This window comes from Dermacentor albipictus, chromosome 3, assembly GCF_038994185.2.
Source record: "Dermacentor albipictus isolate Rhodes 1998 colony chromosome 3, USDA_Dalb.pri_finalv2, whole genome shotgun sequence".
Taxonomy (NCBI): domain Eukaryota; kingdom Metazoa; phylum Arthropoda; class Arachnida; order Ixodida; family Ixodidae; genus Dermacentor; species Dermacentor albipictus.
The window spans coordinates 167613500-167685588 of NC_091823.1; the positions used below are offsets into that span (position 1 = coordinate 167613500).

The 72089-nt window shown below is 46.1% G+C and overlaps 1 protein-coding gene and 1 pseudogene across 1 annotated transcript; both read left to right on the forward strand.

Annotated features, from left to right (window-relative positions):
• The first annotated feature begins 7446 nt into the window (after positions 1-7446).
• On the forward strand, positions 7447-30679 carry LOC135896297 (uncharacterized). The gene is made up of 4 exons (XM_065424653.1): positions 7447-7666; positions 22346-22484; positions 24401-24638; positions 29210-30679. The coding sequence occupies exons 1-4, from the start codon at positions 7447-7449 to the stop codon at positions 29390-29392; spliced, it is 780 nt and encodes a 259-aa protein (XP_065280725.1). The 3' UTR covers positions 29393-30679.
• Positions 21424-21605, forward strand: LOC135896308 (U2 spliceosomal RNA; annotated as a pseudogene).
• Positions 30680-72089: the final 41410 nt, after the last annotated feature.

A 72089-nucleotide genomic window follows, 5' to 3' on the forward strand; every position in this document is an offset into this window, starting at 1 on the left:
GAAAGCGCACCAGAAGTGGCGCTCGTTTCTTGCCCTGCCCAGGCAACCAGAGCACGGTTACATGGCCTGGAAAGAATGAGTCAATCCCCAGCTGCCCGGCCAGTCCGAAACGGTAGAAGTCAAGTTCTCACTGGGACTTCGGGATAAGCCGTGACTTTCGAGATTCGAGGAGCCACTATACTGCTCAGAGGCGTTTATTTCACTCCGAAGGCTTCGAATGATAGCTGCTTGTGAAGCGACATGATCCTCAAGTATTGTCATCATAGATGACAGCGCACAGTTGTTTTTGTCCCAAGTTGCTGATTCTTGCAGCGAGGGATCATATTTATTCGACAGAAAGTCAACCGAGACGTGCATTTCTTGCATTTTTGTAATCACTGCTACGATCTCAGACCTCAGGCACAGCAACTCGTCTGTATTAGAAAGAACCAAGGAAAGAGACTTGACTTGCTCGCGAATGGAATCCAGCAGTGCTAGCTCATCAACAATGGCTGTTAACTGGCTAGAGCCACGTTGGGACGCATCCACTGAACTGCATGTTTTGCATCATCACTTTTCTCTCCTTTTCAGCCCGGCGGCCGAGAAGGTGCCTTCAGCCATACCCGAGCACTCCTGTCGGAGGTGATATAACGACGCTGCTATACAGGTGATATATAACACAGCTGGAACACTCCGTATATCGGTCCTACATTACTTTCCCTCCATGACGCCAGCGTACAAAAAAGCACACACATGGTCGCTCAATCAAAGGGCGGTTTTGCAGTCAGCGGCACGAGAGGGGCACACAATCGCGGCCACAGCGAAACCAGCTCACCGGCAGTAACAAAATGAATCACTCAGGACCGGCTCTGGACGTAACGCCAACAGCGCTTGCTGCTTGAAAGCGACGCACTTTCACGGGGAGAATGACGGTGTACGTAGAGCAGGCCACAACCTTGCGCTGCTCAGCGGAGTCATGAAGAACCGGAAAAGTTCTCCGTATTTCCAGCAAAGCTGTCACACCCACGAACCAGTTCGTGCTGAAGAATATTGGACGTCCGTAGCACAACGCGACCTGCAGTAACAATGAATCGTTTAAGGCCGGCTGTGGACGTGCCGCCAGCTGCAAAAATCGAAAGCTGAAAGCAAGGCAATTATATTGTTTTAAACTACTGAAACAGGTGCATAAAAACAAGCTCTACATATGGAAAGAACATAGTCAGCGTTGCCCCACCAGAAAAACGTTTACAAAGATTGTCAAGAACGAGGACGAATTATGGAAAACAGAATATGCAGTGCTAGACAATGAAAATAATTAGGGAATTAAAATTAAATTTTGGGATTTTACGTGCCAAAACAACCTCCTGATTATGAGGCCCGCCGTAGTGAAGGACTCCGGAAATTTCGACCACCTGGGGCTCTTTAACGTGCACCTAAATCTAAGTACGCGGGTGTTTCGCCGCATTTCGCCCCCATCGAAATGCGGCCGCCGTGGCCAGGATTCGATCCCGCGACCTCGTGCTCAGCAGCCCTACATAATAGCCACTGACCAACCACGGCGGGTAATTAGGGAATGGGAATGTAGCTCAGACTTCGGTGTTGGTCCAGACTTTTAAAAACGAAGATGAATAATTCTTTTGGTGATCGCATAATTCAAACTTTTTGCAGATCCCATGTACTCGAATTTGCTTGAAGCCTATTAGAAGTAGCCAGCTATGGCGTCAACCCTACGGCGGCACTTTGACTCCCTCGAAGAGCCTGAGCAAGTGCTCATTGTGGAGCACGGACACATTCGCGTATGCTGAGGGTGAGAAAGAGCCTGGGCTTGCCTAGCGGCTCGATCATTTCGAACACGTTCCTCTTCTCCTGTGCTCGGTGGTACCCCACTAGTACGCCGTCTTCGAGCTGCTTGAGGAAACCCTTGAGGAATGCAAAGTCAGATTTGACGCACTTTTTCTGCAAAGCTGAGTCACTCTGAGAGTTCTGCGTTAGCCTGAGAAGCTGCGGTCGTCAATCTGAGTCGCTGTAATGACGCTGCCATGCTGGAGTTTGACGCAGCGTTGTCGTACTCAGACTCCACACGCAGGACGAAAGAGAAGGCCTCGACGCTTGATTAAACCACTTAGTAATTAAATACAGGAGCCCCGAAAATCCAGCGAGAGCATGGAGAGGAACCAGGAGGCAGCACGTTGCCGTCCGGTGATCGGAAATCAACACTCGCGGGAAACTTGTTTTTGAATTGCTGTGATGCTCGTACGGAGGAAACCACCATTCGGTGTTCCGCAGCCGAGATGGCCGGATCTTTTTATGCGCGTCACCTGACTCGAGAGCTAGTGGTGCGCGAGAATCAGAGGCGAAAGTCGAATGACGACGATGCCGCGACAACGATGGCGCCGAGAAGACGAGCATTTACCCAACGGCTCAAGTTGGTAGGCACCGCCAGCACTATCGGCGTAGGAGGCTAGATAGATAGATACGGTCAAGGTGCCTGAATTGCCAAATAATGCGAAAGCCTCAGAAATGCAGCCCAATGCTCCGACCAATCGACGATGTCCTACACAGTGACCCAGCTTGGTGGGAAAACGGTTACCAAAAGCATGCGTAGATACAAACAGCTATTTAGCCCCTGGTACGTTCATAAAGTAGACTAAGAATGCCAATGCATTCAAACCCTCATTCGTTGAGATTGCTCCGAAGTCCTTCACGTGGGCCGTCTCTCGTAGCCTCTGTGTTGCGGTTGCATTAAACTCTATACTAATCTGTCACCTGGCAAGCTTCTGTCATTCAACACAAACAAGAAAATGCTTCTTCTCCATTGCAAGTGCACACAGTGTCGACTTTATGATCGTTCCACAAGTCTAACAAATCCTGTAAAATATCTGGGCATTAATTTTGCTTCTGAACTAGCATGAGCTCTGCATACACATGAAGCTACAAACTCAGCTAACAAAGTACTTGGACTTTGCGCCGCAACCTCATCTTAGCCCCGTTCTGCTGAACTCTTCACTTACGAGGCTGTCATACGTCCGTGACTAAAGTTAGCTAACGCTATTTTTATCACCATAAGGAAATATAATAGGTACTTTTGAGTCAGTTCAGAACATCCTGGCCAGATTCATCCTTTACAATTATTCTTATAACGTCAGTAATGACTTAATAGAAAACGCTACCAAGTTTTCTTAGCCTAGCCTTTCGCCGTAATGATAGAACGCTTTTTCCTTTATAATAAATTTTTTTACATTACCCCAGCTGACCAGCTCATCACATCTGCCACCGCGGCCACCCAAAAGTTTTTTCCTCTACGCGCTCACACGAACACTTTTCAGCATTGCTTTCTTCTACGCATAGTCAAACACCGGAACGAACGGCCCACCTATAGGGCTGTGATGATTGAGCACTCCCACTTCAGGACTACTATCTAAGCATGTACCATTTAAGACGTTACATCACCACCCCATTTAATATCTCTCTGGGGCAATCGTCGTAAAATACGTAAATTAAATTAAATAATCAAGAGTTGGCGTGAAGTGAACCTAGAAAAAATCACGTTTGGCGCTGTCTCCCAGTCGACGAGGTGCGTTAGTGACCGCGTGCACAGGATGTCATCGAATGAGATTACGCAGCAACCGAGCACGCCTTCACCGGATGCCAGTGTTGGGGGGAGGGGGGAGCATCTGATATTTCAATATGAGGTCAAACGTATGCACGCGTCTGTGCCGGTGATCCGGCACAGCCCTGTGACTCGTCTCTGAGTCGCTCATGACTCAAAAGTCAGACAAAAAAATGCTGAGAGCCAACACTCAGGATTGAAAAAAACGCAGCATTGACTCGGGAAGCCAGCGGAGGCCCATGTTTGCTTCTTCACAGACGAGTTGCCTGAACAAGCAATGTTTATTCGAGAAAATACGTGAGTACGCTGTCAAAAAGATAGCGCATTTCGCAAAAACACAACTTGTATAAATATGGCTGTCGTTGAAGGGGGACTATGTATTTACCTTTGGGTACCACATTCTTGCGACAAGAATGTTGCTCTCATGACTAAGTCAGTTATTCTTCTGTGTTAACCACATGGAGGTAGCAGAAATCTTTCTCTACTCTATGGGATTGAAGACATTAACATAGCACGGCAGTTTGAACGTCATGGAGGATTGAGAAGAAAATGTTAATTCCGCACCTTCGTATACTACTGTAAACCGAGTATTTGGATCGATTCCATGCTTTCAGTGATAGTAGCGGCTTGTCACATGCATCTCTGTACAGACTCACGCGAACGTACTTGAGCAAGGATACGACAAGCTTAGCTTTCCGTTATTTATTTAGGCATTTATTATACTTTCTTATTTCGATATTATATTATAATAATTTTGAGAGCAGCAGCTTCTTGGCTGGCCTCTCGTAGTTGGCAAGTTCTATGGCTGGGAAGCCAGAACATGAAAAAAATTCCGTCAGAACCCGAAACTAAACGTTCATTTTTTTAATCAGTATTACCATCTATGCGGCGTACCAACCCCAAAAAGTTTTGAAAAACTATTAACCCTACACGACACATGCCTCAAGCTATACTCGATTACGACATTAATCCCATTTCGGAGCATAATGTTAGTTGCACAGTTAATACCCTTTTCTGCTCAGATTTTACTAAACAAACCAACACCGTACTACCAAACTTCCCTACGTTTGACCGCCCAACTATGCAAGACATTTTGTTCGACCCCAATTGTATTATAAAATTGATCGAGTAATTGAAAGTCACATCGTCATGTCGTACTGATGGCCTGAACTCGAAAGTTGTAAAAATACCAAGAACATTGTTGGTATCTTTCTGTGCAATTTTTTTCAACAGTCATTAACATCTGTGCCTCCGCAAGACTAGAAAATTGGTAAGATCGTCCCAGTCCTTAAAAAAAAAAAAACGTTCATCTTCTTCATATAAAAACTACCGCCCCATTTCTCTCACAATAATCTGCTCGAAATTAATGGAAGATGTAATTCGCTAGCACATTATAAAATTTCTTGTTTCGGTCAACTTTTTCGCCCTAACCAGCAGAGTTTCTGAAAAAGGATGTTCTTGTGATTCACAACTAGTAATTTTTATTAACGACCTTAGTTCTAAACTTGACCTAAATATTCCTACTGACACGCTCTTTCTAGACCTTTAGAAACGTTTCCATAAAGTACTGCATAAAAATTACTACTGAAACTTTCGCGCCTAAACCTTAATCCCCTAGTAATGGAATGGCTTCGAAACTTTCTGACTAACAGAGAACAGTTCGCCTACCCTAACAAATACTTGTCCTCTCGTTCTCCGGTCACCTAAGATGTTCTCCAAGGTACTGTGCTCGGACCTTTGCTTTTCTTAATTTACTCTCATTTGCATCTTTCTCTTGATTTACGTCAATGATCTTCCATCTAACATTTTTTTTAATATCGGTTCATTTGTTGACGATTGTGTAATCTACCGCCAGATTTCTAACAACGCTGACGCCGATTCTCTTCAAAAAGATCTTAAACAAATCGAAACTTGGTGCAAGGACTCGTTAATGTCTTTTAATATTACTAAAACATGTTTGATCTCTCTCCATCGCAGGCGATCCCACATTCCTTATGAATATGTTCTTTTCGATACCGAAGTCTCTTCCGTTTCCACCTGTAGTTGGGGGGCATTACATTAACGCATACACTAATTTGGTCTTTACATATATCAAACATCGCTAATGATGCTCATCGGACTCTTGGATTTTTACGTCGAAACTTTCGTTCTGCTAGCCCTTTCATCAAATTATTAGGATACCAAACTTTTGTCCTACCTAAATTAGAATTTGCTTCAGCCATATGGGACCATCATTACTCTAACCTCTCTAACTCTAAGAAAAATACAAAAAAATGCAAACCCTCATCACTCAGCATAGTAGGCCGATGCGCTGCCATGGATTGCCTGACCAGAGACCCAAGTTGGCGGCGAAACGGTACAGAGACACAGATACACAGATAAGCGAGGAGAAGGGAAACAAGAGGGCTCAATTTTTGTCAATCACGACCATATAAAGTCAGCAGTCAATTACGCTAAGGAAAGCGTACGGGTAATTAGCTGCGGTTGAAATCGAAATGTATAAAACAAAAAAACTGGCAAATGAAAATTGACGAAAAGATAGCTTTTCGCCGGCGGGGACTCAACCCGCAACCTTCGTTATTCCCATTGTAACAGTTCTGCAAGCTTCCGTCAAACGACAGCCTAATTAGGCGAGTTCTTTTTCCTTGTAAGCTCCGTTTAAGCATAGTCTAAAGCCATCCTGCTCCTAGTGCAAGCTACAACAGGAACCGCGGCGAGGAGTTTTCTGTATATGCACTGAAATCTAGCCTTATTGACGTATTATTGTATATCTAAGCAAAAGAGTTGAATGTTGGGCTAGTGGGTACTTTGACACGAGAACCATGTTGAAATACAGCGCAACGTCTTTCTTTTGTGTCGTCGCGTTGCGCTGTATTTCAATGTGGTTCTCATGTACATCTACGCAGACACATCGTTTTGTATGCACGGCTGATCTTATGGCACTGCGCAAACCAATGGACGGCCACGACCAAGGACTGCTAGATCGCAAGAAAGAGCAACCAAGTATTTATTAATGGCAAGAGAGATGACATTCTTGCATGCAATGCAGCATCGCCTCTCTGCGAAGGATCACCGGGGACTGGCTAGTTAGTGATCAGGTGGTGGCATGTCTCTTAAGTCTAAAGCTCTTGGATTTCGAGAGAGCAAAATAGTTATATGCTCTGATTTCATTTTTTTCTGTGCTTCCAAAGAATTAAGAACTGCAGCAAAGCAAAATCGTGTCCGTAGTCAGCGAAGGATGAAGCGAGCATTCCACCTTTTCTGTCGTTCTTTTTGTTTCTGCACCACTTTTCATTTTTCTTACCCGCTGGAACATGTTTTTGTCTAAATTCGAACTAGATCTACGATCTGCCTTAAGTGCAGCGAACGATTAAGCGTGTAGAGTTTGGAGCGTGGTATGCCGCAGGATTTTTCATACGTCACTTTGCTATGCTGCATCAAAACACGAAGCGATGAATTACACTCAAGTCCTAAAGCCTACGACCCTTCTAGAATAACGTTACATCACTCAATCGGCGGCCTAAAAATTTTTCCAGCACTGCGCCTAGTGATCTCTCGTTGGTCCTCAGTAGTGTACGATTTAGCACCTAACGTCTCACCTAAAAACTGCTAAGTTTCTGTGCTCGGGGTTAAACGACATCGGAAGGATTATGTCGACTGATGGCTGAGCGTGCTGCAACAGCAGACGAGACTGTTGCGCGCCGAGCACAGCCCGCTCGTCGTGTGCTGGTACACGTTGCCCGATGGGAATGTCGAGCTGTGCGCCTTGCCTCGTCTGGCACCATTGCATCGGCATGTGTGGAAGCGTAGCTCCTCCCCGCCGATGCAACTTCCCCGATGTCTTCTTGGCCGTTTGCATGGCGATGCGCTCGACCCCGAAAACCGTGTCATCGGTGGCGACGCCCGTTGCTCAGGGTGACGCACCACCCAACCCGCGCGACAAGCGAGGCTTCAAAAGGTCTGCGCAAACTGTCGCACCGTTTCACACCATGGTGGTGCGGATAGAGAAAGCACGCCCGCCGCCGCCGTCCCGGGTGCTGAGGCCGCCGCTGCTGCTGCGGGATGCGCCGTCGAGAGGTACGCTCCGTTCAATGCCCCCGGCATTGTGAACCCTCTGCCGGTCCGCCGTTCATTTGTTTCCACAATCCTCCAATGCGAGGGCACTTTCGATTGGAATAAGATCGCGGTGTGACCAGGCGTTCCTTCCAAGAAAGCAGAGCACCTCTGTTCCACGAACGCGCGATGTTACGACGATATGTGCCGATCAAGTGACCAGCACCAGTGCTCACTTTGCCCTAGTGCGCTGAGCTAAAGTTTTCGCCATCTATGTTGCCGACAACTAGTACAGCTTGAATGCTAATAATGACACGTTGTTCTCGCAATCTCGGATATGCGGTACGTTATAAATTAGGCTTTTTTAAAGGCTATTGTTGGGCATTTCGACGTTGTGTTTCGGGGTAAATGATGGCTCGTCTTGCAGATGAGATGATTAATTTTATTTTTAATGTTTGCCATAGGGTTGTGGTCGCGAGAGGAATGTAGACACTGCATTGTGAGCTCGTAACCAGAAATGCCGAGCTAGGCTGTGCGAAAAGATATTTGCAGGACAGTAATGGCGAATGCTCTGAAAGACTGTGCAAAATTGTATACTTCAGTAAGAATATTCCGAACTCCTTCAGTCATAGAAAAATTCATTAGCTCTCAAATTTGCGTAACGACTTCTGAGTCGCGTGTTATTGGCACCTAACCTATAGTGCGAGCGGCCGCCGCACTTCGTCAGTGCTCGCACCATCGACTTCGACCACATCGTAGACAACGGAAATGGGTTGGGCTCCGCCTCGCTCAAGAGCTGGTATATTAAAACTGCGAAAATGAAGGGTGCGGAGAAGAAAGAAGGGGAGGCTGGTCCACTTACCGAAAGTTTTACAGCAGTCATTCGCACATATGACGTGGGTTAGCGTCAAAACTGATAATTTTCTGCAATTTGGCTTCGGCGACTTCACCTCTATTTTGATATATATTCTGGCCCTCTCGGCCTCTAAAAACGACATTAATGTGAATGTGGAAGCGAAACAATTTTGAAGGTCAGCTCGTTGCTAGGCAAGGAAGGAGATTGTCGTGTATGGACCCTTCCGTGCATGTAGAGATCGCAGAGAGAGAGAGAGGAATACAGGAAGGCAGGAATGTTAACCAGTCAATAGTCTGGTTGGGTACCGTACGCTAGGGGATGGGAGAAGGGGAAGAGAGAGAAGGGGAAGAGAGAGAAGGAAGAGAGAAGGTTTAGATACGTGTACGGACAGTACTTGAGTTAAAGTCGCTCGCGCAAACCAGAAGTTCTGAGAAAACACAAAAGTGCCTTCACTGCCTTCTGAGACGATGATCAGTCGGGATGGTGCTCTAGTATTGTCTGTTCACTCAGAGGACGATCATCTAATTTCCTGAATGTATTGGACAAAGATTGTTTTTGTGCTTAAAATTGAGGACAATGGCACAATAAGTGGTCAATGTTCTCCTCGCGTCCGCAAACATCACATGCAGGACTATCAGCCATTCCAATTAGCGCTGAGTAGGCATTCGTGAAGGCAACTCCAAGCCATAACCGACACAGAAGAGACGCTTCGCGTCGGTGCAGACCGGCTGGAGGTCTGAGTTGAAGTGACGGGTTTAGTCTGTGCAGTCTTGTGTGCCTTGTATGTACGGTATTCCACTCTGCTAAGCAGATCGTGCGTGCATCACTGCCAAGTTGTCTCGTGGCGTCGGTCCTTGAGAGAGGAATGGGGACGCAGCGTTCTTTTTGGTTTGACGTCCGAGATGCCTTATCGGCGTCATCATTTTGAATGATACCGCAATGACCTGGTATCTACTGAAAAGAGATATAATGGCCTTTATCTCTTAAGTGATGGACAAGTTCCGCGATTTCACACGTGAGCTGATCGTGAGTTCCATGTCGGAGAAACGAATGCACGCATTGCAAGGCCGGCCTTGAATCGCAGAAGACTGCCCATTTTCTCACACTTTCAGCACTTATCACTTGAAACCCGACGCGGAGAGCCGCGAGCTCTGCAGCTGCAGGTGTAGTGGCATGGGAAGTCTTGAACCGCTTGGTGGTTATTCTCATTGCTGGTATAACTACAGCGCCACCGGAACTGTTTGATGAAGTTGATCCATCAGTGTAGACGTGTGTGTAGTCGCTGTATTTCTCGTACAAGAGAGGTAAAGTTAGTTGATTGAGCGCTGATGATGGCAAGTCCGACTTTTTCTGAAGTCCTGGGATTGTAAGGTTCACTTGAGTACGGCGCATACACCATGGAGGAATGGAAGGCCTTGCCGCAGATGTGTAACCTGACCTGAAAGAGGCACGGTGCGCGAAGACAGTCGCACTGAATGTCATGTGGGGCCTATCTACTGGGAGACTTGCTAGGTGGTGGGTAGGAGTGCGGGCGCAGTGTCTTATGTCCACACGCATTGTTTCAATGCTAATGTGAGTTCTAATAGTGGAATCTTGAGCGACTGCAATAACTTCAGTCATTGACACACTCCGCGGTAGACCAAGACATATCTTGAGGGCTTGGGCTTGGATGCTTCGAATTATATTCAGGTTAGTTCTGCAGGTGTTGGACATGACCGGTAGGCTGTACCACAGGAATAAATAAAGTTGCAGCGTAGAGTGGCATTGGCACTCCCCTGGTCTTTCCGGCAAGGAACTTAAACATATAGCAAATTCCTGTCAGGCGTTTTTCACATAATTCACATAAGGGGCCCAGGAGACATTTTTCTCAATGACCACCCCGAAATATCTGTCACTCGTGCTGTGCGAGATCAGTTGTCTGTCGACGGATATCACGTATGGAGACATTGATTTCCTGGTGAATGCCACCACTGCGCACTTTTCGTATGATATATGAAGTCCTTGTTCTCGAAGGTAGGTTGATGTTAAAGTGGCTGACTTTTGAAGCCGCACGCGAAGCTGCAGTCGTGTCACAGCCGACGTCCAAATGCAAATGTCATCGGAAATGAATGGAGAGCCTAACGGTGCATGGCAGGATATCGGCGAGTCCAACGAGGGTTAGACTGAAGAGCGTTGGGCTGAGTACTCCGCGCTGAGGCACCCGACGGTTACTGTAATGCTGGGAGGTCGGGCCATCCTCGGTAAGTATGGAAAAGGATCTCTTATGTGGATAGCTACTTATCCAGAAATAGACTTTGCCGCCAAGTCCTACTGCCTCTAACGCGTTGAAAATCGCTTCGTGCGTTACGTTATCGTACGCTCCTTTGACATCCAGAAACAGGGCAGCAGATAATCTTTTGTAGGACTTCTGGTGCTCGACGTACGTCCCAAAGTCAATAACGTTGTCTATGGAAGAACGGCCACGCCTGAAACCGGCCACCGCATCTGGATGTACCTGTTAATGTTCGAGGTACCATTCTAGTCGTGCTAGAACCATCCTCTCAATTAGTTTTCCGATGCAACTGGCAAGCGCAATTGGTCGGCATGATGCAATGTCTACAGGCGACTTGCCAGGCTTAAGCAGTGGAATTAGACGACTGGTCTTCCATTCCTGGTGAACCGTACCTGTCTGCCAGGAGCTGTTGAACAAGAGCAGGAGCACTTTCCGAGCCTCTTCGCCCAGATTACATAGGGCACGGCAAGTTATACCGTCGGGTCCTGGTGAAGATGAACGCTTGCACAAGGCCAGTGCAGCTTCGAGCTCGTCCATGGAGAAAGGACTATCCATGCGGGGGTCACGTGAAATCGATGAGTGGTGGAGCGTCGATGTTCCAGCGGAACTAGTTTCGCCAGCAATCCTCCTGCAGAAAGCTTCCGCTACGTCACTCTGGCTGCATTGTTGGTGAAGGGCCAAATACTTAAAAGGGTGGCGCTGCTGAGGGGTTCCACGGAGACCACGAACAGTTCTCCATATGTGATACAAATGTTTTCGTGGATCCAATGACTCGCAAATTAACTTGCACCTTTGCAATGCGAGTTTGTCCATGCGACGCTGAATTTTCTTTTGAGTTCTTCTGGCCAACCTAAACTCATGTACAGACTTCGTGCGCCTGTACCTTCGCTCTGCACGGCGACGAATTGTACGAAGCTTCTCCAGCTCACTGTCGTATTCGGTGCGTGTATAGATTCTCGGAAGCGAATCTGTGGCACGTGTGACTTGTCCTCTAGGCTGGAGGACAAGTCATCACTACAGCTGTCTTCGACAATTGATTTGAACATTGGCCAGTTTATGCATTGTGTGACGCCAGCTAACTTGGAGCCCGTCAGCCCTTCAATCCTAAGATAAGTGGGTAGGCGGTCACTTCTCCGCGTTTCAATATCCGGAAACCACCTGTCATTTCTAGTTAAGGAGCGTGAAACAAAGGTGAGGTCCAGGCAGCTACAGTAGGCAGTTCCACGCAGAAAGGTGGGGATTCCATCATTTAACAAGCACAGTTCGTGTTCGCAGGCAAATGACACTAATCTTCTGCCTCTCGAGTTTATCTTAGAACTTCCCCAGAGATGGTGGCGGGCATTAAAATCTCAAGTAATCACCAAAGGCTGCGGAGTCGCTGTTGTGAATCACCGTAATCTCTCGCAGTCCAACCGACTTTAGGGTGATATGTAGGCTCCAATTAATGTGAAAGTGAGCTTGCCTTTCTGCACTGTCAGACATACGTATTGGTTTTCTTGGTCAGGTGACACTGGATGATGGACATACGTAAGATCCCGTCGCATGAATACGATGATCTTGCTGCATTCTCCGTGGGTGGCGGACATGAAACACTCATGCCCGGACAGTCTGATGTTATCTGATAGAGGCTCGCCGATGACTGAGAACTTATTCGTGAACACAAACTGCTGAAAGTCCGACATGCGCAGCTTCAGTCCTCTGGCGTTCCACTGAAATATCGACGCGTTCCGGACTTCGTCACGAAACGATGGCTTCAGGAGAGCCATGATTTTAACCAACAGCTGCAAGTACTGGACTCAAAGTGTCCAGCACCTGTAGCGCGCTTTGCGCAGACGAAGACTTCATGTTAGTATAACGCGAATGGCATTCATGAGCGACCGCAGAATGTTGATGACCTGGAGATCATCAGCCAGCGTCGCTTCAGCAGTTGCCGAAGCCGTCGAAGACGGTGCGTTTTGAGGTAACTTAGCAAGGATTTGTGCCCTCGGTAGCTCAGGCCATTCTTCAGGACGGGCGAGCCTCTACGCTTTGTTTGCTTTCGTTGTGTCTGTCTTGATGGTGCAGTGCGGTGATGCGGCAGTCCTTCTTACGGTAGCTGGCGTGTGCCTATCTGCAGTTGCGGAATTTCGTGAATGTTTTCGGTGTCGATGCCGACGTCGTCGAATAGCGGCAGCAGCCTCTCGATGCGTTGAATTGTCCCGCACCACTCGTTTTAGAATCACGAATTCCTTCCACACCCGTGGGCAATCCTTTGATGAGGCCTTGTGAGGTGCACTGCAGTCAGGGCACTTTAGAACATGTGTGCTGCAGGCGTCTTCTGAATGGGACTCAGAGCACCACGGGTACACGACGTTGTTTACGCAGACACCCTTCACGTGGCCAATCTTGCAACACTTGAAACACTGGAGGGGCTTCGGTACGAATGGTCGTACTGGATGGCGGACATGTCCTACTTTGACGTGGGAAGGAAGGCTGTCTCCTTCAAACAAAATCTTCACACAGCGTGTCTTTCCAAGTCTGAAAATCCTTGTAATGAAATTGCCTTCTGTCGTTGGCTTTATCAGCGTTGGCAAGTCGTCATTAGAGATGGCAACGTCGACGCCATAAATGACGCCCGCAGTACCATCGCCGCCTGTACAGATCATTGATCGCACCTTTACATTGTCGATATCAGTTATATTACGTAGGTCTTGTAGGGCGCTGCGATGTAAGATATCAACTGCCAGGACATTTTTCCGCGAGGTAATTCGCACGTCTATAATCTCATTTGGTGCGATTTTCTCGAGTAACGAAGAGAGGACCTGCCTGTTGAGGAGCCACAAATTGGTCGCTGGGCCCACGGGCATAACGAGCACAGTGTGCGGCCAGCGCAGCTATGCACCCTTCACGGTAGAAGCACTTGGCGGCGAAGATGCGTGCAGTAGTCTTCTTTTCGCTGATCTACTCATAACGACCTTGAAGTCATCGTCCGACGAGTTGTAGCTGTTTGAACATATCTCAGTGGCCTCGCTGTCTGTATCGCTTGACGCATTTGCACGTTTCCTGGACGCTAGCCGACTTGACGGCTGCTCATCAGGAAAGTCCTCGGGGATCTCTTCATCCATTGCCGCAAGGAGGCTCCGGAGCGGCAGCTCCAAGAAATGCAGGGAAACAAAGCGAAAAAGCGGAGACAAAAGCACAAGCGTTCTATCAAAGAATCACTTCGTCTTCCTAGAAATCGCAGCGTGTTCAGTGTTAGCCGAGAGCTCAACAATTTTATCAGCTTCGAAACTCCCCACAGACCTCCTATTCCAGAATCGATGTATAGTTATTGAACAGTGCAGAGATCTGCTGGTTGTCGTGTTACCTGCGGAAAAAATACAAAATTTAAAAGCTGCCCACCTGGTACCACGATAGAAGCAGAAAAGTAGATCTCGGAACGCACTGTTAGAAGCAGCCGAAAAGAGGTTAATTTTCGTTAAGCACTCTTTGGCAAGCGATGAATGACTACATATCGAGACGAAATTTTATTTTATTGCTCAACTATGGTGTCCAGATCATTCAACTCACCGCAGATCAACATTCAGAGATTTCGAAGCGAAGTTTTGCCACTGGTGAGATTGAAAAATGCTGGTATTGGCCAGCCAAGCAGCTATGCGTGTCATCTCAAAATTCAATACCTGTTGTAGCATTTCTCATTAGGCTTAAGTTAAACGCTGAAAGTAGCAGGTTACCTTTGATTTTTAATATAGAGTACCACTTGGTACTACGCTTCAACACAATGACGAGTACGTTCATTTACAATACTATCCGAAAATTTCGTATAGTAACACGATAGACTTAACATACGGCCATGCGGGCAACATATAAAGTCAAAAATCGCAAGCGGGAGCTGACGACAAACAGTTTATATAATTTTAGGTTGAGTTTTTATACAAATAAATTGACTCGACGGTAAAGAGCTTCCGAATACTAAGTGCCTGAGATTGACTGCCTAATGTTGATGCATAGTTGGTATGAAAAAGTTGCATATTTGAATAAGCAGCCGTATACAGGAAAGATATGGCCAGGATGCAACGGCAGCAAAGGAAAAAAAAAATCTCTGTGCCCTGGTTGTAATGAAATAAAAAACGCGCATTCCGTAAACTAAAGATCCTCCTCATGCGCATTAGCCAATATCACAAGAACGTAGTTTTTTTTAAAACGAACTGGTACCACCGTTTTTTTTTTGACCTCACTCGAGTAAAACACCTTATCTGGCGCGTGAGTTGTCAGGTTGTAGTAACACTTGTGCCACATAGCTCTTGAACTAGTCTTTGATGCGGACTCGCCCATAATACTGCGGTAGCTAATTCACTTCACATTCAATTTGCCTTTGCTCAGGCTTTGCGGAAGTGACCGGACAACTGCATTTTGGGAACATACACTGTACTGCACGCTCCATTGAACTGCACAAAATTCTCACCATGGTTTCTTACCAACGCTAACTTGTGTTTGCGATATGCTTCGTGAAACCGTGGATAGCTGCTGCGAAGGCTCCATGGCCTCTGTTTCGGCGGCACCATTCTTGTAACTCAGCGTTCCTTACGGCGTCCTGTCGGTAAGATACCTAGTGTTATATAAGGACATGTGTGTAGAAGAGCCGGCTAGGGCTATGTAAGGACATGTGTGTAGAAGAGCCGGCTTCTTCAGTTGATTCATGACCAGTGCGTCCATCGTGAGGCGATTTGGCTGACTCCTGCATTCCAATGCGGAGTCAGGCCCCAATGCGCTCAAACGAGACGAAGGGGAGAAGCGGGCGAGTGGCGCGCCACCAGTCGGGGCAGCGCCGTACATTGCGAGGAGGGGGTCTTCTGTGTTTGCCGCAAGATGGCTGTGCGTGTGCGCCAAGCGCAGAAGAAGTGTAGCGGAAACGTACTTCGCTACGCGTTTAACTGCGACTTCTGTAATTCACATGCTCATAATTACCGATATGCACCGCAGTATAATTTTCTACGGCACGTTTCTAAGGCAACACCGCATTCACTAGAGGCGCTTTTGTCCTGTTTTGGACCATCGAACTCATGGCTGAGTGGTAGCGTCTCTGTTCACACTCCGGAGACCTTTGGTTCTATTCCCACCCAGCCCATCTTGCAAGTTGTTTTTATTTATGAATTGCCTTCCGCCATTTTCGCTCACGGCCAACGCTGCCGATGACACCGGCTTTTCTGCGACACGAGCTCCTTAACGCTATCGCGTTAAAGAGAGAGAGAATGTCGAGGCAGTCACAGAGCCCTTTGCTGTCAACGATAGCCAGGTGACACATTCACCATTTACACGGCCGCCGCGTGTCCGCCAGCAACGTGAGAAGATGCCTGAGTGCTTAGCCGTGGTGCCGGCCAGGCAATAGCAGCTCGGATGCCGAGACCGCAGGGAGTCCCAGGCGTCGAGACGCAGAGAAAAGAGAGAAGCGTAGAGAGAAGCCCTCTGTTTGGAAAAAGTGGGGCAAAAACAAAGACGATGCTCGATTGGTTTGGCCTCACGGCACGCCGAGGAGGCCGGGGACGGAGCGAGGCCTTTCCTGTACTTTCGGGATGTCGTCCGGGAGCAGCCGACCGGGAGGCGCAGCAGGAGGGACCACTCCTGCCTTGTGAGGCCGCGTTCGAGTTGTTTTATGGCACAACGGCGTGGAGTTAACGCGACGCGTCACCCCCTCTCCACTGCCGGCGCCGACACACGCTTCGGCGCGTAAGCGCATGCAGCGCCTTCTGACGCGTGTCTGTAGGGAGGCTTTACTTCGTCGAAGCGTTCCAGTGACAAGCGTACATTGGCTGGATTTTATCTTGACGTGTACAGGCGTGCAGCCCTTTCGTTCAGATGGAGCAGATTGCACGCAGACTGACACTCCGCTATATCAGCCCTGTGATAATTAGCAAAGTTCTCGAAATATGTCAGGAGATATTGCTGTCGCCTTTCGACAGAATCGACGCTAGCGGAATTGGTCACATCAGGCCGATGAAGTCTGCAATGTCAATCGCACGAGTCGTATGTTTCATAGCAGATCAAAAACAACATATTGAGCTTGGCAAGCATTGACGTTTGACTTCGCTAGTAAGGCATGCTTAGGATGGTTTAAGCGCATTGCTTGGTGTGTGTCCACTCGGTTGTCCTCGTTGTCAGCGCGCTCAAACAATCGCAACTATATTGAACTAGTCTATCTGCAGCTGTCAAATCGAGAAGTAAAGCAAAAGTGTCGCTTTCGTTGCTGAGCCATGCACTGATTAAATCCCTACACAGAAGATTGCACCTCTGCAAGTGCTAATTGATGGCAGGTCGTCATCCTAATTCATGATCAACTTCATATTGCATAGTTCATAATGACAGATGCTTGTGACTAAGCGTTCATGAAGAATGCCAGACAGGTGGTCCTTGTCATACCATCAGAAGCCCACAGTGGAACCTTCAAGAGCATTACGATAGCGAGCGTCTCTAACAGCGGAAATGGCGTGTCTTTCTGTCGGTGCATAATAGAGTGATGTCCCCACTTTTCCAGTGAGCGATGAGAAAACCAGAACAGAGACGTAGTTGACATGAACCTACGTATAACGACGCGTTTGAAACGTCTCGACGGATCACCCACGCACTACGAGTGAAGCTGACTGATCGGTAAATCCTTCTTTCCACCCGAACTCTGGTGCAAGCGATATGGCGAGCCTTTAGGGATTAATACATGGATTGATGCTTTCCTTTCCGTTTGTGAAGGTAGTGAGTATCAACAAAAACAAGCATTTTAAAGGATATACTCGGCAACGATGGTCCAATTGAATGTGCTTCATGTTTCCTGCTGGTACGAACTAGAACAGCATTCAGAACCTGTTTTAATATTGACACGTGTACTTATCTTTATCTGGCAACCACGTTTCGCCGCTTAACAACTGTAATCGCAGAGCGAGGTACGCGCCTGCATGTATCCGACATTTCTGGAAAGTTATCGACGCTTCTATCCGCGTGTCTGGTGTCGCCGAACCTTGTGTTATCAGATTTCATCGCGGGACACGAATGGTGTAGAACTTTGTGGAACACACGCGGGTCCCATCAGTTAATCTGGAACATTCGACGACTGATCTATAAAAGCCGACGCGCTTGACCCGCTGATCAGTTTTTCCGACGATCGCCGACCGTGTTCGCCGCTATCGTTGTGCTATAAGTGTAGCCTGTTTTTGTGGGCACAGGTTCGCCCAATAAAAGCTAGTTTTGTATTCCACCGTATTGCTTCTTTTTTCACCGTCACTGCCACGTGACAATATCTCTTAAATCTGAGTTCATTCTCGTTTAGGTCTCCATTCTCGGGCCAGATTGCAGCATATCTAACTCTATTAAGTCTAGTTAACTCCTCTGTCCTTCCTCTATCTCTTCCTCTTTCTAGAGCGATCTGATTCGGAGCCTTCAATAATGTCGGTGCAAAGCAGTACTTTAACTATGTCAAAAAGCGTGCTTCGCAGAAAGAGTAAATAATCTGCACTAATGGAGTAAAGTTACACTGGATACGTCATAGGCCGCGTGCCTCGAAATGTACCTTGAAGAAGGATCTTGTCGGTGGAGCGAACCAAAAGTTGCGAGGCTCAGTCAGGGAGCTGGATTGCTGCATAGCTAACTGACGGCTAAAACACCTTGTAAAGGTGTTTAACGGCGGGGAGTCAATCAGGCTGCGAAGTCAATCACGAGCTGTGATAATAAGTCAGCTGTATTGGTACGTAACTCATGGGGGACTAGAGATGCCTCACTAGAAAATTTCAATGCGGAGTTAGGCAAGTGCTGTGACGATCGTTTAGTGAGCTGTACTGTCACTAAGCTCATAGAAGGCTGTGACCAGTAACTAGAATACGCGTACGAAAAAAAGGCTTGCTGGTTCATCTTGATTGAATGTCGAAAAAGCGATGTGAAGCGGGGACTGCCATGGAAAGGGTAACGGACCACTTAGGGCGTAACACTGCTAGTGTTGGGAGTGCTAGTGTGCATGTGTAGGGAAGAAGCGAGCGCTACACCACGCCGAATTTAATTGTTACAGCCAACTATGAGTTATCATAATTCAAAGGTGGATAACGAGGTCACACGGGAAAGAAGTCCACACTGTGTAAAGCACGACCTCGTGTTGGAAGGCCTGTGCGATGTATATGCTCAGAAGCATGTGTTCTCTGCCTGCGTAATGTGCACGTCATCACCAAAACATCGAAGGTCAAATCGTAGGTCAAATCGTTTGCCATATACAGATACAGGGTGGTAGATGGGAGGCCTACGTGATACCCAAGCCGAGGACATCATGTAGGCAGCAGCCCGCGGAAAATGACTTACCACACTGTTCTTCCGATCGTATCTGTTCGCGCTTGTACCTACACGTGCCACACCAAGTCACCCTCTTTGTCTGACACCATGAAGACAGCTGAACGCACGTGCTTATGTTGCTGTTACCCATCTGTGGTAAAGGGACTAAATGCAAGTGCAGCCGACTATCAAGACGTCCGCATAGTGGCGGAATTGAGCAAGCGTTAACGTCTGTGTAGGAAATATTGCGGTGCACCATCATATGGTCAAAAATAATTTAGAATCCTTAAATAGGTTGTTATTCCAAACAGATATTATTTCCTTAGGTTTGTCAATGTCGTGTTGTTATCTTGAGGATTTAATCGCTTTTCCCGCTCTCATGCTCGCGAAGCTCATTCTATTTTACAGGCATAATTTACAGGACAGAAAACATGCGATTCAGCGCTGAGTCAACGTGTGCCCTATACTCCATGCACACCATTAACCGAGTCGTATGTATTGAAAGGGACAAACTTTTAGGACTCCCTTCGGGTTTCTCGAAAAATCACTCTCCCGTCTTAATTGGATGCATGCAAAAGGAAGTTAGGTGCAAAAATGTCTAATGAAGTTGAGTTTAGGAACGATCAGGGCCATAAGTGAATTGACAGCTGAATGGCAATAAGGAAAACTTGAACAGTAGCACGAAAATGTTCTCACGATGTAACAGTGCCATAGAAAAGTGAACTTCTTTCCGAAGGTGATTGTCTTATTTAAAAAAAAATTCTTGATATCGTTTAACATTCCCAATAAACTCACGGGCATTATATAGCCAATGTGCTTGGTGAGGATTCCAGATAAATTTCGGTCATATTATCCTTAACGTGTGCCAAAATCTATGTACACAAGGGCTTATGCGTTACGTCCACATGAGAATGCAGCAGCCACGGCTAGGTATGGAAATTCAAGTCAAGGTTTTTTGGAAGCACGGAGAGAAAGAAATGCTGTGGATAGTTGGAACTTATATTATAGGAGAGGTATAGCACTAACTGTTCTGCGACAGTTGGCTTTAGGCGTTAACCTGTACGTATACATGGTAGGAGGTGGTTCCCAGCAGAGTTTTGCGGGTCGCATCAAGTGTAGTTGGTAGACGTGTGCGGCTAGTGACAGCGTTGAACCCTTCGCGGAAGTGCCGTGGCACCTTGTGATGGTGCCTTTTCACGTACGCGTCAGTAAAGTGCAGGCCAACCCTGCCCGAATTGTCCTCGGAGAAACGCCTTGAACCCTGTGAGTTTAGCGGAAACTGACACATTGCAGTAAGCGCGCGTGTGTCGCGGCGTGGGAAATGTTTGTGGCCTACAAGCCCTGGAATCGGCGTAGGCGGTGTGGGGGCCACAGCTCATTCGGCGTCCTGTCACATGCGCCACTGCACCCACAATGACGCTCTGATAGACCTCGGAATGACTCTTTTATGCACGACTTGACTTTTTGAGGTGTGCTTCATGTTTTTATTGTTATACGGACGCTCGAGGCACGTTGACGCCACCGCCACCATCGTGCTGTGCCGCTATCGGTGGCGCATGCACGGAGAATTGGGAGAATGCGTGCGCGGAGAATAAGAGAACGCAGGGAAGTAATATCGCTTGCCGAGGTTAGACGGGGCGAGTGGAGAAAGCGTCTATGTTTGCGGTGAAGCTCGCCTCCTGAAATCATGGGTTCGCGACACTGAAATATTTCTATCTCGGCATTTATTGAGCTAATTTGAAAAATTTTGGGGCAGAACGCTCCCTAGAGGATATGTAACAACTTACAGCGTATAACCAAAATTTGCTGTGGGACCTGGTGAGGGGCCCTTTGATGGCGAACTGTCCATTGCCGTGCGTCAAACACCGTATGCAGATAAATGGCAGGCCAGGCGCTACTAGTCGTTCCTCCACGATGTTGCGCCTCAGAAGATGATGAGGCACCGGGGGCAATACATACCCGTGTATTGTTGGAAAACGCTGCCCAACGCCTTTTACTACGTAGAACAGACACGCGGCTCACCGCGCTTCGAGGGCACACACTGCTTCACCGTAGCCAAGGTGATCGTTTGTTGGTCGATGTCCCGCATTGCAGTAATGGCTGCAAGTTCACTAGAAAACTACAAGCAATCACACACAACATAGACCACACAAGACTGTTTCCCCATAACCTCCCTATGGAACTTGACCGTTGCTTTGGGGAAACATTCCAAGTTTGCGAATCGGGGCCACATGGACGGTTCGCATTTCTTTCCACCTCGCGGTCCTCGTGGGTAGAACGCTTACGGGACCGCCACCCCGGGAGAGCGGACTGACAGGAAAGGAGATACGCAAGCGCTTAAAACGCCGACAAAGAGAGGGCGTGCGAACGTACACAGGGCCGATGCGGGTCAAAGTCTAGTACCTGTTCTTAGCCGCTTAATGTCTGATACGGGTTGTATTTGGACCTACAACATAATACTTATTTTTGCAACTTGGTGGAGTGCTTAAAGCCTGCTTCCCTTCCACCGCGCGTCGGCCCGGTATTTCACTATCTTCTGGATCGGCCCACGTATGGAGAGAAATTCCCGATCTAGACGCAAATTCTCGAATAGACGCAAGCAATTTTTTCCAGAACCTAGCCATGTACAGCTTGGCTGCAAAAAAATGGGACAACTGGCTTGTCACATCGCACTTCTAGTGCGTCGAATTCATGTAAACACGGTAATGCGCTGTCGCAGTGCACATGGCCTGTAGCTGGCATGTCGCATAACTGGTGGGACATTTATGTTTAACAGAGGTGCTTACTACAAACATAAATCTTGCCAAATCCCTATGGCAACAGGATGCTACCAAAGAGCATCGGCATAGTTGCTAATACAGAAAACTTGACATTTCCAAAAACATTTGTCTAAAAAAGAAAGAAAGAGAGGGAGAGAAAAACAAGGACAAATGAAAGGCAGGGAGCTTAACTAGGACTGAGGCCGGTTGGCTGCCCTGCACTGGGGGAAGAGGAAAGGTGAGAAAAGGATTAAGAAAAGAAGTGAAAGCACAGTGTTGATGTCGGCTATGTAGTGAAATTGTTGAGCACTGTATCTCAGGAAGTCGCTCAGTTCAGTTGCTTTTAGGTATCGCAATTGTGGTTTTAGTCAAAAGTACGGTACCAATACCATCGCTAAGTGGACAGTTTATCAGCAGCCCCCTCGAACGGGACGCAAGGACGTGGTAGCTGGAAGTAGATTTGACTGACAACTGCCCATATGTATTTTCACTCTATAGGCGATATTCATTTTTTGAATTGTTCACTGGGGACGCAGGTCGTGGCTGCTCGGATTGGAAGCGACGAACCCTTCAGGCTGTCGTCTTCGTCGCCATCTTGTCTCCGCTGTGCTTGGCACCCGGTGCGGATGCGTTGTTCCTGAAAAAGAAGCTCAAGCTTTTGAAGGCCAGCAAAGGGTGAGGTCATCGTAATGCTCTGGAGTGGCAGCGCGCATCCTGGGTCGTGGTGGTTTCTCGCACCACCCGCGTCAACGACCGATGGCGACAGATAGTTGTATATCTTACAATACAATCGAAACAGGTTACAACTAACATACTTTGATTATGGATAGGTAAAAAAAACTCAGAAAAACGGCCGCTGGTGAAATTTATCTCAATTCGGATTTATCCGAGAAAGCCTTCTCGCTACCTAGAGCGAACGTTGAAAGGGCTTTCTTTATGTTCGGTGTCGTGAACGGGAAGCAGCGCGTCAGAATTGCCGATGCAAATATTGTAAAGTGTGTTTCTATATATTGCAAGTTGTAACCTGAGACAATGATTTTATTGCCTATCACCTAATAAATCAATTTTAATATTGACTGTATGTTCTTGTATTAGAGAACAGATGGATAAATTTGGGAAGAAATAAGTAAATAACAAAGAAACTCACTTTTTTGGGGCATGCAAATGTATGTTAAAAAGAAACGCATGAAAAATACTGAGAATTTATTAAAAAAATTAACTCCTGAAAACGCAGAACCCTAGTTATAACGAACCACGACTAGTAGCTAAGACAATCCGAACTCGTTTATAATGAATTTTGGCTAACTTTTGTGATGCATTCATTATAAACGAATTTGTTGTAATTCACAGTGAAAGGAAGCAAGGAAAGAATCGATTTACTGAAAACTAAACTACGCATAGTGTATAATAAGTTTTGCCTGTGCTCTGAACTACATGCTTTTCCGACTCACAAAGAACAGCATTTTCGAGATTGTGTGGACCTGCTCCGGTCTAGTTCCCTCAATGTGCTAAATTATGCTGGCATAGTACATCCACTGGAGAAAGCACGCTTGAAAAAAAAAACAACAGCAATAAAGATAACTCCCCAAAATGCTCTGTTCGCGGCATGCAATAGCTTTGTGGTCCAGGCAGCGGACGCCCCGACTTCGATATATGAAATGTCCAGCTCGTTATGAGGTAATTGTTTTAACCCGATAGCGTTAAGGGTGCTGTGTCGCATAAAACATGGCATCGGCGCCGGCTGCGATGTGCGTATGCGAAAAATCAACCGGAACCACACGTCCCGATCCACGCAGGCACTTCGCGTGGCGCAGAGGTGCTATTGAACTAATTGAATTTCTCAAAGTAAAATGGGTCAGGAAATTGGTAAAGTACGACTGACACACAGCCTACAGACAGGATAACGCCAGATTGTAATTTGAATATACGACAAAACATAATTATGTAACGTGGCGAAACTCAAACACAAACACTTTTTATACAGCTGCCGTTATAGGTATGTCTTAGTCGGAGTGGCTCACCCCGCTCGGTTCCTATAATGCCGTCCAGACGGCGCTCGCCTCCGCGCATCCTTGGCAGCAGTAGCGCCTGCCGTGGGGGGAGAGAACGAACAAAAAAGAACCGGAAAGCTCGCCTTCGTCCAATGCATTGCCGCCAGCGTTTCCAGGAAAACGTAACGGTTACATAAGCTACATTTGCGGGGAAGCGTGAGCAGCAGTCAGGGATCTCTGAATGTTATCGCGTTCCACTCTTAGAGATGAAGCTTAAGCATCATCAAAAATTTTTTGATGAGAGGTCAGTAGCTTTCGATTGTTCTACATAGAAAATAATTCGCTTTATCTGGGCTGAGATAGAGCGAAGGACATTACAGCATTCGCCGTAAGCGATCCTTGGCTAGACTAAACTGTATCGGAAAATTACACTTACCCGCCCGATTGAGCCATCTAACCGAAAAGCATGGCGTGATTGAAAAAAAAAGAAAAAAAAAGGTTGTAGCGTGGGGACGTACGCAAGAACACTGAGGGATAGGAGACGTTGACTTTCGCCGACAGTGACCAGCTATAACGCGATGGACGCTTGGCCATTTGCAGCAAGTTTGGTCTTAGGCCCCAGCCCCAGCCGCAGCACGCGGTCGGCGCAGCATGGTTGCCGCCGCCTCAGTGGGTACCGCCCCCTCACCCGGTGCCGCTGAGCGGACCTCCGGTGTCCCACTGGAGCTACACTGGCGACTACTCCGGGTGGGTGCCCCCGCCAGCGCCACAACCAGTGCCGGCGCACGGCTGGGCTGCCGCACCACCAGCTGTGCACGCAGCCCACCCACCACCGCAGGTGAGAGCAGTACTCGAAAGCCTCCACACGCACCGCTTACGTGAAAGGGGCCTGATAAGAACTGGTTCTATCTAAACCAAGTCTGACCTGTCGATGTTAAATTAAGAGATCTTCAAACTCGAAAACAGTCAAGTTTTGAACGTAGGAGCTAGCCTAAGTGCAGAAAGAAAATAGCCGACGATGAACTACATTGACGCTTCTCTTTTCGCTGTATCTCTTGTTGGGAGACTGATACTCACCAAGTAATTCTGTTTGGCGCAAAGTAAGGAAGCATACAGGGTGGTGATCGCTTTTGTGTTTACGGAATTTCGAAAACTTGCCAGTTGCAGATAACATGATTATTCAGGGAGGCGGACATGCAAGAAAAATCGAAACACATATTCAACTAGTTAACGAAAAACCCATAATTATCTTTAGGATTAGTTAGTTTATGACACACGTTGCAGTTTACGAGTCTTAGGCAGTGAGTTGGCAAAGCGTATCGACTTGGAATAAATTTCCAGAATGATGCGAGTTCGGAGGTATGCGCCATCAAACTTACCGTAAAAATTGACAGTTGTTCCACTTACTTTTTTTATCAAAACACTCTGTTATGCATTGAAGCACAAAAGTAACTGGAATGCCCATGTATTTCGTTACACTTTGCGAAATACTGCCTCGAAACTGATGTCATCCTGGAAATTCATTGAAGTGTACACGTCTTGCAAGCTCACCGGCTACAGTTCGGGAATTACAATATGTGCCACACAATAATTAATTAAGGAGTTAATTAGTATATTTTTGGTAATTATTTCAATATGTGTTTCGATTTCTCGTGCTGGTAATGTCCGCCTCTTCAAATAATCCAGCTCAAGGGCAAGAATTATACCATTTGCTAAGGCGATTTTCAAACATTCCGTAAATCTTAAGAATGATCACCCAGTAGAACATAGATTACCCATGTCTTTCTATTATTTCTGTCTGTTCTTTCTTTTTCTTTCTGTCAGTTTCTCTGTCTGTCTGTCAATACGTCCGTCTGCCGCTCTGTTCCTTCTGTCTGTCATATTTACCTGCTATACTGTAAAGCCGCCAGCTTCCATAAGAACGAATTGTTCTGTCTAGCAATTTTTCACAAACTTGTTCTAGTGTACTTAATATGTCCTCCAAGAAAATTCACCGCAGTGGAGTTTGTCTTTTTTTTTTGCATGCAGTGATTGGGAAGGCTAGCTTGTGGCGTCGTTGGGAAGAGCTGCGGTTCGTTCACAACGAGTAGTCTGAAAAATGCCACCAAGCATTAAAATTTCGGTGACTTACCACTCATCCCCTGCTTTTGAACAACGCATATGATTGACTGATTGATTGAATGACGTATATAATTTCTTTTCAATAAAAAAGAAAGCAACAATGCATGCTGAGGAGCCGGCAGGAATGTCTTGAGTTGGAAGGGAGTTAACGGCCCCTTTTTACTAAAGTAGTAGCGCCTTGGAAAGCCATCATTCCTGAGCATCTATGCCCGTATTTACAAAAGTTCTCCTGTATACGATCGTTTCCCGATTGGCTGGTGTTACTCTTGATAGGAATGGGTGACAGTCTGACAATACCCGCAACAATGGGCAATGCGTGGGAAAACTTCTGTGAATAGGGGGCGCTATAACGTACCGCTATTCCAAAATGTTTCTTATATATTTCTGGAACCAGCCATCCACGATTGGCCAAATTTTTTCGGGCTACACCCCCGCCCCCTGCCCCCATGCTTATCTCTCACATGACGTCCCCAAAATTGAAATCTCCCCGTCTGATATGACTTACGCACACGGATTATGCATCATTATATTAAGCAAAAGAAAAACAATCGCTTCTGATTCTTCACTTAATTGGCCATCAGCCCGCCGATATTGAGAAAAAGATGTCAGGCTGCGGACACTTAGCCTGTCTGTCACGTGACGTCACAAGACTGCGAAAACTCACCACGTCAAAGTGACACGTACGCATTAATGGTGCGTATCAATCAACATCAACAAATCAGAATTTTTTTCGGAATAGACGGAGACGGCTCCGTTCTGAATGGAATAGATGTCCGCGTGCCAAGTATTCAGAAACTGGCTACTCGGAGCTGCCGGGGACCATGAATTTATTTGCGTGTAACAAACATTTTCGCGTGGCAATACCACGTTGTAAAGCCCTTTGATCGCGTTTACAGCATTGCTCTGTCCACTCTACGCTCAGGGACTGTCTTAGAGGCATTATTAACCTTCCGTTGCACACCGCGGCAATTTCCGACCAGCAAGCGCAAGCTGAGCAAAGGGAAGCGGGCCAATCGCAGACACCGGCAACACCCTCCGCTTCCGGTTGTCTACTTTAACTGATCAGCCCTATTGAAAACCTCGCCCCTGCTGCGTGTTCCTCGCCTGTTGTCGGCCAACTAGATAAGAAAAACCTGTCAAGATAGGCAATGCTATTCGCTTTGAAAGCAAACAAAAGTGACTTCCTATAAACGAGGAGAGCGTTTGATTGGTTGGTTCAAACAACGCAGCGGGTCACCACCTGATACTTGCGTCTGCACTTATGTAAATTTGACGACAATGAAAACAATGAAAACAGATTGAAGTAGTTTTACGCTATAAGGCCCAGGGTCGCCAACATTCATTTCATCGTTTATTTGAGGGCTCTTCCAACAAAAAAGTGTATTTGATAGCTGCCGCTAAAGCTTGTAAAAATAATAAAGCAGACGCATGTGAATATCGAATCACTGGTTGGTTTATGCATTGAGCTTACCGCCCCAACAACAAAAGCGATGCGGGAGGTTACTGGTAGCAGCACCCCGGATTAGTTTTGACAACTTGTAATGGGGCAGCTTGAAATTTCAGTGCAAAAAGGGCTGGAACTTCAGAGAAGCACTCACGGAAAGTCCTTAATTAGACTTATTTAGACACAACGGTTAATACATTTTACAACGGGCGCAAGGAGGTCTCGTTGTCACTTACTTGGTGCCTCCGACTACCATCTTGTTGTAAGGTTATTTAACAGATATGTGAACACGTCAGGCACGTGCTCAAAGATGTCGAACATGTGAAAGCTTTGCTTGTCTTCTTGGCGAGGCGGGTCAAGTTTTTGTCTACTAATGTCCTGCATTTCTTTAATTTGCCTCATGTCGCGGATTCGGGCCTTATTATTTACTGTGGTCTTACCTCCTTTCATATGTTGCGTTCAATGGAGGTGAAATCGAAAAAAAGAACAAACGTCCGTGCACTTAGATTTAGGTGCACGTTAAAAAACCCTCAGTGGTCAAAGTAATTCGGAGTCCTCTACTGCGACATTATTCTAGGCAAATGGAAGGAAAACCCGCACCACCGGATATGGAGCAGGCTCAAACCAATAAAAATAAATGGAGAGATGTTGCAACCCACAAGAGACTTGAAACTCGATCGCGATTTTGGCGCGTAGAACCCAGGAATTCAAGTAATTTAATATTTTGCGTTTCCTTCGGCACATGCGCATTTCCTTGGGTTGTTCGCGCTCTGTGCACTAACGATTCACGCAATCATTGTCCGTGTGTGCTTCTAGATTGTCCCTGTTCTTATCGAACCGAAATTTCAAGATAAATCAAAGCCATCCAGCCCGGTTTACAGTTCTTTCGATTGTATTCTGCATCATAATCATTTACATTAACGCAGGGAAGGACTTGCAACAATAACGAACTATTTATTCTGTCGGTCAGCTGGTTTTAGTAAACGTAACTTTTAACTTCTGCTGCATATGTCGCATGTTATGTGGTCGCTCATTTGACAGTGATCCTAGCTTCCACTCTCCTTTTTGTATGTTACCCCACCTCATCCCCCTCACGTTACAATCTTCATAGCAGAATGCTTTTCGTTTGTTATTAGGCCAACCTTGTTGGGTCTAGTCTTCACAAGTAATCTTTATCACCTTCTAGCCACTGCATATTTCGGCATGTGCTGTTATTCGAAGAGAGGCGTGTGAAGTACGTGAGTCCACCCTCTTGAAGGATGCTTAGAATGGCTGGGCCTTTCGGCACTTTTGTCGGTTTAATCTGTTTCAACGCTATCCTCTTGCACGCTACAGCGCGTATTGTCTGAAACAATAACATTCGTTTAGACTGATAGCTTTAAAGAAGGCGATGCAGACAGTTCAACCAGGGTCATGCCCAGTTGGCAACGCTATACGCAATTTCCTCGCACCGCCAGATGAACGATGCATTCATGTACAGGTGTGACGCCCATTTGCGTACGAGAAGCGTATTAGCGCTTTCGCGGCCTTGTGCATACTAGAGTACTTCGGCAAAGGTCCCAGGAATGTAGCTTTTGAGAACGGTGTGTAATCTAAGCGGCCGGTGAGCATGTCTCTGAGAGTCGAAGGACACATTCTCTGCGCCACTCTCCATCAGTTGAAGCATATAGCGCTGTGTCCTGTGGCCTCCCTTTTTCTTCCGAATTTCCGTGGTGCTTCCGCCATGTCTGTTGTTCGACTATAGACCAGCCAATGTTCGGTCTTTCCTGCATTATCGTCTCGGCTGCAAACGCGTGTGACAGGATTCTAACACGCACACGCACACTGCCCCGTGTCTGCCGCAGGGGCCCACGACGACGTACGTGGTCGAGGCGCCAGTGGACCCCGGAACAGCGTCGTTCGCATCGGCCGCCGGCAAGGGAGCGCACCGGCCGAGGGGACCGCAGGAGTACCAGTACACGCTGCACTGCCCTTACGAGCTGTACATCCAGGCCGAGCAGCCCACGAACAACAAGGACCGCTGGTGACGCTGCTCACGGTGCCTGTCGAGCGACGGGCGACACCGACCTATATAATATCAGCGATATTGAACGAGTGGGTCGCCACAGCCTTGTGAAAGCTTCAAAGATTGCGCATAAGCCTTTCGCTGTGTAGATACTTGACGGCCAGTTGTCTCGACACAACACGTCACGCTGTTCCATGCTTGAACTTTGCTGTTACGGGAGAATCGAGAATAGCTAGATTAGGCCGTCGTTAAGAGGAAGCTTTAGCTTTGGTGCTCCTTTCTAAATACATGTAGAAGGAGAATTCGTTTTTTTTGGCAACCACTGCACCAGAGTTGACGGAGTTTGTTGCATTTAAAAGAAAAACTTGATATCTAATGACACTTGGTTTCGAAAGATTAATCTAGATTGACATTTTTTATTAAAAATTGGGAAAACCCACAAAAGTTTGCGACTCTCTAACTCAGCAAGCAAAATTGATATCACAATTCTGTGAATTTCATCTAATAGTGCATCTAAAGCGGACAAAATTGATGTTACATATGAAGCTAAAAATTTTAGTAACATGGAAATACAGCATTTGCAGAGCCTTTGTACACAACCAAATAAATTAGTTTAAGGTATAGATTCACATATCCAATTTTTCCGCTTTGATTATGCTAAGGAATTCCGTTTACAGAACCGCGATATCTGTTCTTGATGCAGAGCTATTAATTTATAAACATTGTGCGTCTATTTATTCCAAATTCATTCCAAATTTTATTCAAATTTTCGAAAACCCTTTCCCCAAAAGTCAGGCCCTAAATCGAAGTTCCGCTTGCAACAGTCACTAGAATTTATCTTTCTCTCTCAAATGCAACAAATGTCATTAAACTCGGTCCAGGGGTTATCTCAGAAAAGCGTTTCTGCGTTTTACACGTATTTATATAGGCCACGTCGGAGCTGGGCCTGAGCTAAAGCTTCCTCTTAAACGGCCCTCACCAGATCTGGCCATTGTGAGCTGGCAAGTGCAGAGCATACATTGCGCCATAACGACCGTGTCTGCAAAGTATTACATTGCTACGCGCCGCGGAAAGATGTGAAATATCAAACCAAACGCCGTTTTTCCTTCTCCTCGCGGCCGCCGCCCTCCATGCCGGAGGATGACGTACTCGTGTGCCTGCACCTACGTACTGGTGTCCGCAGTTTCACGTCGCTCGTGGTGACACGTGACTTCGAGAAATATTCAAGGCAACGTTGGCTATTTGTGGGTATCTGTTGCCTGAATTGACGAATTGATGTTTAGAGAAATAATAAAATACACAAACGGAGTATCTGCGTGTTTTTTGTTTTACTTCGCATCGAAGCAAGAGAGATGTACTTCCGCTTCGTTTACTTGTTCCCACAGTCGTGCGGTCACGTGAGCAGGTACCGAAACTAGGCCATTTTCTACCGTGTTCCAGCGCATGACCATGCTCTGAGATCCGCTTGTTTTGCCTCAGTATTCATGTAGCACTGAATTGTACTGCTAGTCATGTTTCCTAGTGCACAGCGCGCAAAATCGTGCACTACGCGAACGAGACAACAGCTCGCGCGCAACGCCGTCGGCGGAAGTGCGTAGCGCCGAAAAAAAAAGCGAGGAGAAAAAAAAATAAAGGCGGGGCCTCAGACGTATGCGTCACGCGATCCTCGGTGTCTCGTATGGGAGAACGCGGGGAAGGAATTTCGTTTGCAGGAGCTAGACGGGGTGAGTGCAGAGCGCGTCTTGCTTGGCAGTGGAGCCCGCCTGCTGAAATCATGGGTTCGCGGCACTGAGATATTTCTATCATGGTCTTTTATTGAGCCGATCTGAAAAATTTTTGTGGCAGAACGCTCACTAGAAGACACGTAACAACTTCCAGCGTAGAACCAAAATTTGCTATGGGGCTTGATGAGGGGCCATTAAAACGTTTGCTCGCAGTGGAAGTTTTCTGAATAGAAGAAAAAAACAGAAAGGGGGAGGGGTACAGAGCGTGCTGCGCAGGATCGCTGTTGCATGTGTTATTACTGTGCAAACCTTAGCGCCTTCAATTCTATATAACACAGCAGAAAGATCTGCAAATTCAACCTGCATATTGCAATACAAGGCCATTCATGTTATGCGCCCCCCCCCTCCCCCTTGCCCGCTCCGCAAGAAAATAAAAGAAGCTATGCACTCGGATTTTAGAACAATGCCGTCAGCGTATGGCACTTGTCTTAATAAAGGAGTCTTGCATCTTGACATCGCTTGCGGCATGACGCAGTCAAGTGCCATATTGGCTCTAAGGCATGTACCCCTCATATAGTGGAACGCCATTGAAATTTTTTGCGATTACTGCGATTTAGCGTACATGATGTAGTTGCAAGACGTCATGTTGCTGGTTCTATTAGGCCAGTGAGAATGTCTTATGACAGTGAGAAATACATTTAATGATGAAAGAGAGGTACGCCCGAATTCCAACTGCCGCAGCATGCTACTGTGCTTTGCGAGAAGACGAGGTACCCACGATGGACACCCGTGGCGTGCGTCAGCGTGTGTTGAGAAGTTTCGATGTTCCTGAACACTTCGTCCTGCTTGCGTTGAAAGAAAACATACGCCCCACAGTGCCGAACAAATGTATCCTAAACAAGACCCATCGAGCCACTTCCATCCGAGCGGCACACCAGCGACGCTTTTGGAGTGCATCAGTGAAGAGAACAGTATCGTCAACAATGTGGATTTACCATTTAGGCGTGGAGCTCTCACAGCCTGTGTCACGTGTTATTACTTACATAAACATTTGCGCAGCTGATGTGTTGCATCATTTATTGAATGCACCTCTTTAAGTGTGGAGTGCTTCCTGCCGCACGCCTACGTTATAAATACTCCAGCATGCTTTCTCTTTCTTTTCCGTGAGAAAGCAACAGGAGGCGAGAGGCGGATGCCTCCCAGTGTCAATGGCACAACTGGTAAACTTGGTTCGTAGCACTGAGACGCCGACTGCAATGACGAGAGCAGCAACTGGTGGCCCAGAAACGGCCTGCATTATCGCCACGCACATACAGCGAGCACCGAGGGCACAGTGCAAGCTTCTCAGTGCAAAAGAATCGAATAATAATGTGGAAATGTCTGAATGCATGTGAAGAGAACTAAAGCCTAAGTTACGAGTTGTATGAGTGGTACGAAAATAATTGTTATCTGGACACTAATAGAAAGTCGAATGAAGAGGTAAAATCTAGCACTCAGCAGCTTCGACACGGTGTGATAAATATGCGTCTAGTGAATAAATGACACTTTCCGGTAGTTCAAGAGGCTCGCCACAGAGCAGTTGCGCAAAAGAAAACGGCTGTTAGGCATTCTGAAATTATAGCGTATAGATGTGTGTGCGGTACCTCTGAGTGTGAGCGTGTCGGGTATAACCACTCATCGACGTGCGTAAGGATAGCCAGTCACCTATACATCGCTAGTAGCCATCCTGTCTACTACTAGCATGTCTTTATGAGATCTGTTGTGTACCAGACGCAGTAAATATATTCATATTTTGCTGACCCGTTTCTGAGCGCACGACTTTTCCCTGTATTAAGCATTACACAAAGCGTTTAGGCACAAGCGTTGCACACGCTGTAAAAAGGGCAGCAGACCTTTATTTCACTTATTCGCTATCAAGATGAAACGTTTACTAGGAGTAGGACAACGCACTCCGAAATTAACTTCGATCCTACCTGAACGACGCAAGTTTGTTCATTGACTGCGAGGGACCCGGATACCATACTATTGCAACCTGCACATGGACAAGCCGATAAGTCCTTCGCGGAAGGAATACGGGGCGGAGACTGGTCGTTAACGCATGGCCAATATGCAAATCGACCATAGGTGCATGGCGAAGGCCGATCGTTGCGGCGTGAATAAGTATCCCTAGACTATAGGAAGCGCGCTTCGTGGTTTGTGCTGCGCTGTTATTAAGTGTGTACTCGTTCTCCGCCAGGGTAAAATAGAAAAAAAAAAAACGGGGACGCTGCGCTACGACGAAACTGGCGATGGCGCTGTGGGTGCGTAATCACTTAATTATGCATTCAAGCACTATTATAGTAACCGACTTGGCACTGACGAAAGCGCTCGATATGAGCGGGTTGTTTTCAACACAGCCTCAGCAATCGGTACTGAAGTCCACATTGCTTCAAAATGACATGCTAGATTTACACGATCATCAGCTAATGGTGAGGGCGTGTAATGATCAGCAGATTTATCAGACTACATTAATTTCCCTCTCGTCTACTGCGGACGCGTCGAAGGGCCTAAAAGCTTGAAAACCTAAAAAACTTTATTTATATTGTTACACGAAGGACGAGTCAGTAAGACGAGCAACTATTTGCAGGTTATATTTGCAACAGCGGTTGCAGCGTTGACCGGTTAGATACACAGCGCCGAGCCCAGTTTGTTCTTCCTCCTCTTTCCTCGAGTGATGGCGCCCACGCACCTCGTTCAAACAATCAAATATCACATGCGTGTGGCAATTTTGTGAGCATTTATATCACGGACGTCATCTTCCGCATCTTTCTTTCTTCTTTCTTTATTCATTTATTCAAGACATTCCTTACAGAAATGCCTTGGGGGACGCGACAAAAGGCGCTGAACGTGCCTGACTGGGCCACGCCACCCTTGGCAGCAGCAGTCACACATGAACAATAATAACAAAAGTATTGACTATAATAGGCTCAATTTGGAACACGGTAGAACTTAAACATCAATAAGTGTTCCTTATCAATAACATAAATCAATAACATAATAACATAAATACACATACACATCAATAATATAAATACACATAATTAGATACATTGTACAGGTATGTCGCAACTATCGTCCTAGTACAGAAAATATATCGGACTTTCGCAATGAAAAGCCAAGACACAGAGTAAGAGGAAACCAACTGGGATTAGTCCGGCACGATTTTTAGTCTGTGTTAAGGAAAAAAATTTTGAGCATTTTTCTGAAAATGTGCACTGAGGTAGCTGTAACGAGCGCTTCAGCAATTTCCGGATACTCGTTGAGAAGGTCTGGTATCATAAAGCTTAGTTTTTGATCGCCATATTTTGTACGAGAACGTGGCCTGGGTATTAAATTCTTTCGTAGGCAGTATGGACCAGGTTTCGCTTGATATTTGGTTTGAATAGGTGTTGTTTGGTGCTGATGCAATATTTCCAGGGCCAAGTTGTATTTATACAATTTATGACAATTGTATTTACAATTCTTCTGCACATAACCATCACCATTGATACGCGTGTTCATCTTCAGCGCGCTAGCCCGCGCTTTCGGTTCAACCGCTGCTTCTCAAGTGGTGGAGGGGCTGGGTAGCAGGGGCGTAGGCAGGGGGGGGGGGGGGGCTTATGGCGCTTCATCCCCCCCCCCTCCCGAAAGTTTTTTGTGCTTTCGTGTGCCGCCGACCAAAACAACCCGTGACGCCGGAAGTCATGCTCGATTTTGTCTAGAATGCCCTTTTCGCTCTCGAAAACACATTTCAGCGTGAACATAGCGAAATCAGGCTGGATCGTGCTGCAGCGCCCATGCATCGGGAGTCACATATCGTAAAGCAAGGAGCCCTATCCGAGCACGAAGTTTCAAGAGCGTTTTGATGGCGAGCGGCCTCGTTGAGGCGTACCACGGAGGCCGCGGAATCTACGGAGCGCATGGATTTCAATCCTGGAACTTTATGGGTATAAAATTCTCATAAACATTCTATGGGAAAGATGCAATGACATTTTCAAAGACTTGCTTTAGATTTTCACTTCCGGAACTTTGTGGGCTTGATGTTGTTATAAACATTTGACGTCAAAGGTGCGTTGACTTTTCTAAAGTCGTACATCGGACCATACAAAGAGACAAGTCAAATCAACACACTATGAGACAAGTTGACAAAGCACGCAGCGGGGTCCGATGAGACGAAGCGTTGTGGTGGTTCATTTGTGCCGCCATGTCACAGAAAAGGATATCAACATTTTTTCACCTGCGCCAACGCATCCATGTTAAGACACTGATGCGAGCAAAGGTATGCGTTCTTATTTATTTTCTACTTTGAATTTTATTCGCGAGGAAACATTAAGCCTTTTTCAATTTTCATGTTCTCGCTGCACGTGGGCTGCCAGGGCCAGCCAGAGCGCATGCGTTTTTCGCGTGTTGCCCCGTACACCGCACGCCACACTTCGGTGCGCGTTCGTTTCTGTCTGGCCGAATGGATTTTCACCTAAGAGAGTTTTGGACGCTTTCTGCCTAGCATATGAGAAAAAGAAACAACGGTCGCTCGCCTCCATCACTCTGGGGTCTCGACGGATTGCAACGCGTTCGCTTGAGCGCAACTTTTCCGGAAAGTCTTATCTCGCCGGTATAGGATACCTGCCAGTATGCGTATGGTTCGCTATGGACCGAGCCTGTCACGTTTTCTTCGATATTCCTTCAGTAGCCATATTAAGTGCCCAAACTAGGCATTCGATTATGGCCAACATGCTTTCCTTGCGTTTTCTCACTTCCATGCCCGCATCCTACAAAAGAGAGAAAAAAAAAAACGACACTGTTTCGGCGCAGCAAATTGTCGCATGGGGAAAGTTTGATTTTGTTACTTCTTTTGCAGAAAGTAATGGGCCACGGGAAGCTTCAGTTGCGGGATACTTTCATTATATTTTTGCGAAAGCAAATATATGTACACTCCAGGCGCATTCTTGCCGTCGCCGTCGCCCTGCTGTTCGGTATAAAGTCCAAGGGCAATACCATCGTTACCGCGCGCCGCATGCTCTACATGCGAGTGAAAGCGTGATGGGGGGGGCGGGGGGGGGGCTGGCATGGGTGAGCCGGCCATGGTGGCTCTGCCTTGTGTGCGCAAGGGAGAAAAGCTGGGAGGAAGCGCGCCGCCTGCTGTCGCGCGTGATACATCAGAGGGAACGGAAGGAGGAGGTGCTGTGATCTGTGAATCTATGGTTGAGCAACATGTTTATTTGTCTTGTTGGACACAATATATATGTTGACTTTTTCTTATATATACGTAGATTTAGTGGAGACCTATACGTATGTTTAACTATCTTGTTGCGAGGTTTTATGCATCCGTGCAGTGAACATTGTTTCCAGTCACACTTTTATCCTTTTATCGAGCTGTATCTTCGCATTTGTATATTCCATTGTATCTTCGCCTTTGTAATGCATGAGGGCGAGTCAAAGAAAGTGACCCAACACACCCCGCGCAATAATGGTTTGGTTCATTATCTGCGAGGCATGCGCGTAGCACAGAGGCATCTCTCATTTACAATAGTGACATGCAGATGGGGGAATAAAAGTTCTTTAATGCTCTTGTATACTGGGTTGAATTTGGTTTCGTGGCATAATGGACAATCCGAAAGTTTTACAGCGTGGTGTCTTGACGTTTTTGACAGCTGAAGATGTTTCCCAAAAAGAAAATAGTCGCCGTATGGCTGCCGTGTACGTTGAACGTGGTATTTCATTGGCCACTGTGAAACGTTGGAGCAAACGGTTCAAAGAAGGACGTGAAAGTTGCGAAGGCGATCGAAGACCGGGCCAAAGCCACAGTGCAATCACCCCAACACGATTGCAAAGGCTAATTAGACAAGAGCGGAGGATGAGCACCGGTGAATCGGCAGGGCGTGTGAACATCCGTCACGGTTAGGGTCACACCATAATTCATTAACATCTCGGTTATCGGCTCTTGTGTGCGCACTGGATGCCCAAGATTTTGAACCACCGCCAGAAGACGGAGAGGTTCGGCGTTGCCTTGACTCATCTAATCCGGTAACACAATGAGGGTGACGACTTTTTGTCTGATATTGTGACCGGGAACGAATCACGGTGCCACTAGTACGAGCCTGAAAGACAACGGGAAAGCTTACAGTGGAAACATTTGAATTCACAACCCCAAAGGAAAGCAAAAACCATCATTTCTGCCGACAAGGTGTTGTTGACATTTTTTTCTGTTGTCAGGGGCCATTACTGATCGAATTTTCTAAACCAGGAGACTAAATCGTTTCCGATAATGTAAAACGTCGGATTGGCTGCGTGTCGCAATTAAGAACAAACGACGTCGATATTTAGGAGTGGGGTCATCTTGCTCCACAATGCCCGTCCCCATGTCACTGATGTGGTTAACACGAAACTGCCAAAGTTCAAGTGGGAAACGCTGCAACATCCGCCATACAGCCCAGACCTGTTGCCTTTTGACTTACACATTTTGAAGCATTAAAAAAAACTGCTGAAGGGACCCAGATTCGTGTCGCACGATGATGTAAAAGAGTCAGTTACAGACTTTTTGAAGCAGCAATACAAGGAGTTCTATGAGACGGGAATCACGCGACTCGTTATTCAGTGGGTGGAATGTCTAAACTCTCACGGAGACTATTTGTAAACAAAGCACGCCGTTAGATGCAATAAACATTCACATGGGCTGACTTTCGCTTGTCTCGCCCTTGTACATATTGTAGAACTCCTGCTTTTATATTTAGTTCTTTTATTCCATACTGGTAGCCAGGGTGCCAGGCGGTAAGCAGGAGTGAGGATACATAATTTTTTTGGCAATATAGTTGCCACATATAACACCCCAATGATATGGCGAAAATAGAAAGAATAACTGAGCACAGAAAAAAAGCAGCGTAATGAGAAAAAAATGAGAAAAGCAGACAATGAGAAAAAGATCAGCCTTGGTTCCTGAGCGCATTTACCTATAAACAGTTCGACTGTTTCACATTATACAACATCAACTGGTAGACAATTCCATTCACGGGCTTTTCTCGGAAAAGTTAATTTTTGAATGTATCGGTGGAATTTATGAAATCTACAACTTTGTTAGAGTGACCAAAGCGCATTGTAAATTGTGATGATGGTTTTATATACGATGCCTTCTCAAGTCGACTTTTGCCATGAAAAACAGAATAAAAGAATTTCAACCTTCCCGCACTTCTTCGTAGCCCTTGAAGTACCGCTTTTTGTAAGACATGTGATGTCCGTTGCGGCTATAATTTCGGTACAATTACTCACAGTTCACGACCGAGAACAGATGCTCCTGCGCAATACATTCTAATAAAGGACAGCGTCATTGAGATTATTTCCTGGTCGTTCCATATGTGAAAAATGTAAACAAAATTCTTGAATGACAGAGCTAGAGATATGCAAATGAGAGAAAAGCAGGGAGGTTAACAAAGTTTCATTGAAATATTTGTCCTCAACTTATTCATTTCATGGCCTTTACACCTTTCATATCAGCGGCATGCACTGCTTTGCTGGTTTCAAACTGCTATAGTTCTAAAGTTCATGTGATATTTTCTTTACATATTAAAGACAGAAAACATGGAAACATTGATGTCAGTTATTTCGGGCACAATCTTGAGACATACGAGTATATTATTTTAAGAAAAAAAAAGCATATTTTACTGCTCTGGATAGTGCATAGCGTTCAAGAATTTGTTTGCCGCATCTTTCGCAATGGCAATGCAGTCATTAATAATGTATTTGAACACTCGACAAATTCAAGTAGCTCACTTTCACTAAGGTCGAGCAGGTCATCTTCAGACACGACACCGCAGACAGTGTTCAAAGATCTGTGTGGGCCTACTGAAACTGGAATGTCCCCAAAAGCAATTAGTTTTGACAATTTACTGTACTGTGTCTTGTCACGAAGTTCAAGAAGAAGATCGCTGTTTCCCATTTTAGTTACTTTGTAGCCTGGCCCGATGGAGTTTGCCAAAGATTTTGCCACAACCAAAGGAGATATTGTTCAGAGTTGAGTGGAGATGTTGTAGGCTACTGGTGAGATTAGCCTTGCAGTTGCTGTTGGCAATTACTCAATAAATAAAAAAAAATAAATCACATAATCATACAGACCTGACAACTACAAGTGGTCACTCCTCAGTTCACCATGTGGAGGCCAAATCCGTGTCCTGTAGATAACTTAAAAGAAGGCGAGAGGCCTCCTTCCTACACAAACGGTTCCCGCGCGGGAAAACTATGTCCTGAAGAGAACTGTGAGGAACTCCTGTCTTCTTGAGGGACCCGAATAACACCCTCCTTTCCGCATTATACACAGTACCGCACATTAGGTAATGTTCTACGTCACTGCACACACCACACGTTGAACATACTGGTGATAATGCCAGGCCAATCTTATTCATCCACGCAGATGTACGAGCAGAGCTCGTGCGAATAGCAGTAGAATAGAAGCAGTAAGGTGGCTTGGTTTTTTTTGAGACCCTTGATCACACATGGCTTGTGAGGCGAGCTCCACAAAGAACTGAAGTGGCACAACACCGCTTCTCTGAAGAGTCTGTTGTCCTCTTGAGGCACTTTTCTAAATGAATTCCCAGACAGCGCTCTATGGGCGAGGCTGTCTGCCATCTCGTTGCCTATGATACCTATGTGCGAGGGCACCCATTGGAAACGTATGGAGAAGCCTTTGATATGGAGATTATGCACCGAGCGCAGGGAGCTAAGACTTAAGGCATCAGTAGGGAACCCGTGCTCTAACCTTTGAAGGGCAGATTTTGAATATGTAATAACGAAAACAGGTTGAGGCATACAAAACCGTAGTTTCTTTAGAGCTGCCTCAATGGCAACGCCTTCGGCTGTTGTGGAGGACACGACTGCAGTGAAGCGAACCGACCAATCATACTTCAAAGAGGGAATGTGAAAAGCAGCTGCACTAGATCCTTTGATCTTGTCCACAGATCCATCAGTAAAGATTTGAAGATGACGTGCATATTCAGTCTCAAGATGTTCCAGTACCAGCGAACGCGTTGCCGCCATTGGAGAACTCCGCTTAGCGCGTACGTGAGGAATTGTCAACGAACAGTCGAGGCTCGCGAATGACCAAGGTGGTTTGAACCTATTAGTTCGACCTCTAGCGTCAAGACCCAGCTAACCAAGAGTATTTAGTGCCAAGTACGCTCGGGACTCAGATCCCTTTCGAAGGCGGCCAATTTGCATCAATAACCTTTGTGAAGCGACTAGGCTAAGAGGTCTCGATAGAGATTCATAAAGTACTGCATTGTTAGGAGAAGTCTGCGGAACGCCAAGAGCCCTTCTTAGGCCCTTTCTGTGCAGAACCTCAAGTCATTCCAGCTGTGATATCGAGGGGGAAATTAAAGGGAGCTGATACATTATTCGACTCGTCACTAGTGCATCGTGCAACCTGATCATTGAGGAAGGGTGATTTCCCCATTGCTCACTTGCAACTCTACGGATCACATTAGGGCGCGAAGATATCGAAGTGACAACCGAGTCCACAGCTCGTCGCCACTGTAGGCGGTAGTCAATAATGACGCCCAAACAGCACTTGTGCTTCAATTGTCGAAGGCAAGATTGATCCAGGTCTATCTGCAGCCCCGCATACCTTCTTCCTCTACCTGGAAACATGATGAAGCCAAATTTTTCCACCGAGAGAGTCAACCCAACACCTTGAAGGTAATTTTGAACTGAAAGTAATGCCTGTCGAGCTATCAAAGCTAAACGCTTGTGTTGATATCCGGTTAACCAAAGACAAATGTCGGCCGCGTATATCGACATATGGACATGCCTGCAACGTTTTTGCACTTCAGCGGGAAGACCAGCCATCACAACGTTAAAGAGCGTCGGGGGAAAGAACACTTCCCTGAGGTACACCTCGCGATACCGCCCTTTCGGTGCTTGTGGTACTTCCTAACCGCACTTGAATTTTACGACCACTGATAAATGAGTGAATTAATCGCAGAAGATGGCCCTGTACGCCCATGACCTGCAAGCTATTTAGTATTGAGCTCTGAAGGACGCTATCATAGGCCTTTGATACGTCTATGGAAATAACTAGTGTTGAAAGGCCGAAAGCTCTATGATGTTCAATATGGCTTATCAAGTCCAATACGCTATCTTGCGCGCGTAAACCTGTTCGGAATCCAGTCATGTTGTCAGAGGCCTTCTATCTGCGAGCCACCAAGATAAACGCTTACTTGCCAGCTTCTCTATGAGCTTAGCCACGCACGACGTCAGTGATACAGGACGATGCGAGGCCAAGTCTGTCATTGCCGGGCTTTAGCACTGGGACAACAGAAGCCACCTTCTATGAAGGAGGAACGTTGCCAGTCTCCCACACTCGATTGAGATAGCTTAGGGGCATCTTCCGCTGTTTCAGAGGTAGGTTCTGCATCATCAGGTTGGTGATGCCGTCAGGACCTGGCGCACATCGACGCCGCAGGCTACTGAGTGCTGTCTGTAGCTCTCGAAGCGTAAACGGGGCGTCCATCACAGACGTAGATGTTGCAGGCAGAGCGCAGGGATGAATTCCTGAGCTTGCACTTATAAATGAATCTGCAAATTCCTCTGCCAAGCACACGAGAGATTTCTGCTTGCGCAGTGCAAGCGCATTGAAAGGTTTACTAGGACGAGAATCACGAGCAAGACTGCCAATGACTCACCAAATTCTCGTCATCGGTGAGAAAACCGTCAAGCTAGCGCAGAAGGACGCCCACTGCGACCTACAGAGCTTGTTCGTATGGCGTCAAATGGCAGAGTTAAGCCTATTGAAGGTCGTCTTCAAGGATCTGTCGTCCTTCTTCCGCGTCACTTGTCGCTCCGCCCTTCTGCGCGCTGCGCAAAGGTTCCCGAGTTTTAAATCCGGAGTCGGAAAATGATTAGGCAACTTGACCGCTGTGGTAACAGCCCTTTTACCAGAAATCATTTCGTCTATCACATCACCAGAAACACATGCAAGTTGCTCCCTGTATTTGTCCCAATTAACAACATGGCTAATTTTAGAGCCGCCCATATGGAAGTCGGCAGTAAACACTAAAATTGGATAGTGATCACTTCCCATGCGGTCAGGTGCAGTTGACCACTTCACGCGGACGTCACATGAATGCAAGGTTAGGTCTATGGATGTGGCTGAGGCTGGAGGCTGGAAGAAAGTGGGACTTCCGTCATTGGCCACGCACAAGTCCAAACTGTCGATAACCTCTACAAGTTTGCGTCCGCGGTAATCTGTGTTTCTGTCACCCCAGACAGAGTGATGGGCGTTGAAGTCGCCGCAGATGATTCGGGGCGCTGGGCAACGGTCACAAAGCTGCTGGAAAACAAGTCCATTCCTGCCTTCTTACGGATACGTATACGAATGCAACAGAAAGAGTTCGGAAGCGAAGCCGTATCCTCACAGCCGCTACGTGAATACTATCTGTGCAAAGATCGGTGACGTTCAAAGCCACATGAGGAATCTCTCTTCGTATGTAAGGGGCGGCACTTCCCACGGGAAGTGACTTTATGCTGCAGCTCTTATGGGCGACATATCCAGTCAAAGATCTCCCGCTTGGTAGGCCAGCCTCCGGGACGGCTAATACTGGAACACACGTATCTTTCAGAAATAATTTAAGTTCTGCTAATCGACTTAAAATCCCAGCACAGTTCCATTGCATAATAAACGGCACTTTTCGGTGATTTTTTGTGGCACGAGGTTGAAGAAGACTAGCCATATTATAAGGTAAAGGTCGCTGCGAAGGTGGTAATCATGGGCTCAAAGGAAAGGACGAGCTGTAGAAAGTTCTTCAGGGTGCCTGTCTGAATCGCTTGAACATATGAACGCAGGGCTTCAAACAAAACTCGGAGAAGGTCGGACAGGTCCTGATTTTCGAGCTCCTTATTTTGCTGTACGCACTTCCTCACAACTTCAACAAAGGTCGCGGACTGGGACCCACTCTTGGCCACTGCAGCTGGTTTCTTCATCTATTTTGAGGTGAGGGAATGTCCTCCATGTTGTCGAGTCTGGCTGTGATCTGGTCGCTGAGAAACTTGGACACTTTTTGCTGCAGCAGATCGAACAACCGACTCACCCACAGAGGACGTTGGCGTCTTGCTAGGCTCAGGTCGCTCACTGACACTGCTTGTTACCACGCTACGAACTTCCGACTCTAATGCAGGGAACTTAACTTCCGAATCTAACGCCGGGAACTCGTCACTTCCAGATATCCGCTTCTCAGTAGGTTGTGGTTTGGGACCACTAATGAAGGACACTCGGCGGTATAAGGCGCTTACACGGAATGGGCAGCCACCGAAACTCGCTGGATGGTCACCACCACAATTAGCGCCATCAAAATGTGCCTTGCAGGCTTTGTAATCGTGGGCACCACCGCATCGTTTGCAACGTTGATCTTTGATGCAAACTTTTGCTACATGCCCAAAGCGTTGGCACTAAAGCATCGGGGAGGAGGTTCAACGAATTCTTTGACTGCATGCTTGGTAAAACCAAGGTCAATTTTTTTGGGCCGCTTGGTGTTGGGAGCAAACGTTATCAAAACAGAGTTAGTAGGTTTCGCTGCCCATTCTTTTCCTTTAGTCTCCACCCGGCGCATCAGACGTTTCACGTGCAGAACACCTTGCGGTTTCAAGTAGTCAAGAAGGTCGCTTTCTGAATACCACACTGGTACTCCCCTAATAACACATGTGTTAGTCATGTAGGAGTGAGGCAGCCATGCTTTAACTATTATGTAGCCAATCTGAGAGCACCGGAGAAGAATGTCAACTTGCTCTTCCGTTGCGATATCTAAGTAAAGAGCACCTTGCCTTGTGAAGCGGCTGCGAATCGGGGCAGATACCAGCAGTACTTTAATGGCTTCGAAATGCCTGATAGGGTTCCGCTCTCTCAAATCAACACCTTTCTCTGTTGGCAAAACTACCACTGGGATTCCGACCATTCTTTGCTTCCGATGACTCACCACCTTGAAGCCGTCGCTGTCCACTTCCGCCATATCAGCCACTTCCTCGTCAGGGTCGACAACAGTTGTGTTGTCCCCACTGAGCGATGATGACGCACTGGACTGCTTATCGTCCCTGATGTCTGGCAGCCCCACACCTTGCGAGGCCATGGCCGCCTCCGCCACGCTGGATTTCTTCGTATGGCGCTGTCCCTTTAAAGATGCCGGCGCCGGAGCAGCCATACCCTTCCCATAGGGAGAGTACCACCTTAAAGATGCTGCCGTCTTCCAAGGATATAAATAACTCACTTAATGAATAGCAAAACCTATGCAAACTATACAGAGCTGAGGTGACAACAGATCGAACAGCGTCGTCTTCCTCTTCGTGATCATATTGTTCGGCCTGTCTTGCTTTCATGTTGACTGTGAATAACATGGTATTTTGGGAATGTTTCTTTCTGACTCATCAAGAAGTTGAAGGAATCTTCGGTGCGCCCCCTCTTGAAGGAGCGATCAGGGAGTGGAGGGAAAGTTGATTACATAAGTAATAAGAATATATTCGGCAGTGATGGCCGCCACCCACCATGGAGCCCAACCAGGGGACGACACAGGACGGGAAGTATTCAGTTCTGCGCACGCCAGTGGTACATCCCCACTATAACCAAATACCTATACCCGAGGTTGGGCATAATGCACAACGTTAACCCTTGCCGCCAGGAAATACGGATGTAATAAGAAGCGAAGAGAAGACAGGAAAGAGGAAAAGGTGAGCGAGAAAGACGAAGATGGAGAGGAGGACAGGAAAAGCTGACTACCGATTTCCCCCAGGTGGGTCAGCCTGGAGGTGCCGTCTATGTGAAGCAGAGGCCAAAGGGGTGTGTTGCCTCCGCCAGGGGGCCTTGAAGGTCCAAACAACCAGCATCGGCTCAGCCCCCCGGATCCCCTTTTCCCCAGACACGACTAAGCCGCGCACGGCTACACGCGGGAGGGTCCAACCCTCGTGTGCTCGGGTACGTGGTGTCGCAACACACCAAACGCCTGCTGACGCAGATGCCCCTGCGTGGTGCAGTCTCATCTTCACCGCAGATTGGACGCACAAGGGAAGGCGCCAAACGAGCCTTGTGACGATGTAAGTTTAATACTGGTGTTCAACAATGTAATCGGGTAAAAATTACTTTAGTTTTTCTGGTTCGAAAGGAATCTTTGTGCCAAGGTAAAAGAAGAGGTAAATATTCAGAAAAATTAGCTATAAGTGGGTTCAAGAAGTCTTGAGCAATTGCATATATCCTGAATCTACCAGTAGTTAGGTAAGCTGATATTGTCACGGGGTAGTGACGGTTTGGGACACAGCAAAAAATTAGGAATGGCGAACCTAACTTTATTGGGCGAACCTTTGCCCAGAAAAACAGGTTACACTCAATGCTCAACGGAAACGGCGAACACAGTCGGCGATCGTCGAAAATCTGATCTGCGAGTGAAGCGCGTCGGCTTTTATAGATCAGTCATCGAATGTTCCAGAGTAATCGCTGGGACCCGCGTGCCTTCCACAAAGTTCTATGCCGTTCGCGTCGCGCATGCATGCAATCGGATTACACAAGGTTTGGCGACAACAGACAGCGGATGGAAGCATCGATAACATTCTACAAATTTCCGATAGATGTAGACGCATCCTGCGCTGAGCGATAACATTTCTTAGACGGTAAAAGCGCTCAACCGTAAAATATGAACGAGTACACGTGCCAATATAGAAATTAATGAAAGTACAGGGCCATTGAGGGCAGCTCTCGCGAGACTGTAAGCCATTTTGATCATGAATAATCCCTTGTTATCACGCACCCAAAGCAATCTAACTAAATTTATATGAGTGCGCACTGGAATATGGAAAAGGTTAGTCCCACTATTTGTTGTTAACGATGAACATAAAAATAACAAGTCATTCGTTATTATGACTTGTTACGGCTGCCACCCATTGCTGCGTGCTGGTACCAGTTGGTGCGGGGATGGGGTTTCGGCGACCTTCAACAGCATCTGCTTGGAAATCGAACCATATTAAGCATCGGAAAGTAGTAAGGCAGGGAAGACGAGATGATGTAAAAACAATATCAGAAGTTTAATACATCGTTACGGGGCAGTGGTGTGCTCCAAGACCAAAAGTACAAACATTAGGCATGCATGCTCCTTTGCGCATGGGCAAAGAAGATATCTTTTCGTGGCGTTTCCCTGGCCTTCTTATGCCCTACATCAACCGGGAAACGTCATTCTTTCTTGCTTACTGGATGAGGGCCTTGTCTGCGCACTGGTCAGTTCACGCAGACGAATACGGAGAAAACCCACTCAATGGTGCAGAGGTGGGGAGCGTAGGCAACGTCGTGTAAGCACAATGGTTGTTGTCTGTATCTAATCCTGTCTGTATTCCTTCTTGTGTGCCGTCGCTATTGGCGCTTCACCTATTGAAAGCTATGTACCAACTAGCGCCACAACGTGTTTTACTACAATGGTCAACCCCCACACAGGAATTCGGAGAGAAACCACTCCCTGGCGTAGAGAGGTTGAATGTATGACAAAGGAGTGTAGGACTTGCACTGGCGCACAATCCCATCGTACACATCTGACGGACAAGTGTTTTCATGTTGACGAGCACGACGATTAGGCATGTCGTTTCTCAGGCGCTTGGTATCTGTTTCCTTGAACGCCGCACCCAGTGAGCTGTAACACACTGCTGTCCATATTAATGAATTCAGTTTACGTAAGGCTAGCACTACAGCTAGAAGTCCAGCCAGAAATACAGATAAGTAGTCCGAAATCTTGATTGAGAACGGCCTGCCTATAGCTGGAGCCAAAATGCCAATTCTCGATTTCTCTCCACACTGTGAGGAGGCGTCTGTCGCAGTGACCGTATATATAGCCGAACCAAATAAATGGTTTTGTAATAGTCCATTTAAAACATTATGAACGAGAAGTTTTGAGTGGTGTGGGCAGATGTCATGATGGATGATTTGAACACTCTCTCACACAGGGGATTAATCCATATGTTTGTACAAAGATCATCTGTGGCCCTTCCAAGACTGGTACCGGACACAAGCGTAGCGTTGTCGCATTCGTCCCTTGTGGCTGCTAGCGTTTAGAGCTAGCTGGTTGACTGGTTGACTCCCGCGTGCGGGTGAGGCACGGTGGTAAAAGTGGAGCGGCACCAATAACGCATAGTGTGGCATAGTGTGCACTTTATACATCTACACTTTATACATACGAGTGTAATGCAGGGCCGAGGCTGTGACGCCTCGTGCTGCACTGGCTGGCTGGATTCTAGCCAATCAGAGAAGACCACGCGTCGTCTTTTGCATTAGCAGACAAAAAAGCCCCTCAATTTCCACTTCGCCTGACGTCGCACACACTAGCAGCGCATCTGCTCTTGCTTGAACACTAAAAGCCATTGAACTAGTGTCATCAAAGAAACAAATATACACAAACTGCAATAGCATTGCGACATTTTGGAACACTTTATTGCAAGGTATACATATGCCGCTTCCTAAGGGAAAACAAGATGTCGAAATACCAGCATGGTTTCGGGAAAGGCATGTCCGTGGTCACACAAGCAGTATCAACAGTGTATGAATTCTTTACTGTACTTGATATGTATTGTCAAATGGATGTATGATTGTATGATTTTAGGAAAGCTTTTGGTAATGTTCCTCCTAGTGAATTATTATAGATATTAGAGCAGTTAGGATTTCTCTTTGGTGTTATCAAACAAATTTCGATTTGGTTTAACATATAGACAACAGTTTGTTTAAATCCAATATTCTTCCAGTGCGTATTATGTTCCGTCCGGAGTTCCCCAAAGCAGAGTCCTGGGGCCCTTGTTATTTTTAATTCATATAAATGACTTGGTAGGTGTCGTAAAAAATAATACATCAGCTTTACTTTATGTGGGCGATTGTGTTGCTTTAAAAAATATATATAAGTTGCGTTGAGGACCACATGTGTTTGCAATCGGCGATTCTGGCAATCGATAAGTAGTGTGAGATGGCAGATATGAAGTTAAATACGAAAAATAAACTGTGCTTCTTCGCTTAAGCAGAAAGAAAAATTCCAGTACGTTATTAGTACATTCAAGACCACGCTATTCTTGAAGTTGATCGATGTAAATATCTCGGTGTAACATTGAAGAATAGATTATCATGCGCCATGAACAATGCATGTATCTGTGCTTCACTTTAAAAAAAAAATATGTTTTTCTAAAGGAAGCTTAGGAATGCTCCTCTACCAGCACTAAGATTTTGACACGTATACTTGTTTATCTTTATCGGGCGACTACGTTTCACCACCTAACAAATGTTATCGCACAGCGAAGGACGCGCCTGCATGTATCGGAAGTTTCTAGAATGTTATCAATGGTTCCATCTGCTGTCTGTCACCGAACTTTGTGTAATCTGATTGCGTGTATGCGCGACGTGAATAATGTAGAATTTTTTGAAAGACACGAAGGTCCCAGCGATTACTCTGGAAGATTCGACGACTGATGTATGAAAGCCGACGCGCTTGAACCGCTGATTAAATTTTCGACAATCGCGGACTTTGTTCACCGCTATAGTTGTGCTTTAAGTGTAACTTGCTTTTGACGGCACAAGCTCGCCCAATAAAGATTTAGTTTCGCGATTTACGGTTTTGCTACTGTGTTCTTCACAGTCACTACCGCACGACATCAGGTGGAAGTTAGTGCGTTCATGTACCGGACGCCCCTGCGTAGCCGCGAACCAAGCCTAGAGCCAGAGGACAACACCAACGTCACCAAGGACCAGCGAGCTAGCTGTAGGTAGCAAGCACTGCTACTGGAATACGGACCTCTTCCCGAGAAGACCAGAGGGATCGAACACAAGTCAGCAACCCCTATGGCTGCTCGAGCGTCCCCCATTCAGCTGCAACAATCTCGGGGCCCACCAATCTTCCATGGATCATCGTCTGAAGAGCCAGAAACATGGCTGGAGACATATGAAGGAACAGCGACTTTTAACAACTGGGACTCCGACGACAAGCTGCGACATGTCTTTTTCGCATTTGAAGACGCCGCCAGGACGTGGTTCGAGAATAGAGAAGCCGCCTTAACGATGTGGGACCTGTTACAAAGCAGTTTCCTGCAGACATTCACAAGTGTCGTACGCAGAGAACGAGCCCAAGCTCTACTAGACACCCGAGTGCAGCTACCTAATCAGAACGTTACCATCTTTAGGGAACAAATGAGCCGTGTCTTCCGCCCCGCCAAAATGCCCGAGGAGAAGAAAGTCCACCTGCTCGAACTTTTTGGCGGAATGATACGAAGCCCACTGAAGACAGTCGATGAGTTTGTTCGGGAGGCCACCAGCAACGAGAAGACACTGGAAATGTGGAACCGGCAATTCAACCGCCGCATGAACTCACCAAACTACGCCGGTGTTGAATCACCGACCACCGACGACCTGCGCGAGACCATCAGAGCGGTCGTGCGGGAGGAGCTTCAGAAGCTGTTTTCTTCGTCGCAGACTCAAGTGGCGTTGACTGCCAATGTCGTACGCGAGGAGCTCCAACAATCATTAGGAGTAGCTCCTGAATCGCCGCAGAGTCGGCCGCAAGCGATGACGTACGCCTCTGTAGCCCGCCGTCACGTTCCCGCTCCGCGCCACCGGCAGTCCCAGTTCCGTCGTCCACCACCGTCGCCGCCCGCACGCCAGCCCATCTGCCCGCGCAGAATTCCAAGGAAGAGGGACATTTGGTGAGCTCCCGACCACCGCCCGCTCTGCAACCACTGCGGATAAGCCGGCCATCCGGACCGCCGATGCCCACACCATGATTTAGGACTGCGAGGGTTCGCCGTTAACGCGCCGCGTCCACAGTTTGGGGAGCGCCCACGTGACATCGCCGACTACCTCGCCGCTACTCAATGGAATTCCCGGTGACCGGCCCGTTCGCCGCAACGTCAGCCATACACTGGCCCATCCTGGGGCCGGTCTGCGAGCCCACACCCGGAAAACTAAAAGGAGCAACCGATGGAAGTGAGATTGCTGTTCGTCGAACTGACGAAGATCATCTACCACCGATGAACATGCCGAAAAGTCTTTCTCGACGATATAACAATCAGGCGCTGTCATCCCGACGAAGCCGGGAAGCAAAGAATACGCCGATGAAAGAAGACCGGCCGACGCGACGTTCCAGCTTCAGATCAACAAGACGCAGCCGGGATCCGACACCGAGACCTAACTGCAGCGCAAGGCAAAGAACCACCGACCTCGACGTGCTCCTCGATGGCCATGAAGTCACGGCCTTAGTGGACGCAGGAGCCGATTACTCCGTCATGAGTGGATCCCTCGACAACCATTTGAAGAAAGTTGGGACTGTATGGGAGGGCCCTCAAATGCGGACAGCTGGTGGACACTTGATAACACCAACTGGAATCTGCATGGCCAGAAATTAATATTAATGACCGCGTCTACCCTGCCACCTTCGTTATTTTTCAACAGCGCTCACTAGACATAACCCTCAGCATGGAATTTCTGAACCAACATGGCGCAATCATCGACCTGAAGTCGAAGTCGATAACGCTATGCGAAGAACAAGCGATACCGCCGGAGAGCTCTCGTAGTCACCATGCCTTGAGCATGCTGAAAAATCAAGTCAGCATTTCGCCCATCCCCAGCATTGTCATTTCCATCCGCACCAAAACACCTGCCGGTATAGATGGGGCGTCATCGAGGGAGACCAACGTCTGCTGCTCGACCGTGAAATTTGAGTCACAAGAGGGATCGCTTGACTGCACGGAGGAAAAACGAAAGTGTCACGGACAAACTCCAGTCAGGAGTTCAAGCACATCAACAAGGGCACGACGATCGCATACATCGAAGAATTTCTGGAAATGAGCGATGCGTTTGTCCTCTCGGATTCTGCCGCATCTAACCCGACGACCGTAGTTCCCAAACCGGACTTCGACATAAATTCAAGTCTCCCCATAATTAAGCAGCAACAGCTCAGAAGCCTGTTCCCACGATACAAAGACTGCTTTTCGAAGTCATGTAGGATTCTACAACCACCAGTCGGAAAGCATCGCACAATTACTGAAAAGTGCGCTCGACCACTCCACCTGAGCCCTTACCGAGTTTCGGCGCGAGAACGTGAAGCTATAAGACAACTAGTCGACTAACTGCTGCGCGACGACATAATCCAGCCGTCGAAAAGCCCGTGGGCATGCCCGGTTGTCTTGGTGAAGTAAAAGGACGGAACCTTACGTTCCTGCGTCGATTATCGTCCACTGAACAAGATCACAAAGAAGGATGGATACCCCCTACCACGGATAGACGATGCATTGGATCGGCTCTGCAAAGCTAAATACTTCTCCTCGATGGATCTCAAGTCTGGCTACTGGCAAATAGAAGTCAATGAGACAGATCGCGAAAAGACCACCTTCATCACGACAGACGGCCTCTACTAGTTCAAGGTCATGCCATGCGGACTGTGCTCGGCGCCTGCAACGTTCCAGCGCGTCATGGACATGGTATTAGCAGGATTGAAGTCGAAGACCTGTCTTGTTTACTTGGATGGTGTCGTCATCACCAGAAATTTCGACGATCATCTTGGGCTGCTTGCGACAGTACTAGAGGCCATGAAGTCATCAGGGCTCACTGTGCAGCCGGAAAAGTGCTGCTGCGCTTACGATGAGCTTGTGTTCCTGGGCCACGTCTTCAGCAAATCTGGGGTCCACCGCGACCCACAGAAGACAACCGCCATCGGAAAGTTCCAGCAGCTCATCGACAAGAAGGCAGGGCGTGGATTCAGTGGCATGTGTGCCTCCTACAGACGCTTTGTCAAGGACTTTTCACGCATCGCTGAGGCACTGACACATGTAACGAAATGTGATGTCGAGTTCAAGTGGGAAACGCCGCACGCCAATGCATCTGAAGAACTGAAACGACGCATGCAGTCGCCACCAGTACTTGCGCATTTGGATGAGTGCGCCGATTCAAAAATACACACTGGCACTAGTAGCCTAGGCCTCGATGCCCTCCTAGTCCAGAGAAAAGACGGACTTGAACGCGTGATAACTTACCTTCAGGACGGCTGTCGCGGTGGAGCTTAAGACTACAAGAATATACTACACGCGTGTGGTATTGGATAGTCTGAACGATGCGCGTGGATGCCATCACTGGCGAAAAGGGGAGGAAAAACGAACTGGGCTCGCGCTGTTAATCTAACCGGTGAGCACTGTAACCACTGTTGTAAATATAACCTGGAAATAGTTGCTCGTTTTACTGACTCCTCCTTCGCGTAACATTGTGGTGGAGGTGGAACGTTCCCCGTCCTCGCCACGGAGCTCAGAAGCGGCCGCACCGTCGTCTTCTCAGCCATGGCTTCCGATGGAACCACCCCGTCGCTACCTACACCTGCGGCGCCAATGAGAACGTACGTTACGGTTCCTAGTCTCCGCGATTCTGGGACATTCTCCGCCCAAAAGGACGTTGACGTCGGTGACTGGCTCAGCATGTATGAGAGTGTTAGCCAAAGCCACCACTGGGACCCTATAGCATCATGCTTGCCAACGTGATCTTTTATCTGGATGGGACACCACGTGTCCGATTTCACACCCATGAGATCTAGCTCTCCAGCTGGGACATCTTCAAAGAGCGGCTTCACGACCTATTTGGCCTCCCGGCAGGTCGCCAACAGGCTGCGCTAAAAGAGCTTGCCACCCGTGTCCTTTCGTCGTCCAAATCGTATGTCTCATTCATACAGGAAGTGCTCGCGCTTTGCCGGAATGTCGATGAGCACATGACCGAGGTTGACAAGGTGGGCCATATCCTAAAAGGCATCGCGGACGACGCCTTCAATTTGCTTGACTATAACGACGCTTCTACCGTCGACGTCATCTTCAAAGAATGCCACCGCTACGAGGTAGCCAAAAGCCGCCGCGTCGTCCCACAGTTTTCCCCGCTCCCAAACACCCATGCCACATCCTCTTGCTCCGCTCTTACCGCCGCACGACCATTTCAAGAGAACGTCACACATATCGTTCTCCGTGAGATTGAAGCGGCGAGTCAAGCCCCTCTTCATCCACGACCCCCTGACGGTACCTTTGACCATGGGGCCTCCAATATTTCGGTTATTCAAGCAGTTGTGCGGCAAGAAATTGCAAACCTTGGCATCGCTACCGCCTGTTCCGTCGCCCGACCTGATTCGGCAGCCATTCCTATGTAGACAATCTGTAATGACCAGTATTTCGCTCCCAGACAACGTAATCCCACTGAATGGCGAACCCCAGACGACAAACCGATCTGCTTCCGCTGCCATCGCGTTGGTCATGTATCCCACCACTGCCGCACCACCTGGATGCCCCCGTACTGGAGCTCATTCCCTCTTTCTCGCCCATACGCCGACGCTCGCCGTTATTCACCTCGCCGCCTGTATCCTACTTCTGATGCCCCTGACAGCCGCTTGTCCGTGTGATCACCGTCGCCTCAACGCCGTCGCTCCCCGTTCGATTCCCGGGGCATTTGCTGCCGAACCCCCAAGACAATTCCCAATAAAAAGGGATCGCTAGAATTCTCCCCCGTGGAAGTCTCGAACATGCATGGTCTTTGTAAGTCATATGAAATTACTTAATCTGACATAAATATTTATGCTCGAGCCAGCGAAAAGGTATCCTTTTCTGCTCCTCTGTTTTGCGTCATACAATTAGCGATCAATGATCGGCACTAATCAGGTTCCAATAGCTGCGATTAAGTGGCAAGCACCTAAGCAGCGTACTAATGGAACGTCTAAACCACGCAGTTGCCAGGCGGGAGCAGTGAGGATACATTAGGCCTCAATTTTCGGTTACGCAGTTACCTAATATCTTTACAGCAGGCAGTGATGGCCCTGCGATGAGCAGGGCCATCACTTCGCCGCATGCAGGCGCCAGATTTTAAGGTTTGTCGCGCTGTGCACCTCGTCCCAAGGTAATTGGCGCATAATTTGTACAAAGGCATCAATCGGGCTAGCGCTCTCACGGCTATTTTGAGCATATCGGCAACGACTTGTAACAAGCAGCCAAGATTATCTGGCAAGTGCCTTCCGGACTAGGAATCAGTGTGTGTCCTTGAGGACACGTATTACAGTAAAGGAGGCCCAGCTTTTAGAAGTAATATCTTAATTTATATGTAGAAAAATTGAAACGCAGGCTCCTTTCGGGCCAGCAATCCCAATATTCCAAGTACATTACTTAGGCAAGAATAATAAAGAAAAAATTATTAAATGAAAAAAAAATGTATCTGGGCGTACAATAGACGCACAAACACGGGCGTTATAACCTAAAGCTAATCCAAAGTATTTGTATTCCATTTCGCAATCCGTCCTCGACGATTGGTCAAAACAGTGGGCACGGTGGCACCGCAGAAGCCATGTCACCTGTAACTCGTCTTCTGTTCCTTGAACAGGTGCTGTTGATCTGCGCATCTTGCCATGAGGACGCATACAACACGTGCATCGTTGGATCCGTTCCTGATATGGCCGTCTTCGACTGGGAAGTGCCTGTCAGCGACACCCTCGGCACCAGATACTATGGAAGCATCACGGGAACTTCGTCCTGTCCTATAAAGGCAGCGGATTCAGCAGCCTGCGTCAGTGGGCGCGGTGGCACCGCAGAAGCCATGTCACCTGTAACTCGTCTTCTGTTCCTTGAACAGGTGCTGTTGATCTGCGCATCTTGCCATGAGGACGCATACAACACGTGCATCGTTGGATCCGTTCCTGATATGGCCGTCTTCGACTGGGAACTGCCTGTCAGCGACACCCTCGGCACCAGATACTATGGAAGCATCACGGGAACTTCGTCCTGTCCTATAAAGGCAGCGGATTCAGCAGCCTGCGTCAGTGGGCACGGTGGCACCGCAGAAGCCATGTCACCTGTAACTCGTCTTCTGTTCCTTGAACAGGTTGGTTTCTATTCGTATTATGGTTACAAGAATGATAATCGCTTCATCGTAGTGCTGCCGTGCCCAAAAGTGCTTTATTTGTCATTCGCTTCTCTGTGTCTGTTGTTATCTGGTGACATTGAGATGAATCCAGGTCCTAACACAACAACGCTCTTGAAAGAATTGCTTGACGGGCAACAAGCGATCAAAACGGATTTAGCCGCCTTGAGCGAGAGAATAAAAGAAGTTGAGAAGACAGTGCAGGCTGTCAGGGACCAAGCCAAAGTGATAGCTGAGTTAACTAAGACAAACAAAACCCTGAACGCGTCTGTAAAAATGCTGCACGATAGGCTGGTGTCTTTGGAAGACAGAAGCAGACGAAATAACCTCATGGTTTTTGGAATTCCGGAGGGCGAAAAAGAAACAACAGAAGAACTATCTACAAAAGTGCTTACCGATTTATTTGACAAACAGCTGAACGTATCTCTGCACACAGTTGAACGAATACATAGGATCGGGAAACGGCAGAGCAAACAGCCACGACCTGTTATTTTAAAGCTGTACGATTCCAGAGAAAAGTCAAAAGTTTACAAAAACTGTAAAAAACTAAAGGGAACTGGCATATCCATTGCTGATGACTACAGCAAGGAAACAGTTACCAAACGCAAGCTTCTTTGGAATTCTGCGCAGGATGAACGAAAACAAGGAAAGCGCGTGCGTCTTGACTATGATAAAATGTTCATTGATGGTGATATGTACAGTTGGGACGACGAAAAAAACCGTCGAGTCAAGCTCAGGCGTAATAAGAGTACTCTATCAGCTGTAAGCGAGGACTGACCGAAACAGAGAAGGCATCATGAATTTCGCCTAGTTAACTTTAACGCTAGAAGTATCGTGAATAAGACTGCAGGCTTAGAGTACATTTTAGTGAATTATGATCCGGACGTTGTTACGATCACAGAGACATGGTTGCGTTCAGAAATTCAAGATAATGAGATAATACCTCCCGGATACGAGATAGTACGTCGGGATCGACAGTCTCGAGGAGGCGGCGTTGCAATAATAGTGAAAGAAAATATTGACTTCAAAACACTAAATGGTATCCCAGAACACGAAAGTCTTTGGTGTGAAATGAATATTGGAACGTCACGAGTCCTTCTGGGTACAATTTACCGACCCCCAAACTCGCCTCTTTCATTCTTAGAGTCGATACAGAGTTACTTAGAAGCAAACAAAAAGCGCCACTGCCGACTACTCCTAACCGGGGACTTCAATTTACCTGCAATTAACTGGGATACATTCGCAACAGAATTGCGGGAACAGGCACACTGCGATTTGCTCCTTGACATTGCATTCACTTACGACCTTTCACAAATTGTTCGTCAAAGTACGCGAAATTCAGGGGAATGTCCATCTATCCTGGATCTGGTATTTCTTGACGGGCGCTTTGACCAGTTTGAAGTGTCGGTTGAGGAGGGTATCTCAGACCATGAAGTTGTCTTCGTTCAGATACCACGTAACGAGACAAAGTCAAAGTATAAAGAGGCAGTTACATTTGTGCCAAATTTTTCGGAAGCTGATGACACAAGTATCATTGACTACTTGTCATTTGCACTGGACAATTTTGATTCTCAAAGTGATATCAACACCATGTGGCTGTCGTTCAAGGATATTATTTTCCATTGTATTAGCAAATTTGTGCCGATTCGTAAAAGAAAGAAAACTAAACGGAACCCTTGGATCAACAGGGAAATCATCCAACTAAAACGTCGAATAAGCCGCCAGAGACGGAAAGTAACCAAAGACCACGCAAAAATAACTGAGTTGTCTGCACAACTGCGTTCTATGATTACTGAAGCCAAAAGTAAATATTACAAAGAAACATTGACAGATTCCATGAGGTCGTCTCCCGATAAATTTTGGCGTCACATGTCGAAAAAGGACAACGAGTCGCATAGCATTGTAATTGATAACACTGTAGTTACTGATCCTGGAGTCATTGCTTCTTCTTACAATGAGTTCTTCCAGTCGGTGTTTTCTGCTCCATCAGAATCCAGTACTGAATCCATACTCTCCCCATCGCTTCGCTCGGAAGAGATGTCAGACGTTGAAGTCTCGTATGATGGAATTGTAGTGCTTCTGCTAAACATTGACGTCAAAAAATCGGTAGGCCCCGATGACATACCCAACGCATTTCTGCGCAGGTATGCGGAATGGGTTGCGCATTTCTTAAAAATTTTGTTTGACGTGTCACTTGCGGAAGGCCGAGTCCCTGATGACTGGCTTACGGCAAAGGTTGTACCGGTGCACAAATCTGGAGATAGACAGATAATTGAAAATTATCGTCCAATATCGCCGACCTGCGTTTGCTGCAAGCTCTTAGAACATGTTGTAGCCAAGTCAATTTACACGTACATCGAAAATGCGAACTCATTTTTTCCCAACCAACACGGATTCCGACAGCGCCTTTCCACAGCAACACAACTTCTTGGAACAATCCATGACTTTGCCAGTGCATTAAACAATAGGAAACAGATCGATGCCATCTGTCTTGATCTCTCGAAAGCATTCGACAGAGTGGTACATGCAGAATTGATTGTGAAACTGACTAATATGGGAATAAACGCGAAAATAGTAAAATGGATAACCGCGTACCTCCGGGGCAGAACCCAATACGTAGAAGTGGAACGCACTAATTCAAAGCCGTTGAACGTAACGTCTGGTGTCCCTCAGGGGTCTGTGTTAGGCCCTGTACTATTTTTAGTATATATTAATGACATTTCTTCAGCAATTGACGAAGGTATCACAGTGCGACTTTTCGCCGACGATTGCTTAATATACAAAGAAATTAATAGCACAGAAGATCAGAAATTACTCAGTGACGCTCTTAGTGCTATAGAAAAATGGTGTGACAAATGGAAAATGAAAATAAATGAGAGTAAAACTGTTGTATTGCGCATAACGAATAAAATAAATCGTATTTTTGATTTTAATTACACAGTGAATTCTTCGGTGCTTTCCACGGTTGACGTGCTCAAATACTTAGGCATACATATATCCGCGAATTTAAGCTGGTCCAACCATGTTACAAGAATATGCCAAACTGCGGAAAGGAAGCTTTGGTTCTTACGACGGAAATTGCAGTTAGCCTCACAGTCAGTAAAACTAACAGCTTATTTAACGTACGTTCGACCCACGTTAGAATACGCCAGCATAATCTGGGACCCTTATCAGTCAGGGCTAATTGAGAGACTGGAAAGAGTTCAACGTCGAGCAGCAAGGTTTATCCTATCGCGTTATTCTCGCACAGATTCAGTCTCCGAAATGCTCGGATTGCTGCACTTGCCTACGCTCGCTGAACGCAGGCGCATAGCTAGGTTAAAGTTCTTTTTTCTTCTCAATAAAAACACATTCAACATTATTAGCGAACAGTATTTGATAGCACGACAAGGTAGAACACTACGGAAAAGCAAACATAATACTTTTCAAATACCTCAGATACACATTAACGCCTACGCATTTTCCTTCTTCCCAAGAACCATTAAAGAATGGAATGAGTTACCGGTGTTAACGCGAGAAAGCATCAGTGCGGAAGAATTCGAGAAAAACTTAAGGCAACATTGAAAGAAGCTCGCACGTATTCGTGTTTTTTTTGTTTTGTTTTGTTTTTTGGAGGGTAGAGTGTATGACCTCGTTTATTAACACTGCGTTTATAGTCATATTTATCGGAGTATATGTATTATATTTCGCTTATGTATCTTCTTTGTTCACTTATGTTCTCATATTAAAACACTATTCATGTACTGGCTTCATGTACTGTACTAATTGCCGAAATACTGCTACTAACTTGTTTTTTTTGTTTTTTGTTTTTTTGCTATATGTATAATTGTAATACCATGTATTGTACTGATTGTCCAAGTGCTGCTTTGACCCACCCTGTAACGGCCGACAGGCCAACAGTATTCGTAAATAAAAAAAACTTTTGCGGGCAACCCTCCCCCATTTTGGTTCTCTGTCACGCGACGTCACGAAAACTGAAAACTTCCCATCTGATATGACATGCACACAAATATTTTATAATTGGACCGAGCAAACGAAAAACCTTTTTGGCCATCAGCCGTTTGCCATTGGTCGTAAGATTTCGGGCTGCGCCCGCTTCGCCTGTCTGTCACGCGACGTCATAAAACTCCGAAAACTCACCACATTAAAGTGAGGCGTACGCATTAAAGGTGCACTAATATATTGTTCGGTATAGCCGGAGACTGCCCCATTCTGAAACGACTAGAAAGTGTCTACCTAGTGATCACTTGGACGCTGGCTATACTCGCAGCTGCTGCAGATCATAAATTTATTTGCCTGTAATGAACAATTCAGCGTGGCAGAGCACCGTTGTCGAGCTCTTTGCACCCGTTTGCGCGCGTTTGCGACGTTTCTTTGACAACATTTTCTGCTGAGGATCCGTTTTATCGGCATCTTTTACCTCTCGCTGCACGCCACCGACAACCCAGCACAAGCTAGGTAAGGCGAAGCGGGCCAATCGCAAACGCCGGCACCATCCGGTTATCTACTTTCATTGCGCTAGCTGCGTCCCACCGAAATCCTCGCCACTGTTGCGTGCCTCCTCGCCTTCAATTTCCCTATTCTGACATAAAACACAGAAATGCCTTCACTGGGCAAGCACTGGACGAACTTCAATGAGATTTCTTGCATTTAAGAGAGAAAATTAAACCCGTGCATCAGTAAGAAGAATAAATTTGATGTAGAACCTGGAATGTTTTTCAAAAATTGCCACGACATGGCAACTTGTAAAAAAAAATGTAAGCACTGAAATTCCAAATGCATAAATCTGCGCCTTAAGAAATCCCACTGTCCTGTAAACTGCATCTGTCAGAACATCTGAAACATTAAACTTTAGCTTAAATTGTTATCATGTTCAGAATGCTTACCTACAAACAATCCCCTGCAAATAAGTGGTGTAGTTCTGAGCGATGTTTACTACATCGATTTAGTTCGCGTTAGATGTGCTGTGAGATGTAGGTTACAGAATTGCGATAGAGTATTCTATGGCTCAGTTACAGAGTTCCTAGCTTGATACCTTGTTATTTGAAGATTTCGCATATTTCAACGATTTTCCTAACAGCTTGATGGCGTGAAATGAAAATTCGCTTGCTACTATTGCTACATTGTAAGGTTTTTTTAAATGCAACAAATTTAATCAGGATTGGTTTCGTGGAGCCTAGCAATACAATTTCTCCATTCCCGTGTATTTGGGTAGGATTACTCGAGCTAAAGCTGAAAAACAAACAATGTAAACGTTGCGGTGGGGCGAAGGCTACGGTGACGGTTTTTGCGTCCAGCTCGTGAAAATTGGATCTAGAGAATGAATTTCAAAATTGTTTGCAAAACTAAAATAGGCTAAAAGCAAGTTTTCATTAGCGATGTAGTTAGTTTTCTTAAAATTCCTCATTGAAAATTTGAGAGAGTCGCCTCTAGTAACTCGTAAGCCTACTAACAATTCTTACGTATACACTCAGTGGTTTCTGCATAGGTGCAGTTAGCCTGACAGGCGCATTCAACTACAATATCTGTCATATATTTGAGGGAGAAGTACTTCTTTTTATTGAACATTTATGCGTGTATAATTTACGCCCATACCTTGCGTATACTTAACATGTCATAATCGATTGCACGTTGTGTGTGGCGCCAAGATAACAATGGGCTGTGAGAATCGAGAGGAAAGGGGGTTAACCGAGGAGCCCAGTTTTTCTTAGTCATATAAGAAGCCAACAAGCACTGACACCAATGACAACATATAGGAAATTACTTATGTTTAATAAATGAACTAAAGAAACGATAAATTAATGGAAATTAAAGTGGATGAAAAAGCAACTTGCCGCAGGTGGGCACCGAACCTTAACCTTCGCTTTTCGCGTGCGATGCTCTACCAATGGTCTCGAATCCGGCAACATTGATGCCTTCAGGTAACATGTGTGGGCTTATTGACCAGTAGCCTTCACCCAAAAAGATATCGTTCTCGTGACGCCTGCGGGAAGAAGGACATTCCACGTCCTCCGCCAATGTCTCTGAGTGGTGGCGCTGGCTAACACTCCCAGGGTTCTGCTAGGACACATAAATACCCAAGAAAGTGGATGGCGAAACGGCGCCGCGTTAGCTCAATTGGTAGAGTATGGCACACGAAATGCGAAGGTTGTAGGTTCGGTGTCCACCTGCGGCAAGTTGTTTTTTCATCTACTTTAATTTCCATTAATTTATTGTTGATTTCATTTATTAAGCATAAGTAATTTCGCCTGAGTTGCCCTTGATGTCAGTGTTTGTTGGCTTCTTATAAACGGGCTGTTAGGAAATTCTAGAGGCGATTTATAACAAATACATGAGGACTTTAACAAGCACAGTTTACAGGTAGGTTTGAATACTGACAGAAAGCTGTTGTAGCGTTAAGCGGTCTGGTAAGGAAACAACAGTTGGTAATTAGTAGTCAGGATATGGAAGCTCTGCCAGAGTACGTTTAGGTAACTAGTAAACTTAAAGCACGAAGGAGAAAAAACCAATCAGAAGGGACGACAGGGCCGACACGGACAAGTGCTTCCTTCGTGTTGAGCTCGAAGGGACGGAATCGAGACGATCTTGGCAGCAGGGACTTGCTGCATTATTTGACACATCGACTGGCGTCTCAGTAAAAGGCCCAACTAACGTATACAGATACGGGATGCCGGCTTTTTATAGCCAGCGCACAAGTACAACATCACTGGCACGCCAATAGGCACGCAGGCAGGTGGCATGGTGGCCGCTCGCACCGATCTCATCGACAGATAGCACCGCACCCGCGCTGTGCCGAACGGCAGCATTACACCGGAGAACGACTTCACGTTTCAAGCTTACTATTGTTAGGGAATACGAGCTGGCCCGCTCTCTATTCTTCCCCAAAACTAAGTGCAATTGGGCGTTCGCATTACGAGAAGGAAACCTCAAGGTGAATTAAGATAGATTGAAACGCACGTAGAAGGCACTATCAAGTCATGGGCCGGCCGCCTACAGTTATCCTTGAAACGAAAAGTGAGCAGACATTGCATAGTACTAGTAATGATGTATGGTGCGGAATCTTCAAACTTGAAATTTGAAAAAAGAAACAAGCTGAGTACGTCGTAAAGTGTTACTGACCAAAATGTAATGAGCGTAGCGTTCAGAAGGTACAAGGCAACGCTCTTGATTAGAGATTAAACAGGACACCGATTATATTTAAATTAAGGTGAAGAGGAACAACTGGCCTTGTGTTGGTCACACAAACGGTGCAACAGATGACTGCTGTTTTTTAAGCGTAACAGAATGTATGTTAGTGAGAAGGGAATGCAGGAGTTGGTATCGGAGAAATTAATTGGCAGGGTGAGAAGAGAAAATTTGTAGGTGTGCTACGTAGGTGCGACAGCATACCATGCCATAATTCAAAACCACGTATCAAGAGAGTACGTAGCCCGAAAGAACGTAAATCATTTCTTGTGTGTGTATGTGTATGTGTGTGTTTCTTGTGTGTGTGTGTTTCTTGCAGGCAGTGACCTTCAGCACAGCTTTGCCTTCATTGTTAACGGTAGTTCGAGGAAGCTGGAAATAGTTGGCACGTAACCATGACACTTCTCAGGCCCACGAGCAGTTACAAGGTCAGCGAAAGCGAGAAAAGACGGAAGTCCGTGTTCCGTGTGTATTTTTGTTTCTTGGAGCAGTCGTTACAGGCATGATTTCCAACGAATGTCCAAGCCCCGCTGTTACTATGGCTGTGAATGTAAAGTTTCCAGAGCATTGTGGCGGGAAGGTAGCCACTAAAATAAAGACAACTTTTTTTCCCGGGGCTCTAGAAACAGTGGAAAAATATCTGAAACATTTCTTGCATAAATAAAAGAAACCGGCTAGTGTGGGTTTATGTAAGTAGGTGTTTCTACTGGTTAGAGCTAGACGGCATCATCGTGTAGCAGGTTTCCCAGTCTCTCCAGTTTTTTGTTGGCTTAGAGATTCTCGCTTGCTTTGGTGATTCCGCCTACCGATTACTGACCTTCAGGGAGGGGAGGCGGCCATACTGCCGGAATGTTTGCGGCAGTTTAGTTTTTCCGAACAGTTCAAGATTTTAGTGTGTTTGCTACGCAGTGAATTTTGATGTTGTGGATCTTCATGGTGAACTTTTTCACACGAATGTAAGAAGCCTCTGAAATCGACGCGTAGAAAGCAAAGCATACTTAGTGGAGCTAGAGTTTTGCTTTGACTGTATAACTTTCTCTAAAGCTTGGCCTTGAAGAAGACAAGTCCACTTGTCGAAACGTTGGCTCCTGCTCTCATCGTCTTGAATTTCCATCTTCCGCATTCCCCGTGTTTTCCCTGGATTTCTCTAAAACTTGGTACTTAGATGGTGCAGATGTGCACACTTTCTCCTTTTATAGGCATGTTTCTGCTTATCGTTCAAGAAGACGGGTTGGAGGCGTGTCTCCTTATGTTCGGCAGCATAATCATGCGAACTAATAACGGGGTTTTACCTCCATGTGTGACGATTTGGAAACAGTTGCTATTGTGTGTCGCACTTTTCTTGCTGTTGTAGTTCACCGTCAGCCTCAAGCGATGCTTTTAAACTTCTTAGATTACATTGAAATAATGCTGTTGCATTAAATAATGCTGTTGCATTAATGCTGTTGCATTAGACCAATGGTAAAAAAGTGCAAGTTATTGCCGTCGGCGATTTGAATGTCAACTTGTTTTCTGGTACTCAAGCAAAGTATCAGTTTCATCTACTTGAAATTATGCTTGCGAGCAGCTGCGATACTCTGACTGAATAAGCAACTAGGGTTACCGTGCATTCTGGTACGCTTATTGATTTGCGCTTTACAAAAGTACTAAAGTTGAAAGTTGCCCTGCAGCCCCAGAGTCAGGTATTAGTGATGATCCATCCTTATTTGGAATTTTTTAGCCACGATCATTCAGATTACCTTAAGTTCACTATGAGACACATAACCTAGCACACCATCGGCTTCTGTCAGTCGCTAGTCGCAAGAGCAAACTTGGTGGACGTGTATTCCCCAGATATTTATTCTTGACTTTTTGGAAATGTCCATTTCAAAATTACATCAGAGTTATAGTGCTGATTTTCCTCTCGGTACATTAGTTAAGCATATGAAAACACGAAAATCATACATAGAAAACAAACAACGCCCATCAGCGTATTAAACACAAGGAAAAAATATTTAGTCAATTTCTAAAAACTCTTTCTAATCTTACAAGAACTCAAGTAATTTTTGAACAGGTAAAGTGTGGACATGAAGAAAGCCAAATTCACTTTTTTTTAAGGCAAGTCAGAAAGTGCTGTCCTATACAGTCCCAAGACGTTGAATACCTGTTATGAACTGACAAACACTAATGCAGCAGGTGTGTCATTAGAATTAAAGTAAATGGTGTAAAATATTGTGTTGATGTCTCAGCCAAGTTGCTGAAAAATTATTCATAAACGTTGGAGTAGCTCCGCGCTTCCCGTATTTCAAGAAGGAAGCGGTTTGACGTAAGTGCGCACTGCCTTAAAAGAAACGCTATTTTTGACTGCTACACGCGAAAAGGAAGTCACGTCTACATTGAAGTCCCACGAAAACAATAACTGAAATTTGGTAGAGTTTGCAAGAACTCACATTTGACTTGAAGAGCAAATAAACGAGGACACAAAATGGAAATCTAGACAGGAAGAGCGCTACTTCATACAAAGCTTATTTTTGAAGAAAAAAGAAACGCCAATGTCGACGTAGCAAAAATCAGTCGACACAGAGATCATAAGCTTTAAACTTGAAAACAAGTCAGCAACCGAAGAGGATGCAGCAAAAGCTTTGCCAATTAAGGCTGTTAAAACTTCAAAGACACTAAATCATATTTTCGATGTGGCATGGTGTGATAAACTTTATTCAGGTCCTGAAGATCAACCCTTAGGTTGACGCAGGAGTCAATCTAAGGCCCAATCTTTATGTCGGGACATAAAGATTGTGTTGGGCAATAAAATTTAATGAAAAATAAAAATAATTAAAATAAAAAAAACTAACGCTGTCTGCTGCACCTAAGTATTGCAAGCTGTCATATCAGAAAGATAAATGAAAAGGACCGTAGTCAAATAATTTTGTAGTGAAAAAAAAGAGGGCGGGGGGAATTTACCACCAGGGAAGCCACAACCAAGGGAATGGATGGTTGCGGGATTTATTGAAAATGATGCATAAACAGTAAGGCTTAACCTTACCGCCGTATCGTGGGCCTTCTCGACGGCCTGTACTTGATCTAAAATAACTCCAACGTGAAGCACTCGCCGCCACCAGTCTCTTTCCTTGTCACAGTCGGTGAAAGACAGAGGGCACTGCCAAAGCATATGATCCAGAGTAATGATGCCATCACATTTCTCGCAATTGATTGGTACCGCTCTTTCTGGATATAGCTTGTTAATAAAGTTTGGGCTCAGATAAGTTCTTGTCCGTATCTATCTCAGAGTCACCGCTTGAGCTCTATTGAGCTTAGCGTGTGGCACTGGGAATTCTTTTCTATTCATGTAGTAATGCTTCGTCACTTCATTATATGTAAGTAATTTACCCCCGTTCTTAACCTGTATATTAATATGGTTCTGGTCGCGTAGCGCCCGGGTAGTAAGTCATCGTGCAGCTGCGTTAGCCATCTCGTTTAAGTTCTTCCAAGATGAATCGATCCCTTGGCTGTCTATCGCACCGATCAGCTGTGCAGTTCTTTTGGTTACAAAGCCTTTGGTAAGGTGTCTAATAGCCATGTTAGAGTCACTGCAAATTCGCGTCCACTCATCATTCCTTAAAGCCAATGTGATCGCTACTTGTGCCGCGACTGTCGTGTATTTAGTTATCATTGCAATAGCATCCCAAGTAAGTATATCTGCATGTACTACTACTGCGATAAAGGCTTTCTTTCTTCTGGCCCATGTAGCGTATTCAAAAGCCGCATGTTCTCTGTCGCGTTCTATCTCTTGAAGGATAGCTTTGGCCCTTGCCTTTCTTCTTTTTAAATTGTGCACCGGGTGCACATTTCTGGGGAAAGGAATCGGGTTGATTATCTGTCTTATGCCATCTTTTAGTTCTACTGTGTCTTCACCTGAAATTTTGGATTCCGTTGGGTAACATCTTACCTCTTCCGCTATTGCTTCACCTGACCTTGTTCCAGAGACCCTCTCTCTGTGGGAAATTTGCTGAGCTTCAATTATCTCGGCTATTTTGTTGTGGAGCCCCAGTTTCATTAATTTATCATCCGGGTTGTTACCGGCAATCCCACTGTTCCTCTGAGAAGCCTTCTAATGAGTCTGTTCAAATTATTTAGCTCTGTCTGTGTCCATCTAAGCATACCAGCTACATATGAGAAGGGACACAAGGCGAAAACGTGGATCAGTCTTATGGTGCTCTCCTCTCCTAATCCTCTGTGTCTGTTAGTGATTCACCCTAGCAATCTTATTAGCTCCTTACTTTCGCTTGTGATGTATTGTATTGTTCTTCCGCTTGCCCCGTTTGTCTCCAAGAATAACCCTAATACTCTAATTAATTCTACTTGTTTAATACATCTGCTTGGTTTCAAGGTTAGTACTAACCTGGGTACTTCCTCGGGAACATAGCCCCTCAGTTTTCTACCCCTTCTCCCATTACTGAGTACTAGAAGTTCAGACTTATCAGCAGAGCATTTGTGTCCCACGTCTTCTATAATGGGCTACTTTCCGCCTGTTCTATACTTCCTTCAGTAGTCCATATAGTCACGTCGTCTGCATAAATGGTAAAGTGAATGCCCTCTATCCCTTTTAATCCCTTTGCCACATTTAAGATGACCAGGTTGAAAAGCATAGGTGACCCTCGTGGCGTCCCTCTGTCATCGAGATCCATCTTCTTTGATTTAATATCCCCGAATCTAAGGTGAGCCGACCGATTGCCAAGAAAGTTTTTAACCACTTCATGGAGCTTTCTGCCCAATACCAGTTCGGAAATGACCTCATGTATTGCTCTATGCTGAATTTTGTCACAAGCTTTTTCGACATCCAACCTCAAGAGAGCTTGAGTGTTCTTTGGTTTGGCTAAGAGCAGTTGATGTTTGATTAACAACGTAGCATCTTGTGTGGACAAGTCTGATCTGAAACCAATCACATTACACGGTAGGATGTCATTGTCCTCCACATGTTTCGTAAACTTCTTCAATGTGACATGCTCGACTGTCTTCCATAGACATGGTGTTAAGGAAATTGGCCTGAGTTTATCCAAGTTGAGTTGTTTGCCCGGCTTTGGTATTAAGATTAAGTATTAGCCATCCTCCATTCTTCTGGATATACACCATCTTTCCAGAATTAATTATTGTATGTGGTCCGGTATTTTAATGAGTCGTCGTCCAAATTGTTAAGCACTTTGTTAGAGATGCCATCCGGGTCCGCTGCTGACCTACTATTCAAATGATACAGTGCCGTGCGTGCCTCATTTTCCGTGAATTCCTGATCCAAATAGTTGCATTCTGGCCCTAAGTAATCGGCATACCTTACTTCCTGATCCTCTTTCCTGAGAGGCAAGTATTTAGCTGCCAATCAACCCATTATGCTCTCTGCGCTTGTAGTCTAATTTTCCTCGTGTACCAACTTTGACACTGCCATATGTATGTTCAGTTTAGTGCCTTTTTCATTGAGCATATGCCTGAGCACATTCCAATTGCCTCCACGTTCTATCCTTTTATCTACAGATTTACACCCCTCATCCCATTTTTGTTTGTGCAAATATCGTGCCTGCTCCTCGATGTCGAGCAGAGCAATTCGTTTCCTAAGTCGTCTGTTCAAGCGTTGTGGTTTCCTTCTTTGTGAAATAAATTGCTTGGCTTCGATCAAATGCGAAAATCTACTGTCCATTTGTTCGACCTCTTCCTCTGTCTCCATAGCCTTAGTTGCTGCATTCAAGTCATCTCTAAGCTGAGCCACCCACTCTGGTAGTCTGATGCGTCCCGTTATATCTGTGTCTGCTCTGTCCTTTCTGATTTTTCTAAATTGATCCCAGTCTATGTAAGTGAAATGCTGTACCTACACCCCCGTTGTTTCTAATATTATGTGTAGCATACAATTGTCACTCACTAGATCCCCGCAAGAGTTGGTCCAGTCTGACCTGGGTTAGGTAGAAGTGAAGGATAAGTCCAAGATAGTGTCCCTGCACGTGAAAGTGCCGCAACTAATAGGATAGGCTGGATACCTTATAACAGAAAGGCCTAAATCCGTGGCGAGATGTTAGATTCCTTCCCCTTTCTTAGTACTCCAGCGGTAACCACAAGATCGGTGTGGGGCGTTGAAGTCTGCTCTTATTATGAGGGGCACATTCTTGGCTACCCCATGGCCTGATTAAAAATTGCTGTGAAGCTCTGTCTCATCTCTCTAGCACTGCTATATATGTTGAGGCAGAACAAGCTTTGCGCTTTACCTCTGTGCCTTTTTAGGACCATTTATATCTATATGTATTCAATTTGACTATTATTAATTATTATTAATAATAGTAATAATATTACTTATTTAATGTTAATTATTAGTTTACTAATATTATTACCTTATTTATTAACTTAGGCCTATTTTCAACCGTTTTGATTATATGTGCTAGTGATGCTATTTTTTGCTGAAATCCTCTGCAATTCAACTGCCACACACTGTCTCTTTCTGCTACCCATTATTATTACAGTTAACCCCTGACTTGCTACTCCCTGTCACTGTTCTCTTGACTGTACCACCTACCGCTCCCGGAAGTGTTCTAGCGCTTTCGGCTTCCGAGGGCATATATTCCTCATCCTCTCCTTGGGCATCTAGCTTTTCTACTTCCATGTTACCCTAAAGTTAACGCAGTTTATTATGTCATTTAGGTCCCTGATCGCATTCCTAATCTCCTCCAACACCGAGCTCATCGATTCTACCTCTGGGACTACTGCTTTCTTTTTGGGCGCTGGTGTGCCTTCTTCCTCTTGGCTTTTACTTTTGCTCACCGGCTTAGCTATTGCCGCACTGCCACTTTCTGCCTTCAACTATTTTTCAACATTCCCTGTATCTGCTTCTTAAGTTCTTCATTTGGTTTCTTCAGTGATATAACCTCTCTGATTAGCTGTTCTACTCTGGCATCATTGCTTTGTTCCTACAAGGCTATTGCCCCCTTACCTGTGACTTTCACAGTACCTTTGACTTTCTGGGCACAGGTCACTCCTGGCTCCTTTTATTGTTTGTCTTCTGCTCCTGCTCCTCGAAGCGCACTTGCGTCTCCCAACACGTGGAACAGTTCCTTCCCCTCGTCATTGAACGCTGTCTTGATCTTCATGTGCTTCTTGAGCGTGAATGCCTTCCAGCGCCCAAAGAGGTTTCCTTTGTCGGTTGAGTCGATTCTATCTCGGTATTCACTTTGGAGCGTTCTCTTCTTATTCTTACTACATATGGTATTTGGTACCGCTGCTCGCAAGAATTGTCACCTGTGGGGTGATCTTCATCGCAGAACTTGTATTTAGGAGGACAGATATGATCTTTCCCTGAGTTTCGCATACCACATTCCCTGCACTGCGTAACATCAGGTGTAGGGCATACGTCTGATCTGTGTCCAATTCTTCCACGTGCGTAACATACGTCAAATTGCTTCCTTTACAGATAGCGCCTGACCAAGGTTCCCTCATATTTGATAAAATTGGGCACCCTGAATTCGTCGAAAAGCACAATAACCGAGCCAGTAGCTTTGATAGGCTGTGCAGCCAACGCCGTTGGGTTGTATTCATGCACCATCTTTTTCGTGATCACACTTTGCCTGTCGTTGAGATTCACTCTTCTAATAACCCCCTTACAAGTAGAATGTGGGGGGCCGTTTCATAAGCGATCACTCTACATTCCACCGCCATGACCGTAATAGACTTGATTCTCGCATACCTTTCGGCATGATCGGAGTCCGGTGTACTAAACACTACGATATCCTGTCTGAGCTTGAGGCAGGCGATGTCTTCCTTCGCTTGGTCTGCTGTAACTCCGCCCGCCTCAACGATCGCTTCTGCGATAGCTGTAGTGTTGACCTTGTTCAGGTTGAGGCCTAATGGTGATTTTCGTTTGCTCCTCCAGCAGTTGCGGCATCCTTGACGCGTGTAATGAAATGATGTCATTTGGTATCTACCCCGATAGGCTTCACTTCTTCATAAAGGTGCAAAAAACATAGAGTTGGGTAATTAAAGACCAATATCTGGGCTGTCACTTTTATCTAAATTTGATGAGAGAGTCTTACACAGACGCTGTACTAAACTTTAGTTAGGAAGGAATATAATCGTGGAACAGCATTTAGGATTTCAAAACAGCAATTCGGCAGAAAAGGCACTAGTGAGAATTGAAGATAAGATCATAAAAATATAGAAGGTTATTTAAAGCTGCAATTGATTTAGATTTGCAAAGGCATTTGATTCGATCAAACGCGATATTTTCTTCCCCAAGCTCGAAGCGTACTTCTTTGGAGGAAAAGCGCAGAATTTTATCCGTAATTATCTACATATTCCACTGCCATATATTTGTATCCGTGATTTTCAATTTGACATAACGGCAATGGTGTATGGTATACCTAAATGATCTCTATTGGGTATCCCGCTATTAGCAGTGTATGTGAATGATATCGTTAATACTGCGACTATTGGTGAGATATTTACGTGCGCTGAAGACGCGAGCGTCTTCCTCTCCGGGGCTAACTTGGAAGAGCTCGAAGCGACACCAAACAACTGGTTGTGTGAAATGAATTTATGAGTCTCCTCTAAGAAACTAAACATCTATACAAAAATACAAATTCTATGTTGTTTGCTACCAATAATAAAACAATAGATTACGTATTGAAACTTCATTACGGTGACTTATCACTTGATCTTGTTGATGATCAATAGTTTCTAGGCACATCTTTTCATCTAACCTAAGTTGGTCACGGCACGTCAACAACGCTAGAATAAAGGTCGCAAAGTCTCTTAGCATGCTTAACCGTTTACGTCATTTCTTACCATCTACGCTGAAAAAAAGTTGTATTTTTCTACCGTCAATTCTCATTTCAGGGATTGCGTGTTGGTGTGAGGAGCGGGAAATAAAACTGAGAATGATAAACTTCTGCGTTACAAAGAAAAGCAATTAAACTACGTAACTCGCAATGTCACACTGATGCATCGGCGTTTATGTGAAAGCAATCACATTCCACATTTTCGACATAAATATAATAATAAGTTGTCAATGTACAACTATTTTGAAGTATTGAGAGACTACAGTGCCTTCTATAGTCACTACCTAAGCAGAAACAATGGCCATGATTTGCGCAAAACGCCCGTAGCTGAATAAAGGGCGTGAAAAAATTATGCAAAGCAAACAATAAACTCTCACATTATGAATTTGTGTAACGAGCACCCTGCTATAATTGAACTGGCACAAAACAAGTGCCACTTCCCAATTTTCAAATTGCATGTTCACTCACTTTTCAAATTTTAAGAAATCCAGTAAGGCATACGGTCCAGTTTGGTTGAGGTTAAATGTTTGTACTGCCGTGTATCACACATTGCGAAGTTATTGTGATTTTGGCTTGTTTTGTACATTATGTTAGAATTGTCTGTTCAATGTGTAGCAGCAGTGTTTCCTAATCGGTGAAATGTTGCTGTTAGCGCTTTGATTTTTTGTAAGGGAAAATAATTATGTGTTATAAAGGTTATAAACAGGGATAAGGTGCCTCAGAAATCTGGCGAACTTTTCGATAGGAGGACTTGTTTGCGTCTGGATACAAGGACTTGTCTTCGTCAAAGGCGAAAATAGATCCTCCTATGGAAACATTGGACAGCTTTCTGAGGCATCTTATTCTTGTTTGTAACCTTTATACCACAGTACTCCATCTGTCAGTCCCCTTCTTGATTTCGCAAATTGTTGTGTAAATTTCACATTTTTTGTGTGACAAGTAACTACTCTTCATTTTTGGAATTTTTTTTCATTTTCTAATATGAACACTGTTGCTGCTGCGCCCAGGGCAAACAGGTTTTCTGCCAAGTCCCAGTGTCCCGTCAAGCATTTATTTTATCTTGACCCGCAGGCAGTGCTTGTATTATAAAAAAATTAACAAAGGAAA

What these genes read in the sequence shown, in the direction of transcription:
- LOC135896297 (XM_065424653.1), top strand. Translation starts at nt 7,447, where the DNA reads ATGGCGATGCGCTCGACCCCGAAAACCGTGTCATCGGTGGCGACGCCC. An exon ending in CTTTTGAAGGCCAGCAAAGG is followed by an intron (nt 22,485 to 24,400) that starts GTGAGGTCATCG and finishes GGCCATTTGCAG; the next exon opens with CAAGTTTGGTCTTAGGCCCC. An exon ending in CAGCCCACCCACCACCGCAG is followed by an intron (nt 24,639 to 29,209) that starts GTGAGAGCAGTA and finishes TGTCTGCCGCAG; the next exon opens with GGGCCCACGACGACGTACGT.